This window comes from Diabrotica virgifera, chromosome 7 (genome assembly GCF_917563875.1).
Source record: "Diabrotica virgifera virgifera chromosome 7, PGI_DIABVI_V3a".
Taxonomy (NCBI): domain Eukaryota; kingdom Metazoa; phylum Arthropoda; class Insecta; order Coleoptera; family Chrysomelidae; genus Diabrotica; species Diabrotica virgifera.
Window position 1 is genome coordinate 193,282,523 of NC_065449.1, and position 72,089 is coordinate 193,354,611.

The 72,089-nt window shown below is 33.1% G+C and overlaps 2 protein-coding genes across 2 annotated transcripts; both read left to right on the forward strand.

The window, feature by feature from the left end:
- Positions 1-44,861: 44,861 nt before the first annotated feature.
- Positions 44,862-45,329, forward strand: LOC126888690 (uncharacterized). The gene has a single exon (XM_050657058.1). It carries the CDS (start codon positions 44,862-44,864, stop codon positions 45,327-45,329), a length of 468 nt encoding a protein of 155 aa, XP_050513015.1.
- A 13,291-nt stretch (positions 45,330-58,620) lies between these two features.
- On the forward strand, positions 58,621-59,698 carry LOC126888691 (uncharacterized). Its single transcript, XM_050657059.1, has 2 exons — positions 58,621-58,631; positions 58,699-59,698. Exons 1-2 carry the CDS (start codon positions 58,621-58,623, stop codon positions 59,570-59,572), a joined length of 885 nt encoding a protein of 294 aa, XP_050513016.1. The 3' UTR covers positions 59,573-59,698.
- The last annotated feature ends 12,391 nt before the right edge of the window (positions 59,699-72,089 follow it).

A 72,089-nucleotide genomic window follows, 5' to 3' on the forward strand; every position in this document is an offset into this window, starting at 1 on the left:
CAAATCTCTTCCACAGATCACTCTCTTCATTTTAATGAATATGGATCTGGCTTTTTCTATTCTTATTTTGATTTCTGCTGAGCTATCGTTGTCTTCATTTATTAAAGTGCCGAAATATTTGTATTTGCTAACTCGATCGATAATTTCATTGTGTAAATATAAATTTTGGACATTTCGTGTTGATTTCGATATTACCATAAATTTAGTTTTCTTTATGTTCAAAGATAGTCCATATTCTTCGCTGCAGTCTGCTATCTTATTCACCAATGTCTGTAGCTCTTCAAGTGTTTCTGTGATCAGGACGGTGTCGTCGGCAAATCTCAGATTGTTTAATCTAACACCATTTATTTTAATACCTATGGATTGCTCAGAGAGTGTTCTATTCATTACGTCTTCGGAATAGAGATTAAACAGGGTTGGTGACAGTATACACCCTTGTCTCACACCTCGCTTTATTTCAGTTTCTTCAGTGGTATTATTCTCTACTTTTACTACTGCTTTCTGATTGTAGTACATATTTGCTATTAGTCGGATGTCTCGTTTATCTAAATTCTTTTCTGCCAGGAGTCTGATTAGATGATCATGCCGCACTTCATCAAAGGCCTTGTTATAATCTATGAAACACATGAATACATCTTGATTTATGCCAAGACATCTTTGAGACATAATGTTCAGTGCAAACAACGCCTCTGTTGTTCCGAGTCCATTTCGGAATCCAAACTGGGTATCATTGATGTCCATTTCCAGTTTTCTGTGTACTCTAGTGTGCATAATTTTCAGGAATATTTTCAGTACATGGCTCATCAAACTGATTGTACGGTAATCACTACATTGTTTGGCATTCATCTTTTTTGGTATAATAACAAAGGTGGATAAAAGCCATTCTTGTGGTATTTTTACTGATGTATAAATGCTATTGAAAAGTTCAACTAAAATGTTGATCGGGTCTTCTTCTATCAGTTTAAGGATTTCCGTTGGTATTTCATCTGGACCTGGGGCTTTACCGTTTTTCATTATTTTAGTGGGTACATTACTTCCTCTTCCGTTATTTCTGGACCTTCCTCTCCTTGTATGTTACTTAGTTCAGATTGTTGTCTATCATCTGCAAAGAGTTCTTCAACATCGTTTTCCATGTCTTCAACTGTTCTTCTAGTTCTGTTATTATGTTTCCGTTGACATTATACAGGATATTTGGCTGCTTACGTTTTTGTGTACCTGCAGGTTCTTTCACTTTTTTATGTACATTAAAAATATCATGTTTTGCCTGCAATTGCTCTATTTCTTCACATTTTCTTTTATAAGAATCTTCCTTTGCTATTCTGATTTCTTTTTTGATTTCTTTCTGTATTTGTTTATACCTTTGTTCGTTTTTTCATTTCATTATTCTCCGATTGTCCACGAAAAGAAGGATTTTATCAGTCATCCATCTTTGCTTTTTTTGGGTTTTCTTTAGTCAGAATTTTCTTCGCAGGACTTGTTATCTCCATTTTGCTCTTCTTTTCTGCTCCAATCTTTTTAGCTTAATACTCATTTGCGCTATTAGAGGGTTATGGTCTGAATAGACATCTGAGCCTGGCTAGGCCATAACGGATTTTAAGGAGTTTCTGATTCGTTCGTTTATCTGTAAGAAATCAATCTGGTTTCGAATTATTCTTTGGTCATTGTCCTGGGGTAATTTCCACGTCTAAAATCTTCTCTTTGGTAAGTTGAAGAATGTATTAGATACAATCATGTTATTCTCCTGACAGAATTGAAGCAGTCTGTCACCTCGTTCATTTCTTTTACCGAGTCCGTATTCTCCTACATGTTTGCCACTTTTTCCTTTACCAATTTTTGAGTTAAAATCACCTAGAATTACGGCGATGTCTCGTAGTTTCGTCGATTTTAATACTTGACTTTATACATATATAAATATAAACATATGTAATACACATTCTTTGTATTAGTTCTGGCTTTTTTTCGACCAAGGACTATTAATCCTTAAGATAAAAAACACACCCTTTTTCGAAAAACAGCTAGTCTAATCGCAAATACGATTATCAGACCGAAACATCCCCAAAAGAAACACCCACTGTACTAATTTATATAAACTATTTCTTATCTTTGTGAAAGAAATGTAATCTGCTAAGAATCTCTTTTTACGTTTGAAGTTTTTAGCCGCGTCTTCGCTAAAATGTCGTCTTTGTCGAGTTCGGTTTCCAATTTTCGCTTCTCCTGACCTAATTTATCGTCGTTTTCCACACGGATCATTAATTATTTTTGACCATGTTCCTGATATCTTCCCTACGCCCGATACGGTACAGTTCTTCTTGGTTTTCCTTCGAGAAAAACAGGGAGTGGATTGGAATCCGAGTAGACGGATGACATCTTCGTCATTTATCAGGAGCGCGTATTATCGTCTTTTCTGGGAGTTTAAAGATAAATTAAAATATAACGACTCTTCCTTTAGATAACGCCAATTTTATATTTATATATTTTTAAGAATATAGAATCTTAGTTCTGTTTCTGTTCTGTTGAATCTTAGTGTTTCGTTAAGAATTGTCCATATCTTAACTGGAGAAACCTTAGCACAAAATTTAGATTTTAGGGAGATTTAACTCAAAACACTTATATTCTTCCTTACCGAGATACAGAGTGTTTTATTACAAATGGTCTAAAATGATTTTAGCCCATTGTTAAAGCACCTTTTAATATTTTTTATTCAAACTTGACACACAGTTTACACATGTTAGGATACTTTAAATAGTGTTATAAGATAGTTTTCCGCTGTTACCAGAGGCGTGCTGTAGGGATATATACTTCATTTTCGCCTCTTCTCCCCCTTCCAATCTACGCCACTGTCATAATAATCATTTCAGCATGTTTTTTGATTTTTCGTTACTTTTTACGTAAATATTATCCTTTTGTCTCAATGCGGTAGAGTAAGTAGTTTTCAAGTTATTTGGGTTTTAATGTTATGGATTAAATAAGATTAAGTATTTTAAACACATGATCTTTAGGGGAGTGCATATAGATTTTCACTTCGGAAAAAATCAATCAAGATCGAACTTTTTGTAATTTCATTAAGGAATGTTTAATAAACAACATATCAGAAAGTTCTACTCGAGAAGTAGGTGCTTCAGTTTTTATTAAACAAATAAGCTTCGAAAATAGATGTTTTTTTAAATAACTCCGAAAATATAAATTTTTGAAAAAAAACTGACTCGGCCATTGCAAAATTCAGAAAATTTTACAAAAAAACCTTATATAAAGATTTTTCTAAAATTAAATCTGTAGCTTCTATAATTTTTTATTTATAACGCTAAAGTTACCCTTCTCACAAACATTGGCGCACTGTAAACTAGCGTACGGCGATATGCACGGTTGAGTTATTTTAATGTATTTTTTAACTAATCGATCAAATGAAATTTTACAAATTGAACATGAAAGAAGAATAATTAAGCTATTTTAGGGTTATAATAAAAAGAAACAAAATGTATGGGCATAAGTACGGTGTGGACTGAAAGTGAGACTTACATGAATCTTGTCTAAAAATTATTTAAAAATGTGTAACTAATACAATTTTTCTTATAAAACTCTCAATTTTGCACAAATTACCTTTCAATTATCTTACTAAACGATGTTTTATTCAAAAAAAATCTCAAAAATTTAATTCAAATGATACGACGCGACGTCTCAAAAAATGCAATTTTTGAAAACTTCATAGTTTTACAGAATTAACACCAATTTAAGACGGTATTACTCAATTTTCAACAGATCTTTTACAGTTTTATAGGTGTTTTTTAAAAGATCAGGATGTAGTATTTAAAATGCATCAAATTATTTTACTTTAGAAATGAAATAAACTATTTCTTTTTGAGAAAATTAAGAAAGATAACAAAAATGTAATACAAAAACCGAAAATTACTAGCTAAAAAAATGTTTATACAAAGTGATCAAAACTTTTTTCTGTAAAACTTATCTAAAATACATTTAATAATAAGCTTCAACAATAATAAATGTTCAACAAAAAATTTTTTTTTTTTAGATCTTATACAGTACCTATGTCTGCGTAAGTTGGAACCTATTGATAACTTTTATATTATCAGTCTGACGAAAAAAACTTTATAAAATACTCTGCATCGTATATAATCCAAGATGCAACCATCAAATATAAAATTTTATTAATTTTATACGAGGTATGTCAAAAAATATGAATTTCACTCAAGAGTAAAGTACCTTTATATTTCACAATATCGAAAATTGTTATAAAGGAAAGTGGTTTGGAATTAAAAATATGTTTCAGTGTTCAACTACATCCTTCTAATTAAAATATTGTGACTAATAAAGGCACTTGACTCTTAATAAAAATCCATATTTTTTACATACCTCGTATAAAACTGAAAAAGTTTGATATCTGATGGTTGTATCATAGATTTTAAACCAGGTAGAGCATTTTATGAAGAATAACTTTTTTCGTAAAATTGATAATAAAATAGTTACAATAATTGTAATAAAATGATGATGGGTATCCGTAATTTGAGAAAAAAATTGAAATTTTTTTTTCGATTAGAATAATGTAATTGTATATTAAAACATAGTTTTTAATTTCAAACAACTTGTCATAATAGCATTTTTTGATATTCTGGAATAAAAAGGTACTTTACTCTTTAAAGAAATTCATATTTTTGACATAACTCGTATAAAATTGATAAATTTTGATATCTGGTGGTTAAGGTTTAGATTTTTGACTATCCAGAGTATTTTATGAAGAATAACTTTTTTTCGTAAAATTGATAATAAAAAAGTTTTCCATGTGGTTCTGTACGCAAACTCGCAAACATACTGTATAAGAGCTTCTGTATAAGAATTTTCAAATTGTAATGCCATATTCTTATTCAGCATAACCAAAAACAAAATTGAAACATATTTTGACTAAAATAAAATTATGAATTAAACGATATTTTTAAAATTATTTATACAAAACAATTGTTATTGTTTAAACAATTAATAAACAATTAGCGGCCAAATCTGCGAGTAGAACTTTTTACTTTAACATGTATATAAACTAACAAAAAAAGTTTTAGAAAAATATAAGCTTGTTTAAAATTTTCCGAAACAATGCATGTTTTCGTTCTAATTGCACTCTCATACGTATGGAATGTAGTTTAAAATACATAGTTTTATGGAATCCATTATCTTAAAACGCAAATAACTTGAAAACTACGAGTAGCAGTCTGATTTTTGCAAAAGGGTAACAAATCAATTGGAAGTTCTATCCCACAAAATACATGGAACGTTTTGGTAGTCTGATGTTCCAAATTTTTAATCTGTTCTACAATTAAAACTTACCATGTTCCAGTGTTCCCGTACATCAAAGTTTGTCCGACTAGACACCGTTAAGCTATTAACAAATTTTCAGCTTGCTATTATCAACATTATTGCATTAATTGGAATAATAACATTATATTGCATTAATCAACTTTTTTTGGTACGCGGGATCCAGGCCTAAAACAATTAAAGATTATCTACTTAATAATTATCCATAGCTTCACTAACATACATAAGTCCCAGCAGGTCTCGTATACACTCCCAAAAAAATCTCACGAAGTGATAAATTGCCCAGCCAATGACGTTTCTGAGGTCACTCGATATAATTATTTGTTGTTAACGGAGATTCTGTTGAAACTCAAAGTCGTTTATAACGAAAACCTCTCAATTATAAGCGGAAAATGAGTTTATGAGCTGTCTTCAGCATAGCTACTTAACTCGTCGTTAATCATATGAACCAAGACGTTAATAAATGTTTTTCTTCATCTGAAAATCGCAGATTTTATCTGAAGGTGGATAAATTGGAGCCATCATACGTCAAATCCAAATAAATGTAATAAAAATGTATCGGAGAAAGTGGAAAAAGCTGCTTTATTGTTTTTCTTTCGACTGAGATATTGAAATTGTTGATGTATAGTCAGTCTGAGTGATTTTTTCATTCGTGATATTAAATAATAGAAAAAAAAAATACGATAAATAATAAAATATGTTGAGGAACAAACAGATTGACGGATTAGGTTTAGCTGAACTTTTTTTTAATACGGAAACATACAGTCCACATGAACCTCGCAGGGTTATTAGTATATAGTAACATGCATAAGAGTTGGAGTCATTTACTCGATTTAAATCTAAATTTAAAAAGATTTAAAACGTCATACGAATCGCTTGCTTGGAAGGAGGCGAATAACAGAAACAATCGAAGAAAAAATAGCGTGATGGCTCTTCTGATTCCAGCTTGCACTAAAAGACTTGGCATCGATGAAAAAAAAAAGAAAATGGTATCCTATATTTGGCTTATCATCAATCAGCTCTGACTTGTTCATTGTTGGACATAGCCCTCTTCTAGACATTTCAATCTTCTTCTGTTCTGCGCTTCTGCTATCCAATAGTGATGTTGAAAAAGTAACTATTCTTTACAAAGTACTCGTTACTTACGAATACCGAAAGTAACGATTATTATATAGAGATGCAAATCGTTACTTTGATTACTCTGATTACTTCGTTACTTCGTACCAATCGTATCAGAGCGAGTAACGACTATTGTATCTACTTTGATTACTTTGATTACTCTGATTACTTTGTTACTTCGTACCAATCGTATAAGAGCGAGTAACGACTATTGTACCTACTTTGATTACTCTGATTACTCGTACCAATTGTATCAGAGCGAGTAATGACTATTGTATCTACATACTTTGATTACTCTGATTACTTCGTTACAAAATACAAAAGTTATCATAGTAATCAAAGTAACGAATACTGTAAATGATTATCCACTAGTAAAAATTTCCTGTAGCTGGCTTTATACCATTAATTACAAGTAAAATTTAATAAAAAATTTTTGGCTTGGTAAAAGGTATATTAGTTTAAAAAGCTCCTATGGCTACAAACATAGAAACAAAACGTTTTCGCTCTGTAACAAGAGCATCATCAGTGTTATCTAAAATAAGTATAACCATATTAATTAAAGCAAAATGTTAATGTTAAAATGATGACCAAGGTAAAAGCAAAGTTTGGTTATACTTACAAGAACATGCTGAGCCAACCAAAAAATACAAAGGTAAAAGCCTTTCAAAAACAGACTAAAAGTCTTATATAGATGCCAACATGGCAAAGTCCAAAGGATGGATAAGATTCCTATGGCTACGGCCCTAGGGCAACTCCCAATATGACTCCCACACGTAATAAGTGGGTCAATAGGTAACACTAGGTCATTATGTTACAACAGGTGACAGGCAACTAAGAGATGAGACTTCAAAAGCGAATCTGTCTGATGTCAGGGCAACAATTGTCAATGAAACTTGAAGTTTTATGAAATGTTGGTTACGCAGCCACTAAATTTAAAGTTGTTTATGGTACAAGCAATGATAACAGCTCACACCAGTGTGTTGAAATTATAAAGATACAAGAGTTAGTGAAAATAAATTATCTATGATGTAAAAAAGGAGGCGAATTTGAAAACCCGCAATCATCAATGAGGTGTACTTGAATTGGTGAAGCAAAGATAGGCAAACCAAAATACAGAAGGTATGTTTTGTAGTTTGTATTGGAAATAGATAATTAATATTTGTGACCCAACACAAATGATGGCTGATAAAGCTGGCTGAAATAAAGATGAGACAACTAAATAGGGGTTGTGATATCAAATGCTGAGAAATATTGTAAATTCGAAACTTGTTTATGAGTTTATAGGATATAGATGGATTCATCAACACAAATTTCAAAGACTGGTTGTTTTAAAAGCTTAGTCCAAATTTCTTTATTCTGTCTTTTTATGTTAAATAACATCTAGGGCAAGGAAAAATTAATGCAATTGGATAAAAGTATCTTAGCTATGTCTAAAGTGAAGTCGGATGAAGATAAGTGTTGAGTAAAATTGTTGAGTATATGGGAAGAAATAAAAATTGTGTATATTTAATTAAATTAGAAGGCAAAACAGAATAAAAGATAGGTGGATAGATAAATGATTTTGTGGAATAAAATTAAATTTGATATCAGAATTGAGACTTAATGATAATTATTAAGAGACTGGGAACTCCAGAGACCCCACAATCAAACAAACCAGATGATGAGAGTAAAAGGTGGGCTGAATAGAATAACTTGATGTGTGAAACTTGATTGAATTATTGTAAAGTATTGTTAGAGGGATGAGTTGGGACTATGATTGGACACTAAACGAAGACCAGGTTGAAAAAGATGATGTGAAAAGAATGGGAGAGATATTGACTAGATATAGTTGTGTAAAAGTTGTGACAAATGGATGTTTTAAAAATTGTTAAAATGAATTATTTGGTAGAAAATTTGAAGAAAGGATTAGATGATTATCGACAACTGGGTGGAAGTGTGAATGTGGATAAGAAAGAAATAAAAGAAAGAAATAGAAACAGTATTAATGTAGATGAGAATAGTTAGGGGAAGCAAAGATAATATGAGAAACATATTTATAATGTAATTTATAAAAAGAGTTTACGATGTAAGGGTTGAAAGTCACGATCGAAAGACACATGGCGATTAACACAATTCGGACTTCTCTGTTTCTCTTTGACTATTTCAAGGTCCTCGTAAATGATTACTTTATACAAAATACCTACCTACTGAGAAATACGATTCTGGATATGATTACCGGTACTCAAATACAAAAGTAACAAAAGTTATCATAGTAATTAAAGTAACGAATACTGTAAATGATTACTTTATACAAAAGTAACGATTTGTAACGAATACTCGAAAGTAACTATAATCAACATCACTACTATCCAATTCGTCACGATTCCTTTGAGGTCGTCGGTCCACCGCGTTGAAGATCTTCCTCGGCTTTGCTTGGCTGGTAGTTGTCTCCACTTAAGCAATTTTTTCTGACTTCAGATTAATCAAATACATATTCAGATTATTAAAGATATTTTATTCACATTTTTGACGTCGTTTTTATCATTTATTGCGTATTATTGGGATTTTCTATACTATGTACAATATTCTATATCTAATATTATATAGATATACTTAAACCACTTCTGTTACGAGTATTTGCTTGTTGATATAACCGACACTAAAATTTCTACTAAAGATATAAAGATAAAAGCAGTAAACCTCCTCGATAAGTAAACCACGAATGTCCCACATAAACTACATATGTTTTAACGATATTCCTTTATGATTTCATTAGAGGTTAAGTAGCCGTATTCATCCGGTGTTATCATCAGATAGTTTCGGCAACACTGCCTCATTTACGGTGTTGTGAATAAACCCCACAGGTGCATAAGATCGTAACCCAACACTGCAAGCACTTACATACATACATAAATAAAATATTTCATTAGTGCATTACACGAATGCCAGCTTGGAGTTATTATGAGTCGTAAGAGCAGCTTTTGCTTGTTAGATCACATGGATTAGATAATCTGCGGCTGGGCTAATGATTCAGTCTCGCTCGGGAATGCAGTATGTGTGCAAGCAACTAAAGGTGTTGTCTAAAGATTAATTATCTACAATCAGATTTATTAATGACGCCATTATGCGAACTATTACCTGGGAAATTAATTTCTGTTTAGTTAAGCGGTATCTGATACAAAGCAAATTGGATAAACAAAAGACTGAAACTGGAAAACAAAAGGAAGGCATCAATTTGTATTCAGTATCTCCATCAGCGCCAAAAAATATCAAATTTATTACTTTATTATTTAAAACAAATAGTTTGGCTGCTGATAGTTTTAGCTAAAGTTTATTCGCATAATAAAATTATTTATACAAGGTGGGCCAAAGAAAACAATCCACCTCGATATTTGGCAGTAGTTATAAGTTTTAAGGAAATGCCGAAATAGGTTGATTTTTATTTTTATATTGCAATTTTTGGCATATATTTCATATTAATAACGTCATCCATATGAGCGTGATGAGGTAATTGATGATTTCTTTAAATGGAAATAGGGGTCATGTGGTAGCTCATTTCAAAAGGTGTTCAATTCTCTATTCAGTAATATAAAAATTAATGTCACTATTTATACAGGGTGACCAAAAAAATAATTTTTGAATTAAATTATTTGACGCAAAAAGAAGAATGTATGTAATGTATTAAACCCAAAATACATTGTACTGCTGTCAGAAAATAGAAAAATGTTTATTTCACAAATAAACATTTCTTTTCGCTTAAATTAAATCCCAAACAGCCTCCCATTTACATCTTGGCAGTTTGAACATTTAATTTAAGCGAAAAGTAATGTTTATTTGCCAAAAAACATTTTTTTTTCTATTTTCTGACAGCAATATAATGTATTTTGAGTTAAATAAATTCCATACATTCTTCTTTTTGCTTCAATTAATTTAATTCAAAAATTATTTTTTTAGCTACGCTGTATAAATAATGATATTAATGTTTATATTACTGTGTCGAGAATTAAATTACTTTTTAAATGACACGGCCCCTATTTCTATTAAAAAAAAATCATCGATTACATCACCACGCCCAGATGGATGACGTCACTAGTATGAAGTATATATAAAAAACTGTTATTTAAAAATAAAAATCGACCTGTTTCAGGATTTCCTTAAAATCTAATAACTAAGTACTGCCGAATGTCGAGGTAGACTGTTTTCTTTGGCCCACCCTGTATATTAAAATAAAACTATGCTTAATAATGTTCTAATATTTTTATTTCTTTTTCAGGTAAGAAATAAATCCTTCCACATTTGAGATTGCTGTAAGTTTTTTTCAAATATAAATAGAAACTTTTAGGTAAAACTTTTGAAAACATACTACATTCAAAATCAAATTTAGGGTTTTAAGTATTTAGTTTAAACAGTTGTTATAAAAACAAACTATTATAGTATTTTGCAGAATATACGATGTATAATAGGTACGAGTAACATTTTATCCTTCAATTTTTTTTAAGTTTTAAGTTGTACCTACTTATTTTGCAACTACTGTGAGGTAATCTCTTATTTGCTTAGCCATAGTATACTCTATTTGCTAGATATACCTATACGTCTGTTAATTTCTGCAGTTACTATACTACTTTGGTTAGATTTTGAGCCTAGATATATGAACTTTATGAACTTTCTTACTTCTTCGAAAGTATTATGCTCCAACCGTTAGATCATCGAGTTTTGCTGGTTTATTTATTATTTCTCACCTTCCTATACTCACTTTTATATTATTAACGTGTCACCCCATTCTTTTTGCTGCTGCTTATAATGCCGTAAACGATTGGACCAGGTTCGCCTTTCTTCTTGCTATTATATCGATGTCATCCGCATACGCTAGGCTATGAAACCACATTAAATATGGCCTTCCTTGTTGGCTTTTGCAAAGCACATGAGGTCGGGATGATAGAAGAAACAGGACCATGTATTAAAAGAAGAAAGAACAATAAGAAGATGGAGCTTTTAAATGCGATTATTATTTTTCTATATGGCATATGCATTTATCTAATGTACGTGAATATAATCTTTAGTTGCCTAACATATTAGTTTTATACGTTCGCTCATGGGTAATCTTTTATTTTTCCTACTATAAATACTTTCACATAATGGTAACGTATGTAGACCTAGAGAAAAATCTAAAAAATAGACGGGTCTCAAAATATAGCGAAAAAGTGGGAAGATTGGTGACATTGAAATAAAATAAATGAAATCAATATACGTCGTGTGCATACAAATAATCTAAATAGAGTAAATAAATCTAAAAAGAGTTTAAAGGCGTCAACGTCAGCGCTTACCAACTGCTGACCCTCATTTTTGAATATTGATTAGAGGCCACTGTTTTTTCCCGTAGCCTGCGATCGAGTATTGATCGACTGGCCCCGTCGCACCTCTTGCCTTGGTTGAGTAATGATCAGTTGTTCCCCGGTTTTTGGGTATTAATCGAAGATCGTCATTTACCTCACCCATCCGAGTGTCGTTAATATTTATTTTTCACCGGTATCAACATCGAACCGCAGCCTCTTTGGTTTTATTTACAAGGATTCATCTTTTCATTTTTATTGTATAATACATATTATATAGAAGTTAATTTTATTTTTGTTGTGTATCTCAATATATTTTTATTTACATCGAACTTTCGTTTTACTGAGTCTGGTGTCTAGTAGAGAGATCCGTAACAAGCCTGATAAAAAGAAAGAAGTCACAATGTTCAAAGTCCAGTTACCGCTTAGAAACTTTTTATAAAAGCTTAACAGTGGTAGCCTATTTCTTTGTTATATGGTACAATGTTCCAAAAATCGACAACGCCGCCTAGTAACTGTTTCAGCGTGCAGATTTACACTGGGTGTTTTGGAGCCGAGCACGGACCGGGTATGATTTATCACCCCGATATGGAAAACAGGGTGTACAGAGCGCGACAGATCGTCTAGCCTCTAACTCTTTACCACCGCGAGCTCGACTTTTGTAAATTAATTTGTTTTGCAGCAGCACAACGGTCAAAACAATCCTCGGCAGTTCCGGCTCGTCTAGTTCGATCGTAAATATTTCCTTAACAAAAAATAGTTAAAGTTCGCGTCCTCCTCTGTTTTCTCTTCGGAAGATGATATTTATGCAATGGTTTAATAAACGTTTGTTTCTGCGATGTGATAAATGTTTTAGCATTTTTGTGCGATTTGAGAGTCGGAAAATTGTAACGTTGCCAAAGTTCAAGTCTCAGAATTTAAACTATTTATGTGCCTTGTTTTGAAGAGCTAATGCTAGAGGGGTTTATTAGTTTCGTCTTAATACATAATTGAACTATTGCTATATAGGTCACATCTACGTAGATATCTAGGATCGATATTTCAGAATATTAGCGAAATATATGGAGTTGAGTTCGGTACAGTTAGCCCGGCCGCACATCAAAGAAACATGAAACGTAAATTACGTTTCATGGAAATAAACCACTGCTAAACAAATATATATCCGGCCATTTATGAGACTCTCCGAAAATAAAAATGTGTCATGAGCATCAATCACACTCGTTTCATTAGTAGGCGGACTTTGAGATTTTTTTAGCAGTGTTTTCTTTTCATGAAACATGTTTTTCGTTTCATGTTTCATGTTTTTCGTTTCATGTTTCTTTGGTGTGCGGCTTGGCTTAGAGGGGGATTTTCAGAGTTGTGAGACCACCGATTTATCTGAGCATTCGTCTTTAGCAATGCTAATTTTGCTGGGGAAAAGGTGTACCGTTATAAAATCATATTCTAAACAAGTAATGGATTTCGAAATGCGAATCTATCGTAGAATAATACGAATAACATGTTCAGCACACCGCAATAGCAGAATAGGTCACAAACAAAGAGGTTCTGAGATAGATAAATAAAGAAATGGAAATTATAAGTACCACCAAAACAAGAAAATTATATATGGGCCATTCCACGAACATACGCCTGTTTTGGATTACTTCGACAACGAATATTTTACTGTGCAACATAAGAAGTACGAAAGTAAATGGCGCTAATAACTATTCCAATAAACAACAATGTAATTTGCAATTTACTTTCGTTCTTCTTATTTTGCACAGTAAAATATTCGTTGTCAAAGTAATCCAAAACAGGCGTATGTTCGTGGAATAGGGTATATCTTGTACATATTATACGTAGAGAGAGATACAACATACTCCAATTGATTATGCAGCGAAAGATTAACGAAAAAGAAACATCGGGAGACGAAGAATATTGTGGCTGTGCAACCTGAGAGAATGGTACGGATGTACATCAAAAAGTAAACTTTTCAGAGCAGCCGTCTCTAAAGCCCATTATTATCATTTAAATATAAATAGAAAAACCTTTCTTGTTCTTACCTTTTTACCTGTAATTAGCATTTGGAACAGTTTTTCCCAAAATTTGTTCGAAATGTTACTTGCTCATGTTACTTGCAATGTATTGCTCATAATAATTCTATATAAACGCACATATTCTATAAAAAATACTTGCCTAAGACGAAATGAATTAAATATTCAACACAAAATCACAAAAAATATATTCCTTTTTTAACTTGTAACACTGTTCCCCAAAAAACACGTGGTAACTTCCACAACAATTGAAACACAACTATATTGCGCCACTCTTCCATAAAATGTAATGCATGGGTTTGACAAAGTCAAACTGTCATATGCTAATAAGTCATAAGTCGCCATCTAGCGGAAATTATATGAGCGCAACTTCTGACAATTTTTCCCATAATAAAGTTTAACATTTCGAGTTGGTTAGAGGGTAAACCTCAAAAATGGTAATTTTTAAGTTGTGACATTCTTCTTCCAAACCAACGATATCTATCCTCTCCACAACCAAACCTAACAACACCCAAGAGAGGTCAGAGAACTGCATCTACAAAGTACCCTGTGTATGCAACAATTTATATGTTGGCGAAACAGAACGATCACTAAGCGTCATGATAAACGAGCATGAAACATACATCAAAAACAGAGATTTCGAAAATCACAGATATGCAAACATGTCTAAACATGCCTGAGACATTCAACACAAAGCACAGTGGAAAGATGCATCAATATCAATAATCATAAAGAAAATAGACACAAAAAGAATGTGTGTGTACTTTGTATGCACGTAATAAGTTATACTTCTATCATATGATTCCAACGAAATTAATATGTACTTTAAACAGTTTATTTATATTTTATTTAAATATTAAACTAATTTAAATACTTACTACTTTCCAAACATTTTTATTAAAACAATACCCAAAATCAAAAAAATAAAACGATAAAAAATAAAATAAAAGAATAAAACACACACACATTGAAAAATGCCACAAAGAAATGATTTCTGAACAATAATTGTTGGCAAAAATTTTAACTCAATACGCATTTTCTGAAAAAAAAAAAATTATATAACAAATATACTTACAATCATAATGTATAAAAAAAGTAAAAAAATAAAAACTTGCATTGGGATTCGAACCCGCGTTTATTCGGGTACTTAGGATTTGAAGTCGAAGCCTCTACTCATTTAACCACTTAGACATTTTACTGTTTGACAGATCTGAATTTAATCAAATTAAAAATAAATAACCATTTTCAATTTCGTTGCAAAACGAAAATACAGCCGCGCCATATCTTAGTCCAATCAGAACTTTACCGCGCTGAGCAGATGGGACGTGAATTGTAAATTGTAGAATTCCCTCATCTTCCTTAGTCTCAGCATCCGTTATGGCTTGCAAATTGTAGAAGCCTCGGAGGTGTAACCAGAGAAGGTTCCTATTGTTTTCAGTCTGGTGGGATGTAGAGTAACATTATGTTATTTTATATGCCATTAGATTGAAAACTTAGTCTTTTAATCAAATTAGTTTGATTTTTGTGGAATTAAAATATTAAAATACAACAAAACATAGAGCAAGAAAACAATATATTAGATGAAGATTGGTAGAAATTTTATTGGTAATCAATTTATGTAAATCAAAGCATTACCTATGTAATTTTTTATTGCCATACTGAAACATTTACAATAATTACGTACCTGTTGCTTTTAAAAACTATTTAATAAATCACTACAATTATAAACTTGCTTTTTTCTCTGTCCTCACAACAATAAAAACAAAAATTAATATACACAACATTTGTTTACCCATAACCGACATATTGCACAATTGTTGACAGGTCATTGTAATTACCCAATCAGAGCCCGTATACGTTTCAGCTGCGCCCAGGACGAAGACTTTTGATGAATTCGCGCACATATAAATTTACTCTCAACGCGCCTCAAGAAGTATACCTAACTTCGAAAAGAGAAAAATCAAAGAAGCAGCCCTCATCATAGAAAATGAAGAAAAATCTGTTGCAAACAAAATGAAGCAAGCTTTGGTTGTCAATTGAAACGTCCAATATTTTTAGGTAAACCTGCAATAGGGATGTTCACAAAAAATTAAAAAGTCATTTCAAACATGTAAAACGATTAAGAAACACCCTAGGAATAATTGTCCAAAATTTCAACAAAATTGAAAAAGCCTTTCTATAAAAAATCTTTATTAGAAATCTAGCATTATTTTAAATTTCAAGAACGCTTCTCTATTGGCCTGACGTCACTAGTTGCATACCCCAAGCGCGCGCCATTCTCATAGTGTTACTGTTTACCTGTTTGACGTTTCAGGTCATTTTATTTTGTTCTCTTCTTGTTTTATCGGGGTTAAAGTGGAGTTTTATAGTGAATTTGTTTAGTTTAAAGTGGATAGACTGTTTGTAAGGACATATTTTGGGTTTTACAAAAATAAACAAATAAAATGGAAGAAGGTTTTCAGAAAGCCGATTCGTATAAACTACCGACTGTAGTGTAGATGTAAGTGGTGTATGATTTATTGGCATCTTGTAACACAGCTTTACTGAGTGTATATTCCATATAATTTTCCATGTCTTCTTTAAGCGAAAGAAATAAATGCTTAATACTACACAAAAAAAAATAGAGAAAGTTGCATGCATGCATTGTAAGTACGCATGCATATTGTATACATACATTGGCTGGTTATTACTTTACCTTGGTTAGGTGTATTAAAAATATTTTTATTCATCTTCATGTGCCTTGTCCGTTGTGGACGTTGGCTATCATCATGGCAATTTTAATTTCATTTGAGGCGTTTCTGAATAACTCGATCGATTTTTGTCCAAATCATTGGCGTAAGTTTTTAAGTCATGAGTGTCTTTTGTTCCGGGTCCGCGTTTGCTCTCTATTTTACCTTGCGTTATCAGTTGGAGTATACGATATTTATCATGCCTCATGATATGACCGAAATATTTAAGATTTCGTTTCTTAGTTGTAAAAGAGATTTCTTTTTGTTTTCCCATTCGACGCAATACCTGTACGTTGGTGTGGGTCGCCCAGGATATTTTGAGGATACGTGGGTACACCCACATGTCGAATGCCTCTAGCTTTTTCATTAATGTTTCCATTATTTTCCAGACCTCTGCGCCATATAGCAAGACCGGAAATAATAACATTTTAGCAGCCGCATTTTTAGTGGGAGAGGTATTATGTCGCAATGGGTGAAAATATTTCTCATGCATGTTGTTAAATGTTGCTATGCCCTTTTCAACTCTGGATCTTATTTCGGTTGTTTCGTATTTCGAGTTGACAACTGTTCCAAGGTAAAAAATATTTTTGAACTTGGGTATTATACATTTTCACTTTTCCAATCTTTTCACTAAATTATTAATGATTTTAATATAATATAAAGTCATACCTACATCCACATGTAGTTATTTCAAGGTTGACTTTTACTGTATGTATTATTAGAATCCCGTTTTTAGGAATATCGCAGTTTAAGGAATACAAATTTGAGGTCCCGAAACTTTTTCATTTACTCTTTAAGAGGGTAGGTGCAAAATCTTGGTCCAATGCTATTTAAATTCATTCATTTTTTCGAATCCTGAGAAAACTAATAAGTATTTTTGAAAAATGTAAATGCAGAAAGAACAATTACATTATTACCAAGGGCCGAAAGTCTCTGGAAAACTTCTATAATGTTTATTTTATTAAGTTAGTTCTTTAAGTTAGTTATTTTAAGTTCTAGCTGCAACAAACCATTTGTTTTTCGGTTTTAAATTGGCTGGAACGGTAATAAAAATCTTGTCAGAACTGTTTTTTGATGTATTTACACACCCAGGAACAAAACACCACTTATTTGGCTTTATTTTTAATAATTAAATACGTAAAAAACTGCGCACATTTAAATACACTGAGTAAATAAGTATACAAAACTAGTCGTCGATCAAAGATGTTACGACTGCTGACGTCACAGACCGTAGCCTCGCTGCAGGGTACCGTTTTTCTAGCCTCCAAGAAAATCAACATTATAAACTCATTTATCTTAAAAAATATACATTTTTAAACAGTTTTATGATTGTTACGTTTTTATATACCTTGTAATCTATTGAATTTAACTATATTTAAAAATTAGTGAACATCCCTATTGTCCTTACAACTAACTGTGGTAATTCCATATACATAATTTTTGTTATATTCCAAGTTGATCCGCTGATATTTATGTGGCTATAACTTACCCATCCTTGTCCTGTCCTATATACCCATAGGACATTTTGACTGCAATTGTCTACTGAACACGTACTGACCCTAACATTTTTCTTTACAACTCTTTTACTATTTTTCTTTTAGTACACTTCTTTGGCTCTTTAAATTCTTAAAATTCAGCCACGTACTCGAACATTTAGTCAAGTTTCACATTTGTCAATCTGTAACGTTTAAAATTCCTTTGTACTCCAATTATGTTTGAACTACCACCGCAAACTCCAATACAAACAGTTACTGACAGCATTCTTCATCAGAATTCATTGACAAGCAATGAATAACAGATGAATAACGATTGGAAACAGGCGAAGTACAAGAGACAAAAGCAGGCCCGAACTGGCAAATACTCTTATTGTTCCTGTGCAGATATCATCGGTTCTAATTTGGTTTATGATTTGATCGAATTTATGAAGTTGTACAGCTTTATTAATCGGGACTCAATTTATCCACAATATGCATCCATCTACAGTAGTCAGTAAAATATATCGAGTTTAATAATATAGTGAAGCGGCATCAAAATGATGATCTTGCTATAGCTCATTGGCAATTGGGTTTTGACATCAAAATAATCGCAGTAATAATCTGCACAACTTTCCTAAGTCAAATTTTTTGATTGGGTGGAGGAATATGCAAATAAGCCAGAAAAAAGAGCAAACATTTGGATTTTATACATACATACATACATAATCGAAAACCTCTTATTCCCGTAGGTGTCGAGGTGTACAAGCTTTCTTAAATTTTGTCTACAAATTAACACCACTCTTTTCTGTCTCTAGCTAGTTCCTTCGCCTTCCTCCATGTCTTCCCTCTTTCTTCGAGGATCTCATTTATGCTTTTGTTTCATGTTTTTCTTGGTAGTCCTCTACGATTTTTTCCTATTATTGTGGCTCCCATATCTTCTTCACCTGTCTAGTTTCGTTCATTCTGATCATGTGTCCCCACCATTTCAGTTTCTTTTCTTCTGCTTTTACCTTTAGTGATTTCGTTCCTCTAGATCTTGTCTAATGTCTTCGTTTTTTCTTCTGTCTGTTCTTCTAATACCCAGCGCTTTTCTCAAGTATTTCATTTCACTTCCTTGCAGTCGCTTTGTTTGTCTTCCGTCAAGTACCCAGTTTTCTGCCCCGTAGGTTAATACAGGTTGGTACACTGTTTGGTATACGATCATTTTAGTGTTTGTTGTTATTTCTTTTCTGTTTAAGAAGTTTTTGTATAGTGCATGATATAATCTAGTTGCTGAGTTTATTCTGGCACCAATCTCGTCTTCTTGTGTCCCTTTGTTATTCAAACTTATCCCTAAGTACTTGAATACTTCTATCTGTTCGATTACATTTCCTTCAATGTTAATGTTTATTTTTGTGTTGTTTTTTGTTACTACCATCACTTTAGTTTTCTCGGTGTTTACTCTTAAGTTGTATGGTTTTAATTCTTCTGTCCACATTGTCATGTTCTTTTGAAGGTCTTTTTCTGTTTTTGCTATAAGCATTATATCATCTGCAAATACACATGCTTCTACTTTGACTACTTGCATATTTTTGTATCCTGCAATATTATTTTTTGTTTTTGGCCAGCAAGCTTTTATTACTTCGTCCATAACGCTTATAAACAATAATGGACTCAATACACCACCCTGTCTGACTCCATCGTTATATTTGAAGATTTTTTAAGTTCTGTTTCTTGTTCTTACTTGGTTATTTGTATTTTCATACAGACTGCATACCACCTTCAGCAGTTCTTCATCTACATTCTTGTTCTCTATGCTCTTTTTTGATTTTATAAATGTAATAAAATTTTAAATTTAACTCATATTATTGCCACTTATCGCGGTTCGGTTTAAATATTTTAATATCCTATTTAACACAACATACGACACACGACATCCATAAAAAAAGAGGTAGGCTCGAACTCTTAATTTTGATTACAGACAAAATGAAACTTTTTTCAAAAATCTACTATCTACTACCTCCACTTCAAAGAGAAATTCCACAAGAGCAAACTGGATTTACCAAAGGTAGAGGTACTCGAGAACACCTGTTGAATATAAGACAGATAATCGAAAAATCTAGGGAATTCAATATTCCACTGTACATATGCTTTATAGATTATCGTAAGGCGTTCGCCAGGGTCAAGTGGAGACACTTATGGCGAATACTGAAAGAAGTAGGCGTACCCCAACACCTTATTTCGCTTATAACTGAATATACGGACACACTACTGGATCAGTTAAAGTGCTTGACACACTTTCAAACGAATTTCATCCAGAACGGGGTCTCAGACAGGGATTTATACTATCTCCACAATTACTCAATATATATGGAGAGCATATTATGAGAAGAGCACTTGAAGGATGGAAAAAAGGCATCTCAATAAATGGTCATAAAATAAACAATCTACGTTTAGCAGATGACACAGCCCACCTTGCAAATAGTCAAGCAGAGCTGATTGATCTTATACGACTGGTTGAAAACGAAAGTCAAATATTTGGTCTGCAATTAAACATACCAAAGATAAAGATCATGATAGTGGATAGACTACATAACAATCATCCACACATAACCACAATTGATCGTTTTGAGGTTGTGAGCTCATACTTATATCTGGAATCATTAATCTCAAACACAGGGTCACTACAAGAAGAAATAAAACGTAGATGTGATCTAGCAAAAGTTGCCACAGCAAAAATGACCACAATACGGAAGGACTGTCAAATTTCAAGAGCGTTAAAGATGAGGTTGATCAACTGCTTAATACTCCCAATACTGACCTACGGATGTGAATCTTGGACCCTAAGAAATTCGGAAAGAAGAAAGATAGACGCCACTGAAATGTTCTGTTGGAGACGAATGCTACGAATTCCTTGGACCGACCATAGAACAAATAATTCAATTTTAAGAGAGCTAAAAGTTAGCCAATGACTCTCCAGTAAAGTCCATCTCCAACAATTAAAATACTTTGGACATGTTATGACAGCAAACACAGAAAACATGGAAAGACTCATTATACAAGGAAAGGTGGAAGGCGGAAGATCACGTTGAACTGCGTTGAACCATTCAACGGGTTCAACGCATTTCAAACAGAGAAGTCTTAAACAGAGTAGGTCAAGGCGAAGGTGACTTAATGAAGATGATAAAAAAGAGAAAACTTGAATATCTGGGGAATATAATGAGAGGTAGCAGATACAGGATGCTGCAGTTAATACTCAATGGAAAGATCGACGGAAAAAGAGGAATTGGTCGAAAGAAATATTCATGGCTCCGAAACCTTCGTCAATGGACTGGCTTATCAGCAGATCAATTGTTACATGCCGCACAAGATCGAGAACGATATCGGCAAATTGTTATGGAAGCTTCCCACGCCTAAAAATTTGGGCACGGTACTTAAAGAAGAAGAAGGAAGATCACGAGGAAGATCCCCAGAAGATCCCCAACAAGATGGATCGATCAAATTACGGGAATATGCAAAAGACCTATGCATGAGTTAAAAAGAAATGACCAGAGACAGAGATCTTTGGAGACGGACAATACACGACATCACTTCGACCACTACACTCCCTCCGGGGTGTCAGGATTGAAGAGAGAGACTACCTCTACTACTCCACTATGCTACTCTATACATGGACCTTGGCTTGACCAACTATCTCTGCCTCCCGAAGATCGATGTTGAGCTACTGTTTCCCATCTTGCGATACCCAACTTTCTTTCTTCTTCAACACTATCAATCTAGCGAAGAGGTGTCTTCTGCCACCTAGGGTACCTCAGTAGAGTTTCGTAATTGATCGGTCTTGAGGCGTCTTAGTCTGGTTGATTTTTTAGGATCTTCATACATCATGACACGTCGTTTTTATATGCCAAACAACTTGCTCATCTACGGATCCGTCGATTTCTTTTACATGTTACCCATCTACGTAGTTGGTCTTCACTGTTTCTCTTCCATAATGTACCTACCACCGGTCTCAGTATTAGTTTGTAAACATTGATTTTTAAAATTTCAAGAGCCGACTTTTAAATGTCTTATTTAGTGTGAAGATACCTACTTCCATATACTGCCTAACCTCCGTTTCCTTGGACTAAACTGTTTTCTTCTATCTACGTATAACAGTATTTAAAACTGGAGCAACGATATGAACTTTTTAACCTTTGACATTTGGGGTAATCTCACAAATGTAGAGAACAACCAGTTATCTGGAATAACTTGAGAACTGTTCCCATTGTCTAAATGTTACATCAGCTAAAATTTTTATTAATGTCAATGCTTTAGTAGCTTAATCGCTGGCCTCATACGCCAGTGCACGTGGGTTCGAGCCCTTCCAAAGACAAACCATTTTCATTTCCAATAATGACACGAGCCGTCTCACCGTGCCTCGGAGAGCACGTAAAGCCGTCGGTCCCCCTGGGCTAGTGTACATCGGCACTAGTTACTTAAAACAGGGTTAAAGATGTAAATGGCGCCGGAACTGTCCGAAAGGATCTCCCTGGCAAAAATGCCATACGATATTATTATTATTATTAGTAGTAGCTTACTTGGTAACTCACCCCGACAACAAAGAATATATAAAAAAACCCACAAGGAAGAACTTCCTGTAGTTAGCTGTATACCATTAATTACAAGTGAAATTTAATAAAAAATTGTCCTCTTGGTGAAAGGTATATTAGTTTAAAAAGCCCTAAAGGGCTACAAACATATAAACAAAACGTTTTCGCTCTGTAACAAGAGCATCATCAGTGTTACAAGAACATGGTGAGCCAACCAAAACATACAAGATCAAAGCCTTTCAAAAAACAGACAAAAGTCTAATATAAATAAATACATCGAAAAATCCAAAGGATGGATAAAGTTCCTAAGGGTACGGCCCTAGGGCAACATATGACTCCAACACGTGGTAGGTGGGTCAAAAGGTAACTAGGTCATTATATTATAAGAGTTGTTGCCTGCCACCTCTTATAACATAATGACCTAGTTACCTTTTGACCCACTTACCACGTGTGGGAGTCATATGTTGCCCTAGGGCCGTATCCTTAGGAATTTTATCCATCCTTTAGATTTTTCGATGTATTTATTTATATTAGACTTTTGTCTTTTTTTTTGAAAGGCTTTGACCTTGTATTTTTTTATTGACTCACCATGTTCTTGTAACACTGATGATGCTCTTGTTAAAGAGCGAAGACGGTTTGTTTATATGTTTGTAGCCCTTTAGGACTTTTTAAACTAATATACCTTTTACCAAGAGGAAAATGTTTTATTAAATTTCACTTATAAAAAAAACAGTAAAATCCTTTATAAAAGGTATATTTTTAAAATCCCTAAAAAGGGCTACATCACAATCACATAACTAGTTTTCGATTGGTTTACCAATCATCATCAGTGCTTACCTAAAATGAATATAACCTGGTAAAATAATGTAAATATTTTGAAATGTTGACTACGGTTAAGAAAAGTTGTAGGTTATACTCACGTGAAATTTACATGCTAACCACCAAGATATAATTTTGCAAAAATATGTGGGTCAAAGCCATGTACGAGTAATCCGTCAAGGAAACATCGGTTGAAAATGCTAACTTAAGCATGGATGTTTAAATTATTTTACTAATATGTCCCAGGTAACATATGAGCTGTGGTTTGACTTGTTCACATGGTGAAAGTATGGCAGCAAGTGACAATGAAATGGATAGAGACTTCCGAACGATGACATGACAGAATTGACAGTTCCACAGGAAGTTGAAAAATTAACTTGTCATATGGCTAAGACTAGGGCTAAGACTATGGCGTACAGCTAGTTAAAATTAGAAATGATGTAACAACACTCCCTCCATTGTGAAAAATAATCATTTAAAATTCAGAAAACTAGATGTTGTAGTTAAAAATGTATTCACGTATATTGTCAGTGGAGTTAGTTAGGCAAATCACATTACACAAAGGTTTGCATTCGAGAACTCGAAAGAGAAAGAATATATCAAGAGGAAACCCAAGTTAAGGTGATAAATCAGTTACATATGCAAATAAAAAAAAAGAAACTGGGAAACATTTTAAACAAAAAAGAAAAGAATAAAGACAGAATAAATCCACAAAACACTTGATTCAGCCTTCCAAAAACAAAACGATGCACAGATAGGGGATGACTTTTTGTTCAAGTTCAAATCCTTCTGGCAATTATAATTTTGCTTGTTACGCACCTGAAAAGTTCAACCGAACTGCAACCAAACCATTCACGCAGATTGCGAAGCTATGAAATTTTACGTCTGCCTACGCTTCTTCTGCCTATGATTTTGTCCTACATTTTATTCTTTAACAGTTCTTATTTTTCGCCTTTCATAGTGTGTCCCAGGTGTTCCAACTTACTGATTTTTATTGAGTTTAAAATTTCCCTTGTTTTTCTACTTGATCGAGAAATTTTGGTGTTTCTAGAATGCTTCTATAATTTTATTATTTGTTTGATTGTTTCAGTATCCAATCCTTACCTCCATATACAAAAGGGTGGAGGAAATGTAACATGGTAGCTTTCTTTTCCGCAGTTTTACCTATATTATTAATCTCGCTATCACAAAAAAGTTTTCTCATTCTATGATCAATATCTTCTGTGATACATGCTCTAAGGTATTTTGGCAAGGATATTTGCTTAGTTTCTATATTATCGGTGGCGCCCAAAATCCCGACAGCCAAAATACCGACAGCCAAAATCCCGACGGCCAAAACACCGACACGCTAGAATCCCGACAGGCCAAAATCCCGACATGCAACAATCCTCGCATAAGTAAAAATTCCGACCACTACATTTTAAATACTTATTGTTTCCTTGTCAAATGCAATACCAAATCATATTATAGATTATTGAAATTAAAAAAGTATTACTTATTTATAAGTACGGGTACTAATTATTATGTATTTTAAAAGAAAAAATTATTTAAACACTTCATTTTATAATATAAAAGCTATACTTAGTGAAATGGAAGGTTGTAAGTGACATGCTAATATCTATTACATGAAAGTAAACTTGAATTCAGGATTTGATTATACATATATTATTGGACTATATATTGGCAAAAAAAAATAATTTAATTCATATACCCATGTTAGAAATTTTATTAAGAAAATTAGTTCATATTAAATGGTAAATACTTTTGTTCAGTAACACAAAATAAAAACAGATGGCCATAAACAAAAAACAAGAAATAAATGTAATTATTATATGTTAAAAAGAAACTCATCAAACCTGTCGGAATTCTGGCCTGTCGGGATTTTGGCCTGTCGGGATTCTGGCGTGTCGGGATTTTGGCCGTCGGGATTGTGGCTGCCGAGATTTTGGCTGTCGGGATTTTGGGGTACACCCCTATATTATCTACTACTAGTTTATCTCTTATGCTTTGTGATTACGTAATTACCATGGACATGATTTTATCAGATTTATTTTTAATTCGTAACCAATGTTGCAATGCATATTTCCGTCAAAAAGACGGTGTTGTCATTAATTATTGAGTGGTTTATCGTTTATTTTTAGGCCCCCACTTACTTCTCTCCTATGGCTCTACAGCCCAAATGGGGCCCTGGCCTATTCCAGCATCCGCCATCAAGTATTCCGGTCTCTGGTTGCTCTCCTCCCCCTCAATATCCCTCAATATCCCTTTATTGTTCACCCTCACTTACTTCGGCCATCGCTAATTTACCGAAGACTTGACTATATAAATTAAACAACAATGGTGATAGAGTGCATCCTTGGTACACCCCAAGGGAACCTGGATCTCCTCAGTTCATCTTCAACTTTCACTTTCTCTGTTTAATTCCAATGTAGGTTGGAACTATAGCCTGTAACTCCCAGGCCACGTTACAGTCGTACCACACATCCGTACAGGTGAGCTGTACAATCTTAATGACTCTGAGGTCTATATTTTTGTTTAAAGACATTTCTTTAAGACGATCGTGCACCCCTTCAAAAGCCTTCTCCAAATTAATAAAACAGGCATATAATTACCAAAATATGACTAAATCATCTCAAACAAACTTTTTGGAGACTTGAGATGCACCCATTCTAATAGCTCCAAACGGAGCAGTTACCTTAACCATTGTAAAGACTAATGTATTGTTTAGATTCTACTTATTTTCTATTAAGCATATAAATTACACTTACCTTTATTTTTAATTACTATTATATAATAAATCTTTTATTGGGCTAGCTCAAATTAATAAATTATCTCAGGGTTTTACGTCATCCAATCACAGAAATACACAACCAATACTCAGAGAAAACTCATGGAAAAATAAAATTCAAAAGTAAAATAGGACCGTATATTGACAAAAATTGATTATACCAAAGAATTAAACATAAATTTTAATAATAGAGTAAACTGTATAACAAAAAATCTATGAAGTGATTGTGCAAATAAATGTAAACGAATATGAAAAATACCGCAAATCATTTTGAAATCGAAAGTTACCCAGTATAGATACAAAATGAATTATAACTGGTAAACAAAAGTCAATCTATAAATTACGAAATTGTTTATGTAAAAGTTTATGTCCAATTCCACTGGAGTCTTTATGGAGATGTCGATGAAACCAAAGAAAATCGAACTCCTCGCAAGAGAGAATATTGATGGAAAGAAATATAAATTTGAATACCTGGGTACAGCTTCTACAATTTGTCACTGAATTTACTGTTAACTTAAAAAACTTTTACTTAGTACTTTGTTTTTACGGGTGCCTATAAGGCTTTGATTAACGAAGACCGATACCTTTTTTTTTCTTTCTCATCACCCTGCCCTCTTCTCTCTTGCCAACAAACTGTCTTGTCTGACTTCCCCTTCCATCAATGACATCCCTTCAGTTCTATTGGCCAACACCAATATACCTCTTCTTTATATCTCACCGTATCCAAATTACCAATTGTCATTACTTTTTATATTTTCTAGGAAATCGGAAATTCCGACTGTTTCCAAATAGTTCTGGTAAACTCCGATAACAACAACGTCTTTCGTATATTCTCACTCACCCGCAAATTGTTCTTAGAAGCACTTTCTATTGAATTTAACCGCACTGGAAACATTATAACATTTGTCCAAAATTCATAGAATTATTTTACCATTATTAAAAGAGAAACTTATAACAATACAATTTTGGGTAATTTCAATTAGTACCTATTTTACAGGGTGAATAAAAAAAATAAATATTTTAAAAATGAAAAATTTTAACGTAATACAAACTGACAAAATTTATGCATACAAATTATTATATAATTAAATACTTAGATTTGCTTCTTCTTCCTCTCTGCCTTTCTTTATCTATGACAGTATGTATACCTACTCAGTTCACTCCTGCACGGCCGTAACAATGGCCCTACATTTATAATTTATCGGCGGCAGTTCCATCAATCGCTAAACAGCACTAGTTCGAAACATTTCGCATTTTTCAACCGTCCACGCGAATAGGCGCAGGTGCACTCTATCCCAGAATGTATTTCGGAGGCAGAGACTAAAAACAATCGTTCCGGCAGGCTCCCCAAACAGATAAATAAATGACGCACGTAAACCCTTCGGCGCTGAGCTAATATTTAACATGTTCCTTGTTGTAATGCTTCCTTTATAATTTAAGCCTTAGTTAAATACGCTGATCAAAACGAAAAAGGAGCCACTTATAAAGATCTTTGTAGTTGTGCACTAATTCTTTACAGGATTATATTAGTTTTTATTTAATTACATTTAAGGCTTTTCGCCATAAATGTAAATAAATATAAAAAAAAAATTGGTTAACGCACTATAAATTTTCTTGTGGCAAATAAATAAAAAGTGATTTTTTTTTAATAACAGCATTGCTGAAAATTATTTTAAAATAAAACTAATGACGCGTATGGGCTCTTCTAACTGGCCAAACTTCTTCACAACGTCCAGGCATAATTTCAATCACATTTCGAATAGTTTCTTGATCGAGTTATTGCCATTATTTCACTTCTTCCTCGTTTCTTAGTGGCTGACGATCCATTCAATGGGATTCATATCTGGACTTCTCGCTGTCCACTCCATAACCTGAATATTCTGTGTAGTCAAATAATTTGGCACTTTCCTGGCCACGTGCTGTCTCGCATTATACAATGGGACAACAAGTGGTTCAAGTATTTCGTTAATATACCTTGTCTAACTTCACCCCAATGGCTCTAAAACCGAAATACTTAGATAACACACGACTCAACCACAATAAACATCCAAAGTTCCTAAGTGTGGTTTTAGACACAACGTTAAGCTTTATTGAGCATTTAAGTACAGTTGCTGAGAAGCTAAAAACCAGAAATAGCATCCTTTAGATGCTCTGCGGCACAACATGGGGGGCATTGGATCTACACTCAGGTCTTCAGACTTAGCTCTTTTAATCTGTAGCTGAATATTGCGCACCAATATGAATCAACAGTTCTCACTTCAAAAGAGACTCATGGTGTTAAATAACACCATGACAATGACCACTGGAGTAATTAAATCTACACCAACCCATTGGCTGCCACTGCTGAGCAGCATTCCACCACAAGACGTAACATAACTATGTAGAAGATGCAGTCAAACGTTGACTGCGCCCCAGAAAATTTTCAATAAAACCGCAGAATCAGCCACAGCCACCGGGTTCAGAATGTCACCAAATGATACATGAATGGTCAGAAGCTCAACCAAATACAGTTATACCTTGCATCATAGAGACACCTCCTGGATTTGACCTACTACGTAAGACCTGGTGCATACTTAAACCTCATCAGAATTCAACATGGTCGATGTGCGTATATGTTGCACAAATGTTATGTTACATTATTGTTATCTTATAAATTATAATAATTGTAATCTTATTAATATGTTGAATAATGCCATACGCTAAAAGAAATTTGCCCGTCATCATACTAATAATAAAGTAATTAAAAAACTATAAACACTTTTTAGAAATATTGAAAAAGTCGCATTTTTTAAATCTGAATTCAAAGCTTTATAAAGACATAATTTATATCGAAAAGTTATTAAAGAAAATATGCGTTATTTTAACACCCTGTGTTTTATTTAAAAATTTATGAAATAACATAAAGTAAGTCCATTAGTTACGTCTTTTCCATGTAGGTATACAATGCACAAGCACTGACCAATGCACCTCATAACGTTGTAAAATGTGTTTGCTGTCCGTTGCATAGCATGAATTATAAATCACATATTTATTTTTTTTTCTCCCATAATCATCACTACGATGATGATTATTACAATTACAATCTGGTCATACTTGATCAATGAGCAATTTTAATCTAACCTAAATTATTACTGTTCCTTAAAATTAAGAGCTTGCCCCATAGCGTCTCTTATCTAACCTAACAAGATAGTGCACTATTCTAGCATACACACTAACGCGCACAAGCACTATGCTCTGCTTTTCACTATCACCTATCACTTAAACTAGTTCATAAGGTTTTGTCCTCTTCAGTCTTCTAACTTGCCCAGTAGTATCGAGGAGCTGGATTGCCTCAATATTCTCGTGCATGTGAAGTCGTTGCTCGTGACTTCCTGCCATCTTCTTGATGATTATATCCACAGTTTCCATTCCTAGGTCCTTATGGAGATCACTGTTTGTAACATACCAAGGAGCATCTACAATATTTCTTAGTATTTTGTTCTGGAATCTTTGTATTACTGTTATATTACTTGGTCTAGTACACCCCCATAGTGGGCATCCATAAGTCCATACAGGTCTCAATATTTGTTAGTAAATTAGTAACTTATTATGCATCGACAATGTGGAGTTTCTTCCAATTAGCCAATACATTTTTTTATATCTTATATTTAGTTCTTCCCTTTTTTTCTTAACGTGCACCTTCCAGCGTAGTTTTGCATCTAATGTTATACCCAAATACTTAGCAGTATCTGCATATGGTACTTGGATATTGTTGATTATAACTGGTATATATTGTATTTTTTTGTTGGTGAAATTAACATGGACAGATTTAGCTTCATTTAGCCTGATTCTCCATTTTTGTGTCCACTTATAGATTTAGTTAACTGCTATTTGGATCTTGTTGGTCGCCTCTTCACTTGTCGTCCCTACTGCTTGAATAGCTGTATCATCAGCAAAGGTGGCAACTGTGTTGTTTTCCAGTACAGGTATATCACACGTGTATAGTAGGTATAGGACCGGACCCAACACACTGCCTTGTGGAACATCTGCTCTAATTTCTTTTAAGTCTGAAAAACAGTCTTCTCGCTTAATTCTAAAATGTCGTTCTTTTATGTATGACTGTAAAAGTTTTGAGTACTGTATAGGTAAAAAACATTTTAGTTTGTATGTTAAACCTTCATGCCAGACTTTATCAAAAGCCTGTGCAGCATCAAGGAATACAGTTGAACAGACTTTCTTTTCTTCTAGGGATCTTTCGATAATATTTGTGATTCTGTGCACCTGGTCAATCGAATTGATGTGTCGGTATCAAATTCCTTGCTTCAATAATTGGTTTTATTCGCTTAAGGAGCAGTTTCTCAAACAGCTTCGATATTACAGGAAGCAGAGATATCGGTCTGTATGACGAAACCTCATGTGCTGGTTTTCCTGGTTTAGGAATCATAATGACTTCCGCCATCTTCCATATCATTGGTACATATTTTAATCTGAATGCACCGTTAAAAAGGTTTGTTAATTTTACGATAGCTCTTCGGGGAAGATTTTTCAACAGCTCACCCGTAATTAGATCATAGCCCGGAGCTTTCTTCAGATTAATATTTTCCCTTATTTCTTCAAGTACTTCTTTTGGTGTAGTTAGCCGAATTTCTTCCTCTAATTGAACAGGTTCCTCCCATCTTTCTTCATCCCCTTGAGGTTCATTTGGTTTGAATGTATTTTCAAGATGTATGGCAAATAGCTCTGCTTTTTGTGCACTACTTCTGGCCCAGTTACCATTTTCTAGTTTAATAGGAGGAGAGTGCATAATAGGTCTTTTTAGTCTTTTAGTAGCTTTCCATAAGGAATAATCTGTACTACCGTCATCTGTTAGCTCCTGTAAGTAAGAATTAATCGAGTCATTCTTTAATTGTAGGATAGTTCTTTTGAGTTGTTGACTTGCACGATTTAGTTTAGTCTTATCTTGAGGAGACCTTGTTTGTTGCCAGATTCTTCTCAGTTTTCTTTTTTCAATTATCATGTTCCTTATTTAATGAATAAATCACATGAGTTAAATTTATATTTTATTTAATTTTCTTTAGTTGAGCACCAGTTTGTAAACGTGGCAAATTTATTTTAAAAATGATGTTAAACCAACTCTCAAACTTGAATCAAGATAGAGGCATAATGAGCATATTGGAGCAACACATTTATAAGAAGAATTATTGCATAGACGTATAAACTATAAGTAAAGATTAAAAATTTAAAAACTAAGATAAGAATATAATATTTAACAACTAAGATAAGAATTAACAGAGGTATGATCAGCCATGTTTTAAAAGTCTTCTCGCAAGTAATACATGAATGTGGCTACAAAAAACTAGATGATAGAGTAACAACACCAACTGGGATATATTAAAGGTGCTTTGGCACTAGAGAGGCATTATTTAGTACAAAAATACTCATAGAACGGTACTGAGGTATTAACTGTGACATATTAATATGTCATGTTGGCTTTTAGACAGCCTTCGACAAAATACAACTCAAAAGGCCTGCACACGTATTACGGAAAACAGAAATAGATGATCATGAAATATAAGAATAATTGAGTTGGCCAGACGTAAAAGCGTTTAAGTGCAGTTTTGATAGTTCTGAGATAATCAGCTTCAAAGTTGTTTGAGTTTTATAAATTCTAGGAGTCATTAAACTAAAATTTGTCCAGTGTATAATGTACTATAAAGTGATAAAAATATAAGGGTATATTATTACCCTGACTATTTATATCCTTCCTTTTTTCAATTATTAAAAAAATGTACTTGAATCGGTACATGGTGTTGATAAATGTTACTGGTAAAACGGTTCAAGTGCAGATGTTAACTACATATTACTAATCATTTTTGTTCCAGCTGTTATCCACAGTGTAACTACAACTGGCACGTTGCATAATACTTAATTAGTCTTCAAAATTGGTCACAAATCTAATATTTATTTACTTGATATAAATCCTGTATTAACATGTGTTTACACATTACAAAATACTAAAAATAGTTTTGTGGTTAAACGGTTCAAGCGCACTTAACCCGTTTCTTAATATTTGTTTTTACAGAATACTAAAAATAGATTTGTTGTAAAACGGTTCAAGAGCACGGATAAGCATATTTAGCACATATTTACTACCAAAGCAAACTGCAATTGTTTTCATTGAACAAAATGTAATGGCGATAGATGGCGCCTGTAGGGCGAAATATGCTTAGATCAATTTACCACCAAGTTATAATACCATTAAGGTATGCGAATCTGTACTTAGGTAGGAATTTGAAAAAAGTGCACTTAAACCCTTTTACGTCCAAGCCCCTCAATTACAAATCTCTACCGATATTAGAAAGTCATAATACAAGTAGACCAACAAATATCTAAAGAGATCTCTATAATACCATAAGTACTACAAGGATGTGTACTATTCCCTCTACTTTTTAATATGTGCTCCGTAGAGATGTTTAAAGAGACACTAAAAGATATTAATGAAGGCATATCAACGGAAGGCAACGGAACACTATATAGTGAATAATCTGCGATATGCAAACGATACAATACTCCTTGCGGACAGCAGAGAATCCCTTAGTGTATATTTTGATGCCTAAGAGATTAGTCCTATTAATACCACAATAAATATCCTATGTGCACTTACAAAATTACTTACCATACGTGCCCTGCTTCTAGACCTCTAGGTTTTAAGTTCATATAGTTCATTGTGTTTTTATACTTTTTAAGTTGTTTACTTTTGTAGATATTTAATCCACACGCATTCAACTATCAACTTCTAACAGTGCAATTTCTGTATAAAACTTATACCCCAAGAGGATTTCAGTTCCGAGTCTTGTAACACCTGCAAATTTTACTAATAGAAATGGAGTTCTAGAAACTTTATGCCGCCGTACATTCGATAGGATTGACCGGTAAATGTTCTTCCATTTGAAACTTTAAAAGTTTGTTGGAGAAAGCTCATACATGGTATACGATTTTGTGCAGCTTTAGAGATCAAGTAAATGTAAAGAAAAATACTTTTGATTGCGTATTACAGTGAACTTTCTTAAATATAGTATTAACTTATGGTAGTATCGTGTTCTTGCTAGTAGTTTATAGTTAGGAATCAGAAAAGTAGTAGTTCATAGATTTTTTCTATGGATGCTATACAATGTGTAACTTCTCTCACTGCTTACATACATTCAAAACTAACAATTTCTCAGGCTGTGATAAAAGTCGACCATTGCAGTGAGAAATATTTTTTCTCACGGGTTCCATACGTAGTAGAATCGCGGTTTTCATGGGAACATGCACAATACAAACACAAATATTTTTGTCAAATAAATTGTGTTAAATCAAAACTTACCAGGAATTACCTTTCAAAACGGTTAAAATATAACTTGTAACTATAATTTTAAATAAATAAAAGTATATAAATATTAACAATATTAAATACCTACATATCGTGGGCATACTGCAAAAACTGACCAAGTCCAATATTGTGCTTTCGAGATAATTGATGTTGAATATTCTGTAATTTTATTTGAATTTTTTTTAAATCATTTTAAAAGGATATGCATTTTTTCTTTCCAGGTATTAAATGGTTGAAGTTAGTAATTCTAAATAGCTCTAAAAATCGCAATAACCTTTTTGTTTTCCGAAAAAAAAAATTGACTTGGGCACTTTTTGATCTAGAAATTTGCTCAAATTTAATTCATAGTCACAAAAAGATGATTATTTATCAATAATAAATCACAAAGAAAATACTTTTAATTTTATTTATTTACAGTGTAAGGCTAAAGTTTCAAATAAAACTTTTACTTTATTTTTTAAATTGAAAAATGATAACAAAAATGTAAAGGTTTCTCTACTAGAATTAATCTGAATCCGAATAGAAGAAGTAGAGCTAATCTGAATCCGAATCGGACAATACTGATGGCTCTGGAACAAAAACTTTCCACTCTCTGATGGTATTGACTGATACCCAAGCATGGAATTCAGAGGGAGTTGCTCCTGTCTACACAATTGTAGAAGATCCTGCTTTTTAAGTTAAGTAATAGGAATTTCTTTGGAGTAAAATAGTAGTTGAATTTCTTTTATAAAATTTATAACTCGTTTAGTACGTCCAATTACATTGAACATAAGAAAGTCTGGATCACTATAGTTGTACTTAAATAAAATATATTACGGTTTGTCTTCTTCATATCACATACATAAAATTTTTAGCCAATTAACACAGTTTTCGTCAATGGTTCTATTTTTAAGAGTACATTAGCAGCTAGAATATTTATATCAAGAAAATCATTATACCTTAAATTCCTCTACTTTATATGGATCACATTTTTTGTTTCGGCCAGTCTAAAAATGTGTAACTAATTATGCATAGTGTATACTGGAACATTATTTTTAGCATTTTCTATGGCACTGTGCATGTAATCTACTTTCATGTAAGCATGCCCAGATTCTAAAAAATTATGCTGCACAATATTTAAATTGCTGTTTTATATGATAAAATGAAAGATTAACTTAATATCTATTTTCCAACACGTGACCGTTCAACAAATAAACATACAACGTATAGATAAAACTAAAACATAGAAAAGTGACCAAGTCATAATATCCAATTGTCGCAGTTCAATGTTGACATGAATAAAATATGAATCATATTTCATGCAAAAGTGACCAAGTCAACATGTTCATTTCTTCCAGTCTGTTGATACGCATACCCAGACATAGACATTTGTATGTTATGTGTGTTGTGGTATCAAACCTTATAATTTTGCCTTGGGTATTTTTTCAGGTATTCGGTTAGTTCTTTGGAGTGACTTGGCCACATAAACTAAAAATCGATAAAAATTGACTTGGTCAGTTTTTGCAGTATACCCACGATATGTGTATAATATGTATTTTATTTCGATTTTGGCATATAATCTACATAAAAGCACCTAAATTATTTAATTTTAAAGTTTGAACTCTTAACAAAAACGCATCCATAGAAAAAGTACAGTGTACAACACGTGAGAAAACGACATATTTCTCTCTTGTACAATATACTAATATCTATATTCTACAAACCTACAATTTTAAAATAGTCATAGGCTTACATAATTATTTGAGTAGGAAGAACGATTTATCATCCATTGAAAGAACAAAAAAAAGGTGAAAATGCGAGCATTATCATAACGAAAACTTTATTTACGTATTTTAAGTCATAATATGAAAAATTGTTATTATGAAAAGTTGTTTAGAATTAAAAATTATGTTTTAATGTGCAATAATATTTTTTTCCATTAGAAGGATGTAATTGCACATATCAGACCATAATTTTTTATTCCAAACAACATTTCATATAGTCGGCTCGCTAAGTGATTTTAGCCAGTAATTTTACCAATTTGGCAAAAAAAATAATTACTAAATAGTTAATAATTACTAAATAATAAGTAATCTTGCCAATTTTGTCAAAATTGGCAAAAAACAAAAAGTTACCTACTAAAATCACTAGCCAGTTGTGTCTGAGTTTAGCGAACCGACTATAATAACAATTTTCATTTCATAACAAATGGAACAGTCCATTTATCATTAGGGACTCCCATTATAGGGGAGGCCGTATACTCGTATAAACCTTTTTAAAATTGTTAATAAAGTATTGCTTTCAAAATATAAGTACTCAAATTGTATTTTTGAACATCGTATTTATTTTATATAATAATTAAATTCACTATTAAATGTCATTGATATTTTATTAATACTTTATTTAAAATTTAGTTTGACATTCACGAAGTGTCAAACTCAAATAATGTATATAACATATGCTTTGCTTAACAAATTCAGATTAAAAAACTAGCCTACTTACTAGCAACGGTTTCAGCTGACGTTTAGTGTGTCGGCAGAAAATAAAAAGGTTGTGACGTCACATTTTAGACTTTGAGGTCGATTATCTCGAAGGCGGTTAGATATATCGAAATGCCGTTTTCAGATTTGGATTCGGAAGACAAAACTACATATAAATCCATCAATAAATCTGCTCTAAGTATTGCAGTAACGGCAATGCAATAACACACAGACTTTGCGAATTTATAAACGAAAAGTTTTCGTTGATACGAAAAAGGTCTATTTAGAGCAATAATAGTAGAAAAAATGTATTGATATTTATGTCTTCTTATGTTTTGATTAATTTTATTTCATTTTTATTTGTGTAATTTTTAATGTTCATTTGGTAAATTTATTTTCTCGAAAATCTCTTCAGAATATTAAAACGTCATCTTTAAGAGGATGGGTACGTATTTTTGGCTGCAATGCTATTCAAATGGGGATTCATTTTTTTCGAATCATGAGAAAACTAATAAGTATTTTTGAAAAATTTAAACGCAGAATGAAAGATTACGTTATAGCGAGGGCCAAAAGTCCCTGAGAACTTCTATAATGTTTATTTTAATAGGTTGCAGGGGTGAAAAACTAAGAGAAAATTTAGTGTGATTTTTAATTTCAAATATCTCATTGAAAATAAACTTTTTGTTATTTATAAGGGACTTTCGGCCCTCGGTAATAATTTAGTCTTTCTTTCTGCGTTTAATGTCGGTGGTAATATTTTCCAAATCTATCTTTGTCATACAATGCACTCAGTCGAATAGAATATTGTCAGCATATTGTCAGTCAGACATGGGCATTCAGTGACCATTTGTAAATATTTGACATGGCATCGGGAATATTTTGAGTTGTTGATTAAATAATGTTGATCTATAGTGTATCTGATAAATAATTAATTTAAGACGTGAACTTAATAAAAAGTTATACATTGTGTATTATTTTGGAAGATCCAGGCAGAGAATACATCAGGATTATATGTTCTGTGATCCAAGTATTTTATTGTTAAAGATGTTCAAAATTGTAAGCGTTCCATAGTAACAATATATTATTAAAAAATCACTTTAACACTTTTCCTCTTTTATCGATTGAGTATTAGTTTTTGTTTTACTTATAAATTATTACAATCACTGAATACATATTTAGTGAAAAAATTATCACATTTATGAACGGAATTAATAATTTGCAATTATACAAATAACAGTTATCCAAGAACATTCAAAAGCCATCTCTCTAAAGTTAATCATGATATTGTCAAGTAGAATGACGTTCTAGTAATGTTTACATATCCATACCAGTGTGAATTTTACTACACGTAATTTGAAGTGTAAAGACAGAAAAAGTAGGAATAGCCGTAAAATATTTGCGAATTATGTACCGATGGCCTTAATCCATTTCTGTTGAAGTGGGACAAAATTGTAATTTTTATTTTTTAGAAGATGGTTATTGTTTGTTAATGAATTCTGTTGCTTCGTTTTTTGAGTTCGGAGAACTCAATTTATGAAATGTTTGCGCGACCTGCGTTGTTTACTCAAGGTTGAAATAATTAAGTATGGAGGACGGTAAGGGTTTTATACCGATCGAAGACAATTGTTTGGAGGAGGAGCGGAGCGACGACTCCAATTATTGTCTGAGACCGGTTACCCTTAACGTTCGACATGCTTATAACGTTTTTTGCACGATTAATACCATTATAAATTATAAAATTAAACATTTTCGTCATATTGACTAGTTTCATTCATTTTATCAAGATAGATACTTTGGTTGTTAGGTAGTAACTAGGGTGCATAACAACAATGGAGAATTTAGTTTTTATTTAGTTGTCAATAATTTTAAGTACAATTTTGATTATTATAAATTAAAATATGAGCGAAAGTGAATTTGAAGAAATTGAACGGGCTTGGGAAGAAGGGTGTTCCGCAATTATTCCCGAAAAATCCAAAATCCGTTATCAAAATACCTACCAAAGTTTTAAAAAATAGTGCGAATGCAAGAATTTAAGAATCGAAGAAAAGACTCTATTGGCATATTTCGTTCAAAGACATATGTAGTTGAAAGCTCCTGGAAGCCTCTGGGCAGAATATTCAATGATTAAATCCACCGTTTTTCTTTATGATAGCATTGATATTTCCAAGTTTTCAACTTTGCTCGCGTATTTGAAGAGAAAAAATGTTGGATACTACTAATGTATGCGATTCTGCAGGAGTTTCTGTTAGAAGTGAAACCACAGCCCAAACAAGTGGGATTTCATTAAATAATTTAACAAATTGTACCATAAGTTTCAATATTAATAAATAATTCGTTAGTTTTCTTTATTCTTTCAAAAAATAAATTAAAATTAAGAGATTTTTTAACTCGACGGTAAGTGAATTACTTACCGTCGAGTTGGAGTACCGTCGAGTTGGATTACTTACCGTCGAGTTGCTAGTAAATGTCACCTACTGACGTAAAATCTGTCACGGTAAATAGTCAAAAATGATCAATCGTGCAAAAATATATATTTTTAGACGCTAAGACTATTGTTGCTGCTCCTCCACTCTATATATTGTGTTAACTGTTTTGTAACTTAAACATTTTGTATTATTACCAAGCTAAACTTGATTTTGTAGACATCTCCATAGTAAAAACAAACATTCTATTAAACTCTCGGCGTATATTGTTTTAAATTAATAAATATTTTTCCAACTGTATCTTACGACAAACTGGTCGTGGTCAAGACATAGAGGTCCTTTGAGCCGGATCACTAAATTTCACTAATAGGAATGAAAACCTGCATAAAAAGATTAAAGAAGTGGCAGGTCTGCAAAAAAGAAACCACAACACAACTCTTTTAGACAAAAATGGAAATACTATTATATCGACTGCCGAAAAAAAGATGGTAAGAATATATGGAAAAACTTTTTGACAAAAGAGGAAACCTATAAGACATATCTTTAGAAAATAGAAACAAATATAGAAATTACAAAGGAAGAAATATTGTATGCACTAAAGAACACCAGCAACGGAAAAAGCCCCGGGCCAGATCAACTGCCTATTGATATCCTTAAAATAATAGAAAATGGGTACATGGATGTCCTCTTAAAGCTCTTTAATGAAATTTATCAGTCGGGTGACATACCCAATGCATGGTTGACCTCAACATTTATTTGTCTCCCAAAAAAGAAAAATGCTAGAGAATGCACCGACCACCGCACCATAAGCCTAATGTCTAACACACTTAAAATGTTTTTAAAGATCATTCATAAACGCATTTACCAAACACTTGATATGAATATTGAAGAAACCCAATTTGGATTCGGTAGAGGCGTAGGTACCCGTGAAGCTCTCTTTGCATTCAACATACTATTCCAGAGATGTTTGGATGTGAACCAGGATATGTACGTCTGTTTCATAGATTACAACAAGGCTTTCGACAAAGTCCACCACAAACAGCTAATGGACGTCCTCGAAACAAAACAATAACCAATACAATGACCTTCGAATTATAACAAATCTATATTATAAATAGCAAGCACACATACGCATTAATGAACACGCATCAGAAGAGTTAAAAATTAAAAGAGGAGTGCGACAGGGGTGTGTTTTGTCACCACTACTATTTAATGCATACTTTGAAGAAATTATGAAAAGAGCTCTTGAGAGAGAAACAGCAGGAATAAAGGTAAATGGAACGCCAATTAACAACATTAGATATGCGGACGATACTATTATAATAGCAGACAACGTTTAAGACCTCCAAAAGCTAATTAACAAGATAGTTGAGTATGAAGAAGAATATGGATTATCCATAAACATCAAGAAAACTAAATTTATGAGGATATCAAAAACCCAAAATAATGATTAAAGCCTGACAATTAAAGGTAAACCTTTAGAACAAGTTGAAAACTACAACTATCTTGGCACAATAATTAATCACACAAAAGATTACTCCAAAGAAATTAAAGTTCGAATAGCGAAAGCAAGAACAAACTTCAATAAAATGAGAAGGGTACTTTGTGCAAGAGAACTGAAATTAGACTTGAGAGTTAGGCTGGCAAGGTGTTATATTTTCTCGACCCTGCTTTACGGGATAGAAGCATGGACAGTTAACGCGTCGACTACTAAAAAGTTGGAAGCATTTGAACTGTGGGTGTATAGAAGAATCCTGAAGATATCATGGACCGAGCATATAACAAACAACGAGGTCATGAGAAGAGTCAACAAAAGACTGGAAATATTATTGGAAACCATCAAGTCACGAAAGCTGCAGTACCTGGGGCATATTATGCGTCATAAGAGATACAACATACTTCAATTGATTATACAGGGCAAAGTCCAGAACAGAAGTGTAAGAAGGAGAAGAATCTCATGGTTGCGTAACTTGAGGGAATGGTACGGATTCACATCAACCGACGAACTATTCAGAGCAGCAGCATCTTAGATCAGAATAGCCATGATGATTGCCAACCTCGGTCGCGGAGATGCCAGATGGAGAAGAAGAAGAAGAATGAAATCTTAGAAACTTTATGCCGCCGTACATTCGACAGGATTAAATGGTAAATGTTCTTTTAATTAAATAATTATTTCTTTATGCAGAATTACCCCTCAAGTTTGTGGCACTTATTTACTAACACCCTATATAACTACTATGTAAAATTTTTTCAATTTTTCCCTTTTTGTTTACTTTATTTCCCGATTTTTGGAGCAAAAGTATTTTTATTGTCGTCCAGTTCCCGTGTTAAATTTGGCCTTTAAACAAGCTGTACGATTCATCAATATTTCAGATGTCCCAATTTATCCAAAAAAGCAAATCGATCATTTAAACATCAAATATTTCATTGGTATTTTTTTCATTAACATTTGATTTAACGTGTTGAAACAGGAGCATGTTCGGTATGATTTAAAAGGGTTGTACTGCTCGACTGCTCATCGCTCATACGTCAATCGTAAAACGCGAAATCCTCGACAAAATAGTGTCACGTTGCCTCGGAATCCGTTGAAAGGTTGAATTGCACTTAGTTGATTGATATGAATATAAATTGAAAAGTAATGTACGGGAAGGCGGCGGATTACGTAGCATTACGCGCTCCAAGTGTTCGCCAGTGTCGACTGCATTAACCGCGCATATTTTGTATCGCTAATGACTTTTTCGAGTAATTAAAATAATAGGTTTGATGGGAAAACATTTAATGGTAAACTAACTCATGTATAATAGTAGTGAAATTATCTAACGCCTTGTTTATTCAAATTTACTACCATTAAAACATTTTTTAGATTAAAATACACTAAAAGTAGTTCTACCTACACGTACACTACCCAGTCACCCGACTCCCAGACCCAAAGGACTATTTTGATGCTCACGTATGAAATATGAAGGCACACACACATACACACGCACAAACATACATACACAACAAATTAAATCCTAGTTCCAGGGGACATGAGATTTCCGATGTAGGATGTTCTCATGTACGACGATCAAAGAGCCACGCCCCAAGATTACGGTACTTTCTCGACCTCCCAAGCTACCTACGGTACCTAACGGTACACGGTCTCAATGCTCAGGAATCACGGTTGCTTCATCTGCGTTACTTTGCTGGGGGATGACCTAAAATTCAAAAAGAAATTTATGTGTTAATATGTATGACAAGTGGTGTGAAGTTGTAGTCTTTAAACTAACCTAACGTGGGGGGTGAAGCATGCATTCCCAGATATGTAGCGCTCTCACATGCCTCGTGTATGTGTGTGTTTTAATTTTGTATATTTTCCATAAAGCTCACTAACCTAATCTAACTACTTCACTTGCCAGTGCAATGCTAACCCATAGGTCCCATTTCCTACTATGTGAATACCTTTTCATGTTTCATTCTTCGGGTTGATTTCCTACTAGTTGGTATCTGAGTCTTCTGTGCCTAGCCGGTCTGTTTTCGTCGTATTTCGTCAAGTTCCTATTCCGCACATATTCATTGACACAATGCCAACAATAATCTTCAACACTCTATACAGCCATTCAAGTGAAAGAACTCCTTTGTGAATTCTCTTCCTCATTCCTTTAGGCCTTGTCAGTGCGTGGGGACACTATAAATAATATTAACTTGCTGTGTCCTTTGAATGTGATCCTTTGCCATATAAACAGCTTCATGTAGAGATGAGTTCTGGAACTGAAAGCTGAATTGTTAATGTTCTTACAAAATGCAAAATCTAAAAAATATGCTTATCGTTTTTCTGGCCCTATTGGCTCTTGAAATTAACATTTTGGCAGGTCTTTTTAGCCATATTAACAATTTTAAGAAGAACTGTCAAAGAAGAGAAGAGAATGTTTTAACAGCTAAATATATAGTAAAAGCATGTCACTCAAAACTTCGTTTGTGGTCAACCTTTCTGCAAAACAAAATGTTTGAGTCTATTCCATGTGTTCACAAGATTGATGAAGATAATGCAACAGGCCAAAATTTTTCAGTATCGGCTCAAATTCCTTGCATCATTCAGAGTTTGCATAATTAACAAGAGCAACTTTTGACATACTTTCCAGACTTGTACTCTGAAGCTGACAATGGGCGTAAATGGATTTTAAACCCTTTTTTGGACAAATCAATAGATCTGGCTAATGTCATCAAAAAAATAAGATAATGTGTTCCAGATTTAGCTGTTGATTGCATGCTTAAAATGGAATTTTATTCACAAAGTGTCGACGTACTTTGGATGAAAAGAAATCTCCAATATCCAGAGCTGGCAAGGGAAGCTCTTAAATTATTAGTGCGATTCTCCACTTTATACTTGTGTAAACTGACATTTTCTTCAGCGGTAGACATTAAAATAACTAAAAAGAGAAATATAGTTCAATTAAAAAATGATTTAATTATTAACCTTTCAAAAATAGCACCACAATTTTTTTAAACTTTTGAAAAACAAATAAGCACAAACATCCTTCCCACTAAAATTGTGTTTTAAGAACCTAAACTTTTTCTTTCAGTCGGCGACCCCCGAGAAAGGCTTCGCGACCCCCGGGGGGTCGCGACCCGCAGATTAAAAAACACTGCGTTAATACAATCACGAGAAATCATCTTTTAAAATGAGCATAATTTCTGGTGGTGCAAATGTTTTGCGGTTAATTTATTTGCGGTTTATTTGTAGGGGTGGAGGGGGCTAGTTGTAACAATTTTCATAAAATCAAATATATCTTGACAGCTATTTTCCCAATTATCACTAATTAAGCACTCAACGCTAGTTTAACTCTTTCTGAATCAAATTGAACTGAAAAAAAGTTAAAAAGACTGGTATTTTTTAATCAACTAGCATCTTACGAAAAAAAGTGCATTGTTACAACTTACCCCACGCTTGGGGCTAGTTGAAACATCTATTGGGGCAGGTTGTAACAGTACGATAATTTGAATTTTTTGGTATATTTCGAAGAAAATAAGAACGTTGCTCCTTTTCAAAGATGTTGCTCGACTTAATAGCGTGGCTTCCGGTGTTCTTAAATATAAATGTAAATTTCTACGCATAACATTTTGAAGCCAATCTGGACCAACTCTATAATTTTGATACCAATAATAGCACTGAATCTCACGGCACATTGGTAAGACAGTTTACGCATCTTCATGGGAATTAATCCAAAATATATTTCAGCTCACTTCAGAATATACGAAGCCATATTACAACATGTTAAAACAAGCCCCAACGTTTTGTTACAACATACCCCGTAGCACAATTTTGTATATTTGTTAAAATAACTATATAAAAATATCTTCGTAATCGTAAAATTGTTCAGTAACATCAAAGAATAACTAAATTTAGAAAAGAAATGAACACAAAAGTTTCATTTCAATTTAAAACAATAGCGATAACCAAAATTTTATGAGTGTCAAATTTTATATTAACTCATCCAATTGAAGCTCGTGCACAAAACTACTATTTGCAACTATGGGAGGATGACTGGCTAGACGGTGTCATTTGCAGGGCAATAAGAGAATAAGATTGAGCCAGCTAAATTAGTTAACAACGGTCAAATAACCTATGAAAAATCCGTGTTACTACTCACCCCTGTTACAACAAGCCCCTTGTTCCCCTACGTGGATACATTCCTTAAGTAAATTATATTTTATGGAGAAGTTGTACACAACTATATTATTCTAAACCTAAACCGACATATAAAAAGTTTTTCAATATTTGACCCTTTTTCGTACGCTCTACGCCTGTGGGACTTAACCTTTGGCAAACCGAAGAATCGGAAAAAGAAAAATGTGGTGGTAGGTGAAGAAGGGAATTGAGGAGCAGTGGGTCGGGTGCCAAAAGGCTTTATTATCTATTTGTTATGCATTGCGTTTCGCTGAATTGAATCGGGTTATTTTATTGAATAAGTTTTTGCGGGAAAAATTGACAAAGTTCAATATGATTTGTGCCTCGGAGAATCGGAATTAGGTTAGACTTTTGTTGTTTGTCCAAGTACACTACACAAAATATTGAAAAATCTGTAAAATGTTGTCAGATATAAGCAATTTTATATATTTTTTAAAATATCTGTTTATTTGTAAATTCAAATGTATAGTAATTCGTGCAATCTTCTTATAATGTAATATTTATTCGTATTCGTATAATGTAATACTATACCTATATATAATGTTAACCGATCATTAGAGCAAGTCGCATTTAGGAATGGCTATGGAACGAATGACTACCTACCAGTATGTAACAAAATCCTTGATAAATAAAGTCGTAGAATGCAACCAGTTTTCGGTGTTAATATTTGTAGGTCTTGGGAAAGCATTTGACTGAGTCCAGCATATCTTTATGTTCAGAGCTCTTACAGAGTGCAGTATTCCTCATAGGTACACAACTCTTCTTCGGAATATATACAATACCGCAACAACTGCCGTGAGAATGTACTATTACAACACAAACACATTTCCTTTGGAGAAGGGAATTAGGCAAGGAGACACCATCTCTGGTAAATTATTCACCGCTTTATTACAGAGTGCTATGAGAAACAATAATTGGGAACATATTGGAGTCAACATAAATGGAGAGTTTCTGAAATTGAGGTTTCCAGACCAAATAGTTCTTATTGCAAACCAGGTGGATGATCTAACTTCCCAACTTCTTCAAGACCTTCATAGTTCTTATACACGAGTTGGCCTTAAAATTAACTTATACAAAACACAAAACCTTTTATTGGTTAAAAACATTTTAACTAATAGTTCGCAAATTGAACAAGTTTATACCTATAAGGATCTGGGCCACTACTGCCACGAGATTAAATTAGGAACAGACAATCAAACAATAGAGTCAATACAGAGAATAGGACGGACTAACATGGGCATCTTGCGGAAACCTGAGGGAAGTCCTTAGCTCAGATATTCCCATGTGCTTGAAAGGAAATCAACCATTCATGGAAAAGGTGCAAATCACATTATGTTATTTTATCAGCAATCAGTAGGTATATAAACGAAAACAAAAGAACTGGTTTCTACATATTATATGAACCTGCAATAAGCAATATAATTAACGTAAAACCTTAAAAATGGGACATTTTTGATGTCTCGAATTTCCTAAAACTATTGTGTCCGGTTTGAGTGATCTTTTTAGTATGTTATAGCCTTAATTGTTAAGAATATCGACCTAGTAATGTTGTTGCTAGCCAGGTAAATATCATTGTGTACTGGGTCTAACAATTGTGTTTTATTCCTCAAAGTTCGGAACATCCTGTTGAATATTCTCGCATGTGTAAAATATTTAAATTAAAACTCAATAGTTGTAGCCTTAGGCTTTCTAAACATTTTGTTTTTTAATTCATGCGCTTATCATGCAACTCTTTCAGAGTTGTGACTGCATAGCTTCACTAAGGAGGCATGAGGATGCTGAAATAGCTATATGGAGATGGTGGTCCGACTCTGAATCGAATATAAACAGAAACTGTCTTTAGCTTTTCCATTTTTACTCAATTTTGAGTATTTAGAAACTGTCTTTCGGTCCTTTTCCTAGACGAAGAGAAGGTAAATGCGTGGCCTAAGTGTCCTCTATTTGCTTTCTCCTATTTTCGTCGTCTCTGTGATTATATATTGTAAAATCCGGAGATACGGGATGCAGCCAGAAAGCAGTTTATTAACGAAAAGTCTTAGATTTAAAATATTGTTTATTATATTTTTATTTCAGTTATTCTAATTGTTTAAAAAGTAGTAAACTTTGTATCTAGGGCTTTTCGTTGTTTTCCTCGTAATACGAGAGATGTCGCTAGATTGCGTCTCAAAAGGTGAAATCATTGTATCGCGATGGTTTCCCTTAAATAGGCAGATTGTTTATATTCCTTTCAGAGTTGTGACTGCATAGCTTCTCTGAGGAGGCATGAGGATGCTGAAATAGCTATATGGAGATGGTGGTCCGACTCTGAATAGAATATAAACAAAAACCGCCTTTATCTTAGCTCATGCGCTTATGTTGGATAAGAAAAAAGTTAGGTACATTAACAACTAGCCATGTTTTTCATCAATAAATCCGTATTTTCTGCTTAATTTAATAAACAAGCCTAAAATAGGCTATGAGAAATTAACTGTTTGATAGATGTCAAATTGTTAACAGTCAAAAAGTATCTGGTTTGTTGTGAAAATTAGTAGATTTATTATTTAAAGTTTCAATTAAGTCCCTCATTTTTTTTCTTGTTTGGTGGAAATGGAACCTGCTACAAGGAATTTTACCTGTGACGAGTGGGTTCAAGCAATGACCTTACGCAGCGAATGACTTAGCTACGAAGTATGTCTTCTTCTTCTTAAAGTGCCCATCCGTTCCGGATGTTGTCGATCATTATGGCTATCTTGACTTTATAAAAATTAACAAAATGTTAAGAAAGCCTAGGCTATAATTGAGTTTTAATTTAAATATTTCGTATATGCTAGAATATTCCACAGGATGTTCCGAACGTTGAGGAAAAAACACATTATGATTGTTACACCCGGTATAATAACATTTACCTGTCTAGCAACAATATTATAACATCGATATTCTTAAAGACTAATGGCTATAACAAAATGTCCTAGTTTTAAGGTGGTGCGTTAATTTTCCTGCTTCTTGTATATATATTTATTAAATTTTTTTATACTAGGATTATTGTTTTCGTTTACTACAGTCTCGATAAAAAAAACGAAAACAATATTTTTACGTAATAAGTTCCCAAGGTGATATTTTACGAGACGAGCAGGAAGTTTAACTCGCCTACGGCTCGCTCTGAAATCCTGTGAGTCTTGTAAAATCAGTTTTGGATCCTGTTACGTACAATATTTTTTCTGCAGCCGTTTTGTATGTTAAAAAGAATATATTATGGATAAACTTTACTTATGAACTTTTATTAAACACTTTTAAGCTACTCTCGTGCATTTAACATTAGAAAAATCTACTGATGAATATTAATAACACAATTATACCAATTATTTACATTGATATTGTTAGGAATATTAACAGAAGTGGCAGTATTGACATTAATGTTAGACGTGTTACTACTTTTACTATTTTTTGAGATATTAATTTGGTTGCGGCCATTTTCAATCTGTGAAGCTTATGTGCATTTTATTGCTTAAAGAATTTTCTACGTATCCCTCTGCTACATTAGTTGATTTCCATCCTCGGTGTCTTTTCAAGTTGGTTATACCTAATATGTAGTACCACCACTATCACCGAGTAAAGTGACTGAGTTCCCTCGTAGACAGTGCGCGGTATATTCTTTGGGATGCGGTAATTTAAGAAATTCAGCAATAGTGCGGGCGATTTTTCCAAAAGTGTGAATAGCAATAGGTTGTATAGTATAGTACACCTTCCATTTTTGTAATACAGTAAAACTCCGTTAATCGAAATAATTGGGGGGGGGGGAGGCCGTTTCGGATAACAAGAATTTCGGTTAAAAATAACATTGTTTTTTGTATTCTTATTTTATCAAATTACATAGTATTGGAGAGATATAGCTACAAAACATCGTTGTCAAAGGAAAACACAAAAGAAAATAGAAGATTTCTTTAAAAAAACACTCTAAACATATTCATTTTCCTTAATTTTATTGCTTTTCTGTTAATTTACTTTTTATTAATGAAATTATTGAAACTTTCAAACATTTCGGTTAAACGATGTTTCGGTTAAAAAGGATTCGGTTAACGAAGGTTTTACTATATTCAAATAATATACGATGCGGTGTCAAATGACGAGCGTTGTCATAAATTTAGTGATGTGAGTCGAGAATATTTCCAAGCGAATATTCGCGAACATTGGAAAGTTTCCGAGAATATTCGCCTATAAAAAATGGAAATATTCTCCTGACTGCGAATATTTCCGGAAACTTTCAATGGAAAATTCTTGAGAATATTTCCGAGAACTTTTGAGAATATTTCCGAGAACTCTCCATAATATTTCCGTAAACTTTCCATAATATTTCAGAGAACTTTTGAGAATATTTCCAAGAGCCAGTGACATGACGTGACGTCATTTTACGTGGAAGTTTCATTTAATTCACACGACCGGCCAACCTACACCACTGCCAATTGTATTTTAGTTTCTTTTCGTGGTTAAATGATTTGTTGATTTTAATTTTAATTTATTTGAAATATTAACATCATTATTTTTATAATAAAAATGTAACTAGTTCCCACATATCTCTTGCCCGATTTAATAAAATCCAGCTTCGAAACTACAATAAGGTTATATCATTAAAATTTCCTGTAAAACTAGGTGGGGTTCAATCCTTAACTGTATAAATAGCCTTATTGCGTCTAAATGTGCTTTACAAATGCTTATGGTCATAGAGGGAGAACATTAAAAATGTTCACGGAATATTAAACAAAACTGTCTGGATGAAATATTTTGGATAAAGTTGCAAAAAGTAGCAGTTGTGCTGACACCAATTGTGAAATGGATTACTTTACTGGAATGCAATATGTTTAAAATATCCCAGGTTGTCCAGGCATTTAAGGATATAGAAAATATTTTTAGCGAAAATATGCCATGACTTCCAATCAGTAAGTCTGAGGAAACGAATGCTTATCTAAATTAGAAAAAAGAAAATATCTTTTTTATTTTAAAATATTTTTAAATAAAATAACTTTTTTAGTTTTAATTATAACGACTTATAACAAATATTCAGAGTATTTTTTAAAACAAGTTAATTAAATTTTAAGTAAGTTTGGACGTTTAATTTTTAACAGATTTTTTCTGTAGTCGGAATACTACAACCATAAATAAATATAACTACTGATTTGTATGGTTTGTTAATAATTTAAATAAAAATACAATATTTCCATAAGTTTCCGAAAGTTTCCAATATTCCTGGAAAGTTTCCGGAAACTTTCCGGCGTTTGAATCTTCCCGGAAATTTTACATCACTAGTCATAATCAAATACAAAGTTGATGTTATTGTCAAAGCCGTTACGGAACTACCCAAAATCGTCCCGAAAGTAAAAAAGGCGTCCCGAAAGTGAAAAAATTAGTCCCGAAAGTAGCTACTTTCAGTACTAGTTGTGTAAAATTTCTTTCGATTTAATAAATCATACCGAAAGTTTTAATTTCGGGACGGCTGCAGAAAAATTACTATTACTTACGTTTTCTATTCTTAAAAACAATGTAAACTGTAAACTAATATTAATCTTGTTTTTACTATTAATAAAAAAATTAATGTTATTTATTTGGTGGCTCTATCCCCCCATGTATTATAACCATTGCGATGGAGCAAAGTTATGATCAATACGTACTGCATAAATCAGTTTGTAACTAAAACAATAATTGTTTTAGTTGACGTGATGCTGAAAATCAAATTCATAAAGTAACTGTCTACGGCTATGCATCTCTAATTACATACAAACACATACATTACGGATTCAAACCTCCGAAATGTTGTTTATTATTAAATATTATTCTATTATTCACAAGTAGTTGTGGCCGACTGTACACAACAGTGGCCACGTGAATTATGCAAATTTATTTAATATAATTTTACAACTGTGGTATTTTATTCTGAACGGAATACGTGAGATGAATTCCAGGATTCCGTGTACACCAGATTTTAGTGCAAAACATGCGGTTTTCATTGTTTGCGTTTCAAATCAAGACCCCTTAAAGCTTAGCATTTAGTTTGAACTAAAACAGATTGAAAACCGTAATTTTATAATATCTTTTATCCTTTATATTTAAAGCTCGGATTATAGAAAAAAATCGTTTTTTGCCTATTGTAGGAGTTTTTTGCACCTTTTGGCCTTTTTCTTAAAATCCCCGCCTATTGGTGCCTTTTTCTAAATTGTATGCTACTACCCATGATATTATTCATACCAGTATTTAGTATGACTTCACTCCTTCTAAGAAGAAAATTCACTCATCCCAGACACCTACGGTGTCAAAAGGATTGAGCTCTGGTGGGACTTTTTTCTTGTTATCGAGCCCTAGGTACTTGGTATACGGGAGTATCACCCAAGAATGTCGTACACGTCTAGCCTTCGAGAGTAGTACAGCTTTCTGCATGGTCATAATATAGAGACGTTCATTCAGGCTCAGCTTTTTATGTTTTCGAGCAGGTTCTTCGGAATGACTCCAGTAGACATAATAATAGGTATTATCTGGGTACTTTGCATTTTCTATTGTCTTCGTATTTGTATTTCCAGATCTCTTTATTTGGCGATGTATTTAGTGTATTGAGTAAGTATATAGACAATTGTTGTTAGATATCGCCACATCAATTGATGTTGTTTGTTTCGTTAATTTAGTAACTAGTACTGGTCTATTATGGGCCACTGTTTGGTCTGTGAGCATAATGTGGACCCAGTATCGCTTCCAGTTGTCATTCTTAAGCATCCTATTTCGTATATTTCCTATTGTCCTATATTTCGTATATTATCCTATTTCGTAAGGATATTTCGTATTGAGTCCTTTCGTTCCTTATATTCAGTTGCTGTAAATTGGTAAACGCCGATAAAGAAACTGTCAGAAAAATTTTGCATGACGAATTGAACATGAAGAAAGTCTGTGCGAAGTTGGTCTCAAAAAATTTGACTCCTGACCAAAAGCTCGTCCGTTAAAAGATCGCTGTCTTTGAAGCGTTATTTAGCCGCTAGAGGCATTCCAGTGCTCGAACACCCGCCGTACTCGCCTGATGTAGCACCCTGTGACTTTTTCCTGTTTCCGAAGATCAAGTTTGCCTTAAAAGGAATCCGGTTCGAGTCGATGGAAGAGGTGAAGCGAAAAACGGCGGAGCTCCTAAAAGCTCTAACAAAAGAAGACTTCCAGCATTGCTTTGACCAATGGAAAAAAGGAATGGAACTGTGTGTGGCGAGGGAATGGGAATATATTGAAGGAGAGCATTCGATTGTAGAATAATTTTTTAAATAAAACTCTTTTTCATAAGCAGTCTCGTTATTTAATAGCCAGACCTCGTATTCTTGGTTTATAGTAAGGCCATATTTTACAGCTTCGACTTCAAATTTTTTAACATTTTTCGAAGTTCTATTCTTGAACGTGTCAGAAACACCAAGTCATCTGCAAAACCTATGCACTGTTGGCTTCTGTTGTATTACAAGTTTAAATAAATACCTAGTATTAATTAAACGTTATCAATAAAGGCACAATACTACGAAGTAATACACACATAGGACTAATAAAGACAGTAATTGGTCTTAGTAATATAAGCTACGATTGTGGTACATTATAACAGTAATAAATTTTCAGATATAAAGATACAACTGCCCTTTTTTGGGTGTATTCTGTATACAGAAACAATAAAAAATGTTTCAATTAAAGCATATGATTTCTGTTTCCCTTTTGTTGGGAACTCCACCGTGTCCAGCTTAATTTCATTAACTATCCCCCAAAATCCTTTCTCTCTCTCTCTCTCTCTCTCTCTATCTCTCTCTCTCTATCTCTCTCTCTCTCTCTATCTCTCGGTTTATGAATACTACAACTGCGTTTAATGGTGTAAATTTAAGGCTTTGTCAAAAATACCCGGATTAAATTATTACACAATAAATATACATGAGAACCATTTTATATACACTGAAATTTTATAGTGTTTTTTTTTTCATATTCCTGTAGCAATAATTTTTTTTTTCAATAGAAAATAATATTTACCGTGTACACACCAATTTTAAAAACAGGACTCTATACATAACCACTTCTAAACCTAACACCTATACTACTGTGGAAATTGTATTGTCATTTTTGACCATCATCATGGGCCAAAATTGACTAAACATGAGTGATATAAATTGGAACTGACAGATATAAATTGAGGAGATCGATGATATGAAAATGGGTTTACCAACGCCAATTATTAATGGAAGTATTTGATAAGTACCTACTATGAGAGAAACAGGAGAAAAGGCGTTATAACAAGAAGAGAAGGAATTAATGCACAATCAGTTAGATAGTTTGAACGTATTGGGAGAATAAAATATATAGCATATATAAAGAAAATAATCACTAATCCAGACGGAATTAAATCAAATATGAAATTAGTGTAGAGGATGAAGTAAAAGACAGACGTACTCTCAATCATTTATTGTAACTTCCGACGACCGGTTTCGCTCTCTAAAGTATGCAGAGCATCTTCAGGTCAACGGTTACAAGTCACTAAATGCTACAAATAAAAACCAGAGTTAGAACAATGTCTGGTTGTAAAAGATGCTAAATATCCATAAGATCAAGACAATATTGAACAACATACATAAAAGTAGTTAAGATAGCAGACAAATACATAATATGCATGTAAACTCGGGGGCTGTAACAAACGTCCCCAAGCTAACAAGCACATGCAGATGTATGCCGTCTATTAGACAAGGCGAAAACGGCGGGTTCGAAGGGAAAAATATTTCCATGAGATTTTTTTGCATAATCACATTCGTGAGACATCCCAGAATAAGGTTCAAGAAGTCGCCTACGTGAAAAGTGGGCCAATTTTTTTTTTAATCACATTACAAGAATCAATATTTTTGGCCCGAACAGTTTTTTCTTTAATTTTTTGGACCATTCTGGACAAAAAAGGTCTCCTATAATTTTTCTCTAAAGTTGATCGTTTTCGACTTATAAGCAATTTAAAATTGAAAAAAACGAAAAATGGCGATTTTCAATGCTTAATAACTCGGGTAAAAGTTATTACTATGAAAGTCAACATATAACTAAATCAAAGTTTAAAGCCCCCCCCCCCCCCCAACAAGATCCTGAAGAAATTTTTGTCATTATTTTATTACTAAGCTGTTATTTTTAAGAAATAATAATAAGTGCCATGCACGTGTGCGTCGGCTGTAAATGCTGAGTGCGAGAGAGAAGCCATTCCAGCAGTCCAATTGTGCATCTTACTCGCACTCACATTTACAGCCGAGTCAATACGATCTAACCGCTAATTGTTATTAATTAAAAATAACAGCTTAGTAGTAAATTAATGACACAGATTTCTTCAGGATCATGTAGCGGCGACTTTAAACTTTGATTTAGCCACTTTCTGACTTCCATAATAATAATTTTTAACAGTTATTAAGTCTTAAAAATAGCCATTTTCGCGTTTTTCAAATTTTAAATTGCTTATAACTCGAAAAAAATCAACTTTAGAGAAAAATTATAGGAGACCTTTTTTGTCCAGAATGGTCCAAAAAACCTAAAAAAAATTAGTCCGGGCCAAAAATATTGATTTTTGCAAGTTGATTAAAAAAAATTGTTAAAAAAAATTGGCCCACTTTTTACTTGGGCGACTTCTTGAACCTTATTCTGGGATGTCTCACGAATATGATTATGCAAAAATATCTCATGGGAATATTTTTCCCAACGAACCCGCCGTTTCCGCCTTGTCTATATAATCATGCAATGATAGCGTGTCGTACTTCACATAGGCGTAACCAGGGGGTGCTTTTGGGGGTTATAACCCCCCCCTTTTGGATGTACTTTGAGCTCTATACGCTTAACACCATTAATATTCCATACCCCCCAGAGACCTTCAAGTAGATGTAACCGCCCCCCCTTAGGATCATCCTGGTTATACCTCTGTCGTACTTACATCCGGTTACAAGGAGCTACTACCTCAGTATTCATTAACATGATATTTCTGCTTAAGTTATGCTAACGGGATATGGTGGAATAGACGGAATAGTCCATCTATTCATTAACATGATACTTCTGCTTAAACGGAATAGTCCGTCTATTCCACCTATAATAGGACTATTCCGTCTATTCCACCTATAATAGGACTATTCCGTCTATTCCACCATATCCCGTTAGCATAACTTAAGCAGAAATATCATGTTAATGAATACTTAGGTAGTAGCTCCTTGTAACCGAATGTAAGTACGACACGTTATCATTGCATGATTATAGACGGCATACAACTGCATGTGTTTGTTAGCTTGGGGACGTTTGTTACAGCCCCCGAGTTTACATGCATATGCATTTGTCTGCTATCTTAACTACTTTTATGTAGGTTGCTCAATATTGGCTTGATCTTATAGATCTTTAGCATCTTTTACAACCAGACATTGTTCTAACTCTGGTTTTTATTTGTAGCATTTAGTGACTTGTAACCGTTGGCCTGAAGATGCTCTGCATACTTTAGAGAGCGAAACCGGTCGTCGGAAGTTACAATAAATGATTGAGGGTACGTCTGTCTTTACTTAATTCAAAATGAACTCTCACATGCAACCCATTCAACATTTAGTATAGAGAAACTTAAAACGAAACAAACTCTAATGGAAACGATGACAAATAAAATATAGTAAGAAAGTGTAGATAAATACGGAGCTATTTGTTACAAACCTCAATACCTGTCTACTTCTTAGACATAAAGAGAGGTGCAAATTATAGACCTCCCCTTGTCTTCTTTAATTCAGCATTCGTCTGATTTGCAAGGAATAGAAACCACGAAGGCGTAACCCGAAACTTAGCCTCATTAGAAGTCTTATTTCTTCGGAAATAAAACTTTGAATTGTCATATTTCCGTTTTCGTAATTGAGAAAGCTTTAAGCATAGATAAAGTGTTCCATGAATTTTCTCATACTCTGGCGACACAATCAAAATCAGTATATTTTGTTTCCGTTTCACATTATACCTATTATACATAATTAATTAGTACGTTTTAACCCTAACTGAAATACGAATGCAACATTTATGCATTCGTAATGAATGAATCATGTTTGAGTAACTTTGGGTTTGATGTATAGGAAGGATGCATATTAATGATCTTACCCTCTTTGATATTACTCACTGTATTTTAAATGGGATACTCACGTTTATAACGAATGCAGTACCTTAAAGTTGCATTTCGGATTTTAATTCTTATGTTACTGTTAAAGTTCATTTCTTATTAAATATTTGTTTGTGATATTATACTGTATCATCTAATTGGGGCTTTTGTCTCTGTATACAATTACTTTTGCCATTAAATATGATTTTCCTTCCCAAATGGCATTTAGCGAATGTCATGCTCTTAGCTTCAATAATGTACTCTTTAGCAATTTATTAGCAATGTTTAACAATTATTGCACGATCTTTATAATATAAATCATCCTTACATCATTAGTAAGTTTTTCTGTAATATAATATATAGTCCGTCCGCTATACCTTTTCCCATGCGGTACGATTCATTTTCAATCAAATTAAGTCAAAACAGAAAGTGAAACGTACGCCGATGTGTGTAGTATATAGTATACAGTATACAAAATGTATATACACATCGACGTTAGTTTCAATTTATGTTTTGACTTAATTTGATTGAAAATGAATCGTACCGCATGGGAAAAGTTATAGCGGACGGACTATATCTCAGGCGATGGAAGACATTTTTGCTATTTTTGAAGTTAAACTTCTTTAGGTGCGATTGGGAGTGAATTTTCATTATTCTGAGCGCATGCGTACACAGACAGTATGGCGTTTAGTTGCTAAATCTTTTAAGTTAGGTATAAATATATCAGTGCAAAAAAGGTGTGAAAAGAATATATTAGTGTTTTTAGTAAACGTATTTATTATAATTTTTGTGTCTTTGCTTTTGTCTTCCTCAGGAGTAAGATAAGTATTATTAAAACATTTATATTTTTTATTATATATTAATATTAGTATTATATGTACTTCACTTCGTCTGTTTGTTACCGTGAATTTTCATTATGTCTAAGACGATACATCCACAGACCTCGTAGCGTGATTGGTATAGCATTCGGCTAGAGATCGAGAGGTCTTGAGTTCAAATCCAGACCATTCCCATTCTTTTTTATTTTTGGAAAGTGGTAAGCATTAAAATTAGTTCAGTAATCAAATAAAATTAAAATAAACTGTTTAAAGTATATTTATTTTTAAGAAATCATATAATAGAAGTATAACTTCTTACGTGCGTACAAAGTACACACACATTCTTTTTTTTTTTTATTTGCATTACATACTGTGGCATTTATTCTTTAATAATATAATATACTATTGTTTTTACTAAGGTACAAAATTGTACGTCAATAAAAGTGGTTTTTAAAATTCGTTTGTGTCTGTGAAAAGCGCTTGCCACAAAATAACACAAAAAGCAATTTTATTTTTTTTCTAATTTACCTACTGCTTTCAAAATAAAATAAAAAAGGTGAATACGGATTAATTTTTTTAAATCAATACATAATAATGTTTTTGTAAAACTTATTTCTATTATTCACTTTTGCCTCTGTTTTTTTGCCTTCATTCGTAGTTCATAATATGGTACCTACATCAGAACTGTTTATTATTCATTATTTTGTGTATTTTTCGTTTACTTTATTTGTTACAATATTTGTATATTTATGTATTTTTATTTACCTTCTTGCTCCTCGTATGTTCACGTTTCTTTTTCACGCAATTTCTTTTAATTTTTAACATCCTAATTACACACATTACACACATAATTAATTACATACAATTAACATTAACATCTTAATTTTTGTTCTCATATCAAATAATTTACAATATATTTTGATATACTTTTCGTATCCCTATTTTCTATCACATACGTATATTCGCCTTCAATTGGCTTGTTCCAGAAAGTGTTTCATACCAGGAGATCTTTGTGAATTTGCGTATTATTTTTTATTTAGTTTTATGACAATTATCCATATTTTCTTGTATTGTTTAGCCTTCTTTTTGCATTTGTTCATATTATTTCATTCTACTGTCATATGATTATTATTTATATATGGCATTACAATGGCATATAAAGGCTCCCCCAAACCAACGCGAATTATTCGCAGCGGATTCGTGACGGAAAGTTCGCAGTCGAATTCCTGACGGAATTCGTAAAGAACTTCATATTGAAGCGAATATATTCGCGTCATACTCGTATGTGTCTAGTATTGAGAAGAGTTGGTGACAACGAAAAACAAAGAATACTACTCAGTGATCTCAATTCTTCACAAAAATGTATACATCATCAGATGAAGAAGAAGCTCTTGTAATGTTAGCAATGGAGGACGACAATTCAAGGTAAAATTATTATCTATAGTTATCCTAAAACAACAATATGGACTATATTATGAATTTAATCTTAGGAAAAGAAGAAAATGGGTTCATGATATCAATCTAGAAAGACTGAAATGTAGGGAATATCACACGCTGATGCCTCAATTACGAAAAGACGATAAAAGATGCTACATTTATTTTAGAATGACAATAGATTGTTTCGATAAACTGTTGCACCTTGTAGAAAATGATATTAGAAAATCAGACACGAATTACCGAGAAGCTATTTCTCCCGAAGAACGGTTGGCCATAACATTAAGGTAAGAAAATGAAAAAAAAAAAAACTGCAGGCAATATTTATATCATTAATTTACTACAGTAAAAGAGAATAAGGATCAAAATAACTCTAAAATATACTTTATGTATTGTAAGGGTCAAAGGAATTGACATAGTTGGAAACTGATGGATTATGAGAAGCTGCTTGGTTGCAACTCTGCGCCAAGTTGTGTAGTGTAATATAATTATTTTCACAATTCACTTCATAGAACCCAGAAGTATTCGATTGTTTAGGTAATGCAGTGTCATTTGGTGAAGGTAGGGATACAACCGAAATACTTCCGACGGAAGAGGGGTTTTGATAGGTGTCTGTACTTTCAGCTCTAGATTGATGGCTATTCAAAGAACTTTCCTCCAATTGAAGCAACTCCTGCTCCATGATAACTTGCGCAATCTTCATTTTTGTTGCAATTTGCCTTCTAGGAGAGAAAGATTTTACCGTAGAAGCATGAGCCAAGAACAGTTGATCGGTAGCATCATGCACTACTCTCTTTTTGCTCTCAAAATAACTGATCATATCTTTCACAGATGTGGATGGCTCAGAATTGCGTTTTTTGTTTGTTCTGCCTGTAGAAGGAGTTTCATTTGAAAGAGTAACCCTAGGAGCTTGATTTCGAGTAGGTTTCGATGAGGAGGGTTGAATCTTATTCTGGGAATCATCTGTCTGAGTTGTTAGTAGATTTTTACTACACGTTGGTTTCTGTACTGCGGAATTTTTATCCGTTAATATATTTTCGGGTGATTCTATATTTGGGAATGCTTCAGATTCTTGTGTATCAACATCTGTGACATTGGATGCAGTCTTAGCAAAATTTAGGAACGGTTTGAACGATTCCATATGATCTGCCCATATCCATTTTTTTAATCGCTTGCCGCTTGTCCAGTTCTAGTTTTATTAGTTCTTATGTACTTAGCGTACGTATCGCGCAGATTCCTCCATTTTTTTAAATCTCATCCCTTGAAACAAAATACTCTTTTTTAGGTATCTGACTACCGGAGATACATTTTATACAATAGGCCATAGTTTTAGAGTCGGGTTTTCGACTGTAAGTGCCATAGTTGTAGAAGTTTGTGAAGCTTTATGTAGAAATTTGCAACATATTTACTTGCCCGAACCAACTACAGAAATATGGAAAAAATCTGAAGAAGGTTTTAGAAATACCTGGCGATTCCCAAATTGTATTGGTAGCATCGATGGCAAGCATGTTACCATCAAGTGTCCAGACAAAACAGGATCTAATTATTGGTGTTATTTGAATAAGTTTTCTACAGTATTAATGGCTATTGTTGCCCCAGATTATAGATTCATTTCAGTTGATATTGGCGGTTTTGGTAAAAACAGCGACGGTGGAATATTCGAAGCTTCCAACATGGGAAGAAGATTTGAAACAAATCAGATGGGTGTACCTGAGCCGAAAAATCTCCCAGGCCAGAATGAACTTTCCCCCCATGTCTTAATTGGAGACGAAGCCTTTGCACTAAAACCATACTTGTTGAGGCCCTTTCCATACAGTCAAAGCAGAACAGATATTTTCAAGGAAAATTATAATGTGAGGCTCTGTAAAGCGAGAAGAGTAGTAGAAAACGCTTTCGGAATATTGGCACAAAAATGGCGTATATTCTACAGACCAATGGAAACAAAAATTGATACTAGTATTCTCATTGTGAAAACTGCATGTATTTTGCATAATTTTCTAAGGACAAAAAAATGTGATGATAGATTCATAGAACTTTTAGATCCACCAGAGCCTGAACTTGGAGCATTTCAAAATTTGGACAATGACCCAAGGAGAGCTGCAAGACTGGCATTTTCTGTTCGAGAAAAATTTGCCACGTATTTTAATTCAGGACTATGAATAAATTGTTCACGATGAAAATAATGGACTCTTCTTGCAGTAAATATAGTATTGTTTAGGCCTCTGCTTTTCTTTAGTCTTAGATGTAGAAAAATAAACCAATACAAATCGTAAAACTACTCACCATTTTCGCCTATTTCTTCTCCTATTCTAGTCCAAATCTTGTCCTTTTTCCTTACATTTTTATAATCTTCATGAGAAAGGTCATAGAGAATAGGATACTTTCGAACCAACTCAATAATTCTCTCCATTTTCAATTTTTTCACATGCGAAACCACTGCGAAACTGATAAAAACGCTGTCGAGTGCGAACTAAGATTCCGGACGAATAAATACGCAGACAAAACGCATGCCCGAACGACGAAAATCGTACTTGTCTGAACTTGTATACTTACCACAGTGGAAACAATTCAATGCGAATCGTATGCGGTACGGAATTCCGCAGGTAATGCGAATTTTCCGCGTTGGTTTGGGGGAGCCTTAAAACAAGACAATAACAAAACTCAGATACATCGTAATTGGCATATTTTTATTTTGAATATTATGTAGTACCTTAACCTGTCTTTCTTCTGCTACTGAAAAGAATTACTTATAGCACGAATATGAAAGATTCTTCGTTCCCCTTAATTTTGTTCTAATTAACATTTAGAAACATTATTGTGTATTGTGTAATTTCAATGGTTATACTTAATATTATTGACATACAATAAATCAATATGTCATCAGAATACCATTTAAATAAGACACTAGAACATGAAAATAAAATGCCGATGGAGGTGATAACTATTATTCTGTACATCGTCACTAACCAATTGTCCCATATTTATACTCTCCGTGTTCGTAAACTACATAAGCTAATGTTAGAATCGGCACGAAGTTACAGGGATATTTCGAGAGGCAAACAGCAATTATACTTTAAAATAGAATTAAGTAAATGAAACTTATTGTAGGTATCCAAGATAATATTCTGTTACTACCATAGAAGTATTTGGTTGTATCTTTTAAGTTCTTTAAACAATAAATATTTTATATTTCTGTACTTTATTTCTGTATTTTATTATTTGTAAATCGAAGTCTTCGTCTTCTTCTTCTTTTAGCCATTCACGTCCAAATCTGAATATAAGTCTTCCTTTCCATTGTTTTTTGTTGTACGCTACTTGTACCCAATTTTTCCCGGCAGTCCGTTTCAGATCATCTGTCCATCTCATAGGAGGTCTGCCTCTGGGTCTTTTGTGATGGTATGGTCTCCGGGTTAGAATTGTTCTGTGCCACTTGTTTAGATCGCTCCTAGCTACATGTCCAGCGTATTCCCATTTCAATTTTAATGATTTTTGTACCACATCGGTGACTTTGGTTTTCTGTCTTATCCATGTGTTTGTTTTCCTGTCCTTAAGTGATATGCCAAGCATTGCTCTTTCCATCGCATGTTGAGTGACTCTGAGTATGTTCATATTCTTTTTTGCGATTGTCCATGTTTATGCCCCATATGTTAATATCGGAATAATGCATGCAACAAAAATTTTAGATCTAAGATGTAGTTGAATTTGCTGATTTCTGAGTATATAGTTTAGGTTGCCGAATGCTGCCCATGCTAACTTTGCCCGTAAATCGAAGTACATATATATATATATATATATATATATATATATATATATATATATATATATATATATATATATATATATATATATGTATTTTGTTATTTTGCCGTTATTCAAACATTACTATTTAACACAGTACGGTCGATAATATTTGTACAAATATATATATATATATATATATATATATATATATATATATATATATATATATATATATATTTGAAAAACAAAAAAACAAAAGATGTAAATCTTTGAAACACACTCAGTGATCAAAAGATCTAAGTTATTGGTTTACCGACCAAACGTAACTAAATCAAACAAATGAAATAGAGAATGTGGAAAAATCCCCTTACGAACAATTCACACGAAATGGTGGATGTGTGAATTGTTCGTAAGGGGATTTTTCCACATTCTCTATTTCATTTGTTTGATATATATATATATATATATATATATATATATATATATATATATATATATATATATATATATATATATATATTGTTAAGATATGTAAAATTTGAATTAATATGGTTTCGATCTTAATATTTTAGAAAAGTTAAAACATATAATAAAAATATACCAAAATTCATTTCGAAGAAATGAAAGTCAATTATCTTTGGATGGCCGTAGGTAAACAAAATTTAAATAGGGATTAAGTATTTTCTTTGTACAGTTAGTATGATAAGAAAGTGGTTATGTGTTTGGACAATGAGACCGGGTTTCCCAAATGGACTTTTGCGGCGAGGGAACAATTGTATTTAGAAATTTAAATGAATGTAATCTTTGTTTAGATATTAAGAAAGGAAAAAAAAAAACCGATTGGCATGTAATTAGTTTTAGGAAATTTCTAATGGTAGGGAAAATTGGTGTTTGTTATCTGAAAGGTAGATGGGGATAAAATTGAGGAACTCGGATTGGTGAAGAAGGAAAAAGGAGGGGCTAGGTATGAAGAATGGGAGTTTAGCGAAATGTTAGAGGGTGGAAGAAGAGTCAGTTGTTAAATGATCGTTAAGTCGACTAGTGGTGATCTCTAAGAGTCTCCTGAAGTAGTAAGGCAGATAAGTGAATAGTTGTGAGTTTGTTGAAATAAGTGTCCTGACGGAAGCTCATCACGTAAAGCATTGTAAGTTATATTGTTCTACTTATATTCCAAGAGTCACCGTTGCATGCCGGAACGAGAAATAGATTCAGTTTATCGAGAGGAGAAAAGACTAGCATTGTTTTTTGAAAGATACGTGCATCTGTAGGGGGTCATTAATGACAATAGGCTTGCAATAATTTGTTGCGAGATTGCTGACTACATAGGGGGCTGCTAAGAGTAAATTGTAGGCGACCAGAGACAAGAATTTGGACAACTCATCATCCGAGAGACAGTTTTATTTTTTTTGTAGAATTATTCATAACGCAAATTTCAATAAGTACTTTAGATAGTGGTAGGGTTATTTCAATAATCAGAATAGGAGATATTATTTTTAGAGGATATTTTGAGGGTGAATTTATTTCAATAGATGCTTTTGTACCATATATGTGTTTTATTCCGTTAATCTTTGACCTTATTTATCATATGTAAAGCAAAGGAGATATTGAAGCACGAGAATATAAAACCCTGAGATTAGAGCATTAAATAGTGTGATTAAATCATAAGTGCATCATTAAAATTAAATTTAATTAATTAGTTAATTATCTAATCAATTGCTTTGAGCACACCGATCTTTGAATATCACATTAACTGGAGCCCAGAACGTGGTGGCTTAAAAATATCGCAGCTTTGCATTTGATGGTAGGGAAAGAGATAAGGAATAACTACAGGTGATCCAGAGATAATTTGACAATTTTTCCAGGTGTAAAAATAATTTTGATTTATGGATTGATCGTAGGTATTTGATATTTACTGCCATTGAATTATTTGATTTTTTTTTTTACCAATCGTACATTTGATATTTATTTTGAAATTTACTGATTGCATATTTGATATTTGTGGAGAAAATTTATTAAATTTGGGGAGAAATATTTGTCGTGTTCTGCAACTTATAGAGTGTTGTAAAATTTCACATTTGGCGGGGACAAAGAAAACAGTAACGAAAAGAAACAACATGTCGACCACAAGGAGGCAAAGCAAAATGCAAGAAAACAGAGAAGAGGAAAAAATTGTTGAAGAAGGATTGGATAATGAAGGAGATACAACGATTATGGAGAGAAAAGAACAGGAATTAACAGGAATAGAGAAACTATTGCAACTGATGCAACTCCAGTCACAACAAATGGATAGAAATCAACAGGAAACAAAAAGGACAATGCAAGAAAATCAACAGGAATCAAAACGAGCCATGGAAGAAACACAAAGAGAAATATCACAGAGAATAGAACAGAAATTGGAAGAGAATGATGGCAAATTGGAAAAGCGTTTGGAAAAATATGAAAATGAAATGAAAGCCTGTTTAGAAAAAGTTAGAGAAGAAACAGAAAGGAAACTGGAGATGCAACGAGAAGAAATAGAAACTAAAATGAAGGATATTAAGAATGTGCAGAAGATGGAATTAGAACAGTTAGAAAGCAAATTTGAAAATGCAATACAAGAAGACAGGCGAGAAATAGAAGAAAAATTTAAGCAAAACGAAAAACAAATTGCGGAACTCAAGAATCAACAGAATTGTGGAGAAAGAAGGGAAATGATTATCCATGGTACAAGCGACGCGAAAATACAATTTGGCGGGGATATTAGAAAAACACACCCAGTACCATTTGTTAAAAATTTGAGAACCAAATTGCAACATATTAGATATTTTGACGACTGCAAAGAAACAATTAGAAACCATCTGAAAGAAGGAGCAGCGTTATGGTATGAAAGTAAAGAAGATGAGTTTGAAAATTGGACAGATTTCGAAAATAAATTTCTCAACTATTTCTGGGGGAAAGTTAAACAGAGGGAAATCAACCAAGAGCTACAGAATGGAAGATATCACGAGAAAATGGGAATATCGGAGGAAAGATATGCTTTGCAGATATATAACAATTCCAAATATCTAGACTACAAATACTCTACCGAACAACTGGTAGAAATGATAAGCAGACATTTCGAAGAAACGCTGGAGGACCACGTGATTTTGAGAAACTATCAAGATATTGATAGTTTGTGCCAATTCCTTCAAGTAAGGGAAGCAAAACGAAGAGAAATGCGAAACAGAAGACAACATGAACAATATAATGGACCGGCAAGAAGGTATCAAATCAAATTATGACCAGAGAAACCGACATGCCCAATCAACAAACGAAGATAGGCCGAGAGAATACCAAAATTACAATAGACAACAAAATTATGATAACAGGAATCACGCAAAAAATAGAACATATGAAAATCACAACAGAAACAGAGATGCACAAAATCCTCCGACTAGGAATACGAACGAACAAAGGGACGGTAGAAACAATCAGAATTTCCAACGACAAAATAGAAGGGAGATGAATCATGTAACAATAGAAAACGAGGAAGAAGATATATGCAATGAATCCAGACAGGATTTTCAATAAAGCATCCACTGAACAAACATAAACAACTCTCCGGTATATTTTGTCATCCGAGAGAGTTTATACAGTTGGCGGGAAATGAAAGACAAAGTTCTAATTCCAATTTAATATTCTTAGATGCATTTATAAAACATAAAGCGATTAAAATTTTGATTGATTCTGGATCGGAGATATCGTTAATCAATAAGAAACTAGTAAAAGAATTAAATTTGGACAGATTTGTGTATAAAATTCCTAGGGTTGCTTTAGTGGGTGCAAACAACAAAAAATTGACGACAGTAAATGAAGGTTTGGGAGTGCGGATCAGAGTGGGAGACAAATACTATATTATGCAATGTGTGGTGATCGAAGATTTAAACCATGATATGATAGCGGGAATTGATGAATTGAGTGAAAAACATATCACCATAAATTTTTCGGAGAATAAACTGGAAATCAGAGCAGAACCAGACAACATAGAAGAAGAAACGGAAATAGAGAGGAAAATAATTGTTGAAAAGATAAATGAACAGGAAAAACATAAAGAAATCAATATGAATGTAGAGGAAAAACCGAAAGTACAAGAAAAAAATCAACCAGAAAAAAAAAGAAGGAAGAAAAAGAAGAAGAGTTCAAAAAGAAAGAAGGAAAACACGGTGGATACAAGAGAAAGACAGGAAATCGAAGATACGGAAGAATTGTCGGCAATCGACGATAAAACAGAAAGGAAGCAGGAAGAAAAGGAAGTTCTCATAAGAGAAATGAAAACAGTAGAAACATGGTGCTCGGGATACCAAATGGAAATTGAAGATAAAAAAAAAACAGAAGAAGAAATAAAGGATGAGGACAGAGAAGAAATGGCAATAATGGACGAGAATCCAGAATTTTATGAAGAAATATTATGGACAGTGAACACATGCGAACAAAATGAGGATGAAAGAAAATTAAAATGTGGAGAAAATATGGAAAAGGAAGTAGAGAAGATTCTAGAAAGTTATGGAGATTTGATTAATGAAGAAAGCCGAGTGGCTAAAAATTATGAACATTCTTTTAAAGTTAAAAACTTAGAAAATTTTAAATCCAAGACATATCCAATCCCGTATAAATACAGGCAAAGCGTCGGACAGGAAATTGAAAAAATGATCAAAGACAAGGTGATAGAAAGATGTGACTCTCCATATATCAACCCGATAGTATGCGTTAAAAAATCGAGTGGTGATTTGCGATTATGTTTAGATGCAAGAAACATTAATTCACACACAATCGCGCAATACGAAGCGCCTTTGAACATCGAAGCCATATTTGGACGAATCACAGGGTCACACATTTTTTCCAAAATCGATTTGAAACATAGTTTTTGGTTAATACCTTTGGCAGAGAAATGTCGAAATTATACCGCTTTTTCGATCGACGGAGTGGTATACCGATTTAGGGTGGTACCATTTGGCCTACAGAGTGCATGCGCTGCTTTGGTTCGCGCATTGAACACAATCTTAAATAGGCATGAAGAATTTGTTATACATTACATAGATGATTTATTAATTTTCTCACCAGATATAACAAGCCATCTACGACATATTCACACTGTGCTAGAAGAACTGGATCAAGCGGGATTGAAATTAAATATTCAAAAGTGTCAGTTTTTCCAAAAGGAAATACTGTATTTAGGATTCAAATTAGACACAAAAGGGATTAGTCTTGCAGAAGATAGAATCGAAATTATAAATAACTACGCTAGGCCAACCAATTTAAAAACATTGCGGGGATTTTTGGGAATGGTAAACTATTTCAAAAAACTAATACCAGACATCAGCACAAAAGAAATACCGTTGATAGCATTACTTAAGAAAAATGTTAGGTGGAAATGGGGAACGGAACAAGAAATGGCTTTCAAAAATTTAAAAGGAGCTTTCTCCACAGCTGTAAGAGTACACCACCCAAGATATGATCAACCTTTCATTCTCCGGACCGATGCTTCCATAACAAAATTCGCAGGGGTGTTATCACAGATCCAAGACGATGTAGAGGTGCCAATCTGTTTTGTCTCCCGTGTAACCAAAACATATGAGAGAAAGTACAGCGTTACTGAATTAGAGTTCGCCAGTGTGTTATTTTGTGTAAATAAATTACGGTTTTACCTACTAGGGGCAAAATTCACCGTTGAAACAGACCATGCAGCTTTGGTACATATAATGAAAAATAGGCTGGTAAATAATAGAATTCATAGGGGCATTCTTTTACTTCAAGAGTATGATTTTGAATTTAAATATATCAAAGGAACTGACAATATCTTGGCTGATGCGTTGACGAGAGATGAACAATTCCGCAAAGAGGACCACAAAACTCTCCACGTTGGCATGAACATAATGAGAGAAGAAGCAGGCTTATTTTCTTTGGCTCAGATCAGGGAAAATCAGGAACAACTGGATGAAAGAGAAAAGCAAAGGGCCGAACAAGAAGATAACTTATATTTTAAGAGGGTCGATGGTAAAGAACTATATGTAATCACGGAACAGATGGCAAAAGAAGTTTTAGCAAAATTACACTGTGACAACGGACACATTGGAAGCAGGAAGGTGTGGCTTATGTTCAGGGAGAACTACATTTGTCGACAGGACTATACAATAGCCAAAGAGATGACTCGAAATTGCGAGACATGCCAAAAGTGTAAAAGTAAGAATTTCAAAAACGAAAACATCACAAAAAACGTCATAGCTCGGAAGAAACTGGATATTGTCGCCATTGATATGTTGAGCGATTTAATAACAACAACACAGAGGAATAAACACATATTAGTTATGGTGGATGTTTTCTCAAAGTATTTAAAACTGTACCCATGTAGAACCACGAAAGGAGCTGAAATACTTCGGAAGATAGACGATTTTATCGAAACAGTGGGAAGACCAGACAATATTTTGTTGGACAATGCGACATACTTTAGGAATGACCGTTTTAAAGGGGAATTAAGAGAGAGAGGCATAAATACAAAATTTGTAAGCATCCGACATCCACAGAGCAACCCATCAGAGCGTTTTATACAAGAAGTCACAAAATTTCTAAGAATTGCTGCGGAAGAACATCATCGACATTGGGACAGAAAAGTGTTTGAAATAGAGACGTATTTGAACTGTGCACCAAATACGGTTACCAAGGAGACGCCTTTATATGTAATGAAAGGAACAATGCCTACGAGACCGTGGGAAGACACCGCCCCCAGACAATACGAAGAAGTGATCGAGGTGGTTCAACGAAGATTGAGACGAAGTGGAGAGAAATATCTCCAAAGGCAAGAGAGGACCCGAAGAAGAAGGCCGGTTACATTCCAGAAAGGGGATAAAGTTTTAGTGAGGGCACTGAGGGTGTCCAATTTACAAAATGGTATTTGTGCTAAATTGATGCCGGTATTTGAAGGTCCATATAGGGTCAATACGGAAAATGGGGTAAATAGTTATGAATTAGCGCATATAGAGACAGGCAAGATACGGGGTATTTTTAACATTCACGACATTTATAAGTATCATGAGTAGAGTTTGGTAACATAATGGAATAATTTGATCCTAAAAAAAAAACTTGTGTCATTTAAATAAATAACAGAATTTTTTCGGCAAATCAAATGGCGGGGAGTTGTTAAGATATGTAAAATTTGAATTAATATGGTTTCGATCTTAATATTTTAGAAAAGTTAAAACATATAATAAAAATATACCAAAATTCATTTCGAAGAAATGAAAGTCAATTATCTTTGGATGGCCGTAGGTAAACAAAATTTAAATAGGGATTAAGTATTTTCTTTGTACAGTTAGTATGATAAGAAAGTGGTTATGTGTTTGGACAATGAGACCGGGTTTCCCAAATGGACTTTTGCGGCGAGGGAACAATTGTATTTAGAAATTTAAATGAATGTAATCTTTGTTTAGATATTAAGAAAGGAAAAAAAAAAACCGATTGGCATGTAATTAGTTTTAGGAAATTTCTAATGGTAGGGAAAATTGGTGTTTGTTATCTGAAAGGTAGATGGGGATAAAATTGAGGAACTCGGATTGGTGAAGAAGGAAAAGGAGGGGCTAGGTATGAAGAATGGGAGTTTAGCGAAATGTTAGAGGGTGGAAGAAGAGTCAGTTGTTAAATGATCGTTAAGTCGACTAGTGGTGATCTCTAAGAGTCTCCTGAAGTAGTAAGGCAGATAAGTGAATAGTTGTGAGTTTGTTGAAATAAGTGTCCTGACGGAAGCTCATCACGTAAAGCATTGTAAGTTATATTGTTCTACTTATATTCCAAGAGTCACCGTTGCATGCCGGAACGAGAAATAGATTCAGTTTATCGAGAGGAGAAAAGGCTAGCATTGTTTTTTGAAAGATACGTGCATCTGTAGGGGGTCATTAATGACAATAGGCTTGCAATAATTTGTTGCGAGATTGCTGACTACATAGGGGGCTGCTAAGAGTAAATTGTAGGCGACCAGAGACAAGAATTTGGACAACTCATCATCCGAGAGACAGTTTTATTTTTTTTGTAGAATTATTCATAACGCAAATTTCAATAAGTACTTTAGATAGTTTTAGGGTTATTTCAATAATCAGAATAGGAGATATTATTTTTAGAGGATATTTTGAGGGTGAATTTATTTCAATAGATGCTTTTGTACCATATATGTGTTTTATTCCGTTAATCTTTGACCTTATTTATCATATGTAAAGCAAAGGAGATATTGAAGCACGAGAATATAAAACCCTGAGATTAGAGCATTAAATAGTGTGATTAAATCATAAGTGCATCATTAAAATTAAATTTAATTAATTAGTTAATTATCTAATCAATTGCTTTGAGCACACCGATCTTTGAATATCACATTAATATATATATATATATATATATATATATATATATATATATATATATATATATATATATATGTGCAATATACATTTCTAAAAACGATATGTCGATACCTGCTTACTTTACATTCCGAATTATGAAATAGATTCTTCTTCACGTGCACGTGTCATATATCAGAATTATCCGATGTTATCGATCACCATTGCGAAGGATTCTCGATATTCTAAACAGATTATAGTCTTCAAAAATGCTAAAAATACCTTCCATAATAACATTCATTTTACCTATGAATTAAAAGACAACAACAAAATTAATTTTCTTGATTTAAGTTAAGAGTAGGTATAACAACAACGACTTATAACTACCAACTGGTTTACAAAATGATAATTGGTCTGAAACATTTTTAAATTTTAATACTGTAACGTTTTTACTTAATTTATCAATGACTTTAAATACTTAGTGAATTAGTCTTTATTTTAATTTATTGACACAAACTATTTACACTAAAACATATAATTTATATAATATATTTTTTATTTCCCGACTTACACTACATAATCGATTTATAACTCAGACTTTTCGTTACAAATTATAATTTTTAACTGACTGAATGATTTAAAATGATTCAACTTATATATGCCGGCCCTGTATTTCTAGAAGGATCCAGCAATCCCTTCAGACATCGGGGCGCCACTCTATTTTTCTATGCCTTTCGTAGTGGCGGCCAGGGCCGGTCTGAATGCGGGTAAAAATCGTAACAATACCAGCTCACCCATAAGTTATAGAAGAAACGTTATATTCAGTCTTACAGACAGATCAATTAAACTATCTGACCCACAATACTCTTGCGAAAATCTGAAAAAAGGTAAAGATATTTTAGAAAAAAAGTAATCATCTATCAGAATTTTACAACCGTCTAATTAAAAAAACAAGAATGTGTGTGTACTTTGTACGCACGTAAGAAGTTATACTTCTACTACATATTATGTGATTTTTAAAACAATACCAAAAATTTTAAAAAATAAAAGAATAAAACGCACACAAACACATTGAAAAATGCCACAAAGAAAAAATGATTTCTGAACGATAATAATTGTTGGCAAAAATTTTAAATACGCATTTTCTAAAAAAAAAAAAATTATATAACAAATATACTTACAATCATAACATGCATAAAAAAATAAAAAAGTAAAACTTGCATCGGGAATTGAACCCTTGAATTTCGTGCCGCTTTGACTCGTAATCGAAGCGTAGACTCACTCGTCCAATCCCACATTATTTATCATGGGGAAAAATACGGTAACTTAACGTTTTACTGTTTGACAGTTGTTTTGAAAATTAAATTATGTAGGTTAAATTTTGTGGAAGAAAATATAAAAATATAACAAAACAGTAAGAAAACAATATATTAGACGAAGATTGGTAGAACTTTTGTTGGTAATCAAATTAAGTATGTAAATCAAAGCATTACATACCTACTAGATAAATAAATCTACGCCAAAAAATCGTAATTTAAAAATAAAAATCGAACCTAATTTGGGATTTCTCTCTAAAATCCGCATTCTTGAGAAAATAAATGTATGTGTTTCAACCTAATACAAATGTACAATTACAATATGATTATAATAAAAACTACTTACCAAATTAGAATGAGTTTTCCTTGTCCAAAATAGTCCAAAAGTCCAAAAATATAGGTATATGAAAACTATTTAAAAAGGCAGTATAACTATTAACTAACTTTTGTTTGTTGTTTCTTTTCACACAAATTTTAAAACGCAACAACCATAAATAATCTAACTACAGCTGTGCCACAGCCGCCATATTGAATAATTTTTGACATGTCATTTGAACATCCAATCAGAACAAAGTTATAATGCGCATGCGCCCGGTCGCTAGGTTTTCCCATATAAAAATTTACCCTCTATCGCCGGTAAAGAAGTATAACTTCAAAAAGAAGTTGTATTATCAAAAATCAATCTAAAACAAACCCAAACTAAACCTGACAATAATAATAATGTCACCTCAATTCAACTTTCAACTCACCAATACATATTTCATACTCCTACCATATATAAACATCCCTGCCTAAAACATCCGGAAAATATTTTTTTAAATTTAAAACCCATGTTACTAAAAATCAGCAGTCGGATGTTGTTTATAAAGTAAATTGTAATAACTGCAATTCACCGTATATTGGACAAACATACCAATTCCTACATATAAGGGTTGTTGCACACACACATGGTGTACAGTACATAGTGTACGAATAAAGTAAACACTATAGCCTTAGCCTAACATTCTGTAGAAACTAACCTTGCTTTTGATTTTGAAAATGTACAGACTTTAGAACAAGAACATAACTACAACAAAAGATATATGTTGGAGATGATTCACATAAATAAACATCAAAATTGTATCTATAACAAGCTAGATAGATAACAAGATGATAATAATAATTTGACTTTATTTTGTAAATTCACCATTGGCAGATATTTTATATGTAATGTTTATATAATTATGAAAGTGCTTATTGAAAATGACAAATAACCGAAACCTTTAAACAATAATAAAGTG

Coding starts and splice junctions, on each gene's coding strand:
- LOC126888690 (XM_050657058.1), top strand. CDS start 44,862: ATGTACTATTACAACACAAACACATTTCCTTTGGAGAAGGGAATTAGG.